At 46.8% G+C, this 72,089-nt stretch overlaps 1 protein-coding gene across 3 annotated transcripts; it reads right to left on the bottom strand.

Annotated features, from left to right (window-relative positions):
- Positions 1-36,001: 36,001 nt before the first annotated feature.
- Kcna6 (potassium voltage-gated channel subfamily A member 6) lies at positions 36,002-70,174 on the bottom strand. 3 transcript variants are annotated; one of them, XM_028881557.2, is made up of 2 exons: positions 64,740-70,174; positions 36,002-36,385 (listed from the first exon to the last, which is right to left on the bottom strand). In XM_028881557.2, exon 1 carries the CDS (start codon positions 69,463-69,465, stop codon positions 67,876-67,878), a length of 1,590 nt encoding a protein of 529 aa, XP_028737390.1. In that variant the 5' UTR covers positions 69,466-70,174; the 3' UTR covers positions 36,002-36,385; positions 64,740-67,875. The 3 variants fall into 3 exon arrangements, with proteins under 3 accessions (XP_028737390.1, XP_028737391.1, XP_028737393.1); XM_028881558.2 differs by having other exon boundaries at positions 64,890-70,174; XM_028881560.2 differs by having other exon boundaries at positions 66,829-70,174.
- Between the last annotated feature and the right edge of the window lie 1,915 nt (positions 70,175-72,089).

The raw sequence follows: 72,089 nt of genomic DNA, 5'->3' as shown, positions 1-72,089 counted from the left end.
TGATGAACCTTGCTTTCCTGCTTAAGATCCCCAAAGAAAATTGCCAGTCTTCCATGGGACAGAGATGTGAATAGAGAGCTAAAGATAGGGGAGGGTCTTTGTCTTCAATGAGAGCAGGGGTAGAGGTGCCACTTCCGAGATGAGCTGAAGCAATCATGCCTGATGTCGACTAGACAGCATCCTCAAGCTGTGGGGCCTGAGGAAAAATGGCCTTAGAAAGCACTCCTGGAGGACTGATAGACATCACAAAGGCAGGCCTAGATTGACCTTTTTTTTTTTTTAATTTGGGCCTCAGCTTACCCATCTGTAAATCAAGATGTGTACAGCAGATCAGAGTTTTTCAGATTTCATTCATTTTGTGTTGGTTGCCTTTTGGACATATCTGTGAGCCAACTTTAATCAAGGCCATTGTTCTGTAAATTGGCTTTCTTTTACTTAAGCACTTCCCTTGTGTTAATCAATACCACTTGTAGACTGATGGGCTTGATTCGATGGTTGTAAGATTCTTTCTAAGCCACATTTAATTGAGTAATATTCATTTTTTTGAAGTACTGACAGCTCCCAGAATCTCATTGAATGGGGGTACAATCGATCAGGTCCGGAAGTTCTCAGGTGATAAGCCCCCTCCAGCTCTAATGAGTATTTGCACGAAAGAAGCTTTTAACTTTTACCCCAGCTCCCAAAGGGACTAGCAGGAAGACAAGAGCAGCACCCTAGGAGCTAGGCAAACCTTTCTTCTCTGGTTCACTCTGCCCCTTTCCTAGAAAAAGTGAACAGAAAAGTCCAAGAGAGCCAAAGTCATGGTTTATCCAAACTCAGCATTAATCCACAACCCAGATGATGGCTGGGACGCTGCAAGGTTCACTCTGGTTGCCATGTGGGCTAGAGGCAACATTCATTACTTATCCAATTGTATGTTCTGCACAACCCTCATCCTCCAAACAGGACTTATCCCAGACACTCTTTAGTGTTAACATTCAACTATCGCATTCGCATCTTACTCTCCCTTCCCACCGCAGGCATCTCCTCTCTCCCTCTCAGTGTTGGGAACACGTGTGTTACTCTATGCAAACAAGACTTCTGAGTGACAATGATGAATGACTCAGAGAGAGGCTCTGGAAGGCTATAATAATATCTATAAATTAACCATGACCTAGATCCGTTCAGGGCTGTTCTGATTTTTGGTCTTCCTGCAGAATTTTGCCTGATGTGGATTGCTCGTGTCTTCCCTACAGAAGAGACACTGTAGACCTCATATCCAAGCACAGAGGAAGATAGGATGGCCTAGAATTAGCATGTCTGTGCATGGAAATAAAATTTGAGTTCTTTGTGATGTCACTTATCTTCATAGCCATATAAGCTAGAACTAAGAATTCATGCTTTCCAACCTTCCAGAGATTTTAGGACTTCGTGTTATTATCTGCTTGTTGAATAGTGAATGTTGGGACATGATTTTGATACCTGGGGAAAAGGAGACCAAGTTGCTGTAGAACCTGTGAGTTTGGTGTAACAATGACAAGACCTAAGCCTTGCATCATTACGGTGTCATTAGGCTGTGCAAGCTGCCTGGGTGGGAAGGGCAGTGGATTCTTCTGATCAGTCAAGAAATCCAAGGGCTAAGTCTGCTCTCAGTGGAGTGGACATAACTTATTGTCCAAACTAGAACCTTCCAAGAATGAAAGTAAAAGTATAAACATCCTGCAGAAATGAAAAGATTGTCTATAGAGAGTTGTGTTTGACTCCTTGACCATAGACCTAATTTCTTACAAACAATCACCTACCCAAAGGTCCTCAGAATCCTGGAGCTCTGTCCAAATGTCTCTGGTGGGTCTCTTAGATCACTGTGCTATATGTGACCACCACGCAACCACCCACCAAAGGTTCTATTCATGAAGTCGCAGGCTCACAAGCATATCTGAGTGCTGAGGACAGGGCTGCTATTAGCATTAGGATAGAATTCACCTCCAGCATTCCAGCTGGCAAGGGGAGTTACTACAGTGTTACTACAGTGTGCTTTTTCAGCCTGTGTCTGTAGGGGGCACCCCAGAAGACCTCACGTCACCACCTGTTCCTAACATACAAGGACTCCTGGAGACCCAGGATGTGGGGTCAGGAACACTGACTCTTTCTTTCTAAGCACTTGGATTCTGATCTTGCTTCCAGTCAGATGGAGATGTATGACAATTGCCGGCAATACAAGGTGGCCAGGGGTAGCTGGTGTCGGGTTCATTTAGGTAAATCCCTAAATATCTTCCAGACATTCCTCTCTTGCATTCTAGTCACAAGCGTCGGATGTGTGGGGCTGGGAAAAGGCAAGGCCTGGCCCCTGAAGCACCTCTTCTCCAGGCCTCCTCTTTCAACAGCTCACAGTGAACATGATGTGATCACAGGCAAGGGTGGAGTGTAACTACTCTGCTGTCACCACCCCACAGGTCATAAAGGTTCGGTCCCCAGGTGGTGCTGCCAGGAGCTGCTGTGGATCTTTACAAGGCGAGGCCTGTGGGATGGCCTAAGATCTGAAATATCTCTACAAGTCTACTTTCCTTGTCCCTGGATCACTGTAGGACAATTCCTTCCCTGATGCTGTCTCTCAATCCAGGAGAAGACAGGCTAGTGCTGGGGATAACAAGAAGCTCTCTTCAAATGTATTTTCTTGCTGCGGCTGAGCCCTTCCCTCCCATCACTGCCCTGAACTTCTCATCCATGTGGGACTCAGGCCAGTCTTTGTTCTGATTCCAGAAGGACCATTAGCTCCTACATACGCTCCCATTATGACGTCCTGTCATCTACTGCCTTCAAGAGAGGCCAAGCCACTGAAGCTGCCTGATCTAAACCATAAACTTGATAAACATTTTTTTCTTCATAAGTCAGTTGCCTCAGGTATTTTACTGTGGTGATGCAAAACTACCTGGTATATGATGTCAATCTGCTGGAGTCGATGGGTCATCTCCCCTGACCAATACACATTCCCAATCATTTTTCAAATTAGCCAAAACAAGAGTAATAAAGAGAGTGCCCTACCGTCAAAAGATCACGGCACAGAGGTTGTTACTCTTCTGGACTTTCAGGTGCTGCAATGGGATGGAGCAAAGAAACTTCTGACCTACTTTCCTACCGTGCTGCTGGGCTCTGAGCCCTTACAAGCCTTCTCTCCCTAGAGTGTACCTGGGCAGGCAGCAGGCATGGAGGGAGAAGGGAGGTGGCTTGAGCTTCAGCTACGGCCTTCCCTCCAACATGGCTTTGCTGTCCAGATGGAGAGTCATATAAACAAGAGGTCCCTGTTCTCCATCTGAGTGTCAGCCAGTGCCTGGCTCTCAGGCATCCGCAGGCTGGGGCTATGATCTCCGTTTACAGTTGGGACCTCCTCTGAGAGCTAGAAATGTGTCCTGTGTAAACATTCTGAGCATGTCCTGACAGATGCATGGCTCCTGTGATGCCCATGGGCACAACAAAGACATCACTTGCCTTCCTCCACTCCAGCCCATCATTCAGGGACACACCCCACTGATTCCCCTGCCAGGCTTCTTGAACCTATCTTCAGCTGCAGTTCTCTCCTTTCCATTGGTTCTGTAACTTATGAGCTGTGTGACCATGGGCAAGTCAGTTCACCTCTCTGAGCGCTAATTTTCTCAAATGAATAATACTATAATACTATACCCCAGAAGACTCTGCCTTATCACTAGCACTTGAAAACGTATGTGTAGAAAACCTCACACGAAGGCAGGAGTCTCCAGGGTATCACTACAAGCATTAGTTCTTTTCCTCCTTCTTGGTCCACCCTAGTGTAATCCCTACCTGACATTGGCTCTCATCCCCACAGGCGGCAGTAAAGAACCCAGTGACAGGGACATTCTGCCCCCTGTATACCAGGTCTGCTTTGGCCATGTATTCCTGCTGGTGCTGAGGCCCCTCCCTCCTGTCATTGACCTGGACTTCCTATCTCTTGGCACTTGAAGCTCTTGTGACTGTTCACTCTTTCGTTTTGTCTTGGAGACTCATGACCAACTGCCTGCCTCCACCTGTGACCTCTGATCTCTTACCTATGACCCTCCTCCAGCTGTCCTCTTTGTGACAGAAGGCAAGGCTTTCTGACCTGACTCTCTCGATTGTATACCTTCCTGGCTCTGTGTTTACTTCCTTAGAATTTTTTTTTAGTCCCCTTGAATTCTAGGAACAACAAGACCCTATGGGTACCCTTTTGTGAGAAATGGAGATGCTCGTGTTTCCGTCTATCCACAGTGTCAGAATTTACCAAGTGGCTATTTCAGTTGCATTTGGCTACAACTTGTCAAGTAGACCTGATTCTCTTTGCCAGCTGGCCACTGGAAAACACACGGAGATTCTTTTATTCCAATATTAACTAATGTTAACTCTCAGATCACACATTACACATAGCAATATGCTATGTGTATATATTTATATACACATAGTAATATATTTGTACATATATATGTGTGTGTGTATTACATATATGTAGGTTACAGAATGACCACAAGAAGGTTAAAGACATCATTGAAGGCCCTCAAAAGAAGCCAAAGGAGGCTTACAGAAATGCAAGGCAAGTTTCTTCAGGCATTAAGTAACCCACCCTAATGGTGGTCTGCTGGAGGACCCACTGTAGAGTTAAGCCACAGAATCAGAATTCATTTGGGCCTCGGGGTTGAGTCGTCCTGTCCTGACAAGATGAAAGACTGTGACATCCATACAAGCAAAGTACAGAACAGATTCCAGGTGGGCAGACAGGCGGACAAGTGGTAGAAACTAGAGCAGGTCACATCAACAGCGGTGACCAAGTCAAGCTGAAATGCCTGGGACAGTCAGGATTTCTCTGCCTGTCAGTCCCTTGACACACACCCTAGGGGGTCAGCTGACAGGTGGGTGGGTGGGGGTGGGCATCAGCATCTCAATGTCTTCCTCCTTATGGGGTCCAGGTGAGGGTGCCACATCCCTTCTTTGATCTGGAGTGTTTGATAATTGTTTAGTCCTGGTTTTCCTGATACAATTTTAAGTATACTAATGTGCTCATATGGTCCGGTGTACATGAGTAAATTTAGAGAGGGCTTCCTTTCAGAAATAAGTAACTTATCAGTCTGTGTCCTGTGGGTGGCACTGGACAGATGGTATTATGTGTCCACCAAGGTGCAGAGTCATCCTGCCTCTGGGATTACACTCAAAATGCTGTCAAATGCTGCTTCTGAAATGGAGTCTCCCAAAGCAAGACAGCCTGAGAAGCTAGTGTTTCGCAAAGCATGAAGTGCTGTAGAGCAAGGCACAGCCTGAACTCAACAGGGATGGATTGAAACACATCCATATAACGTGGGACTTAAACTACTCCTGAGCAATAGGCAAGCTGCTGAGCAGACTATACCCACAGGGGGCAGTTATCCATGATGGCAAGGCCGTACCCTGGAGCAGGCCATACCCTGGAGCAGCCGTAATCGGCTCACAGAACCAGGTGGCTTCCCTGAATTGACAACTACTAACTTCTCCAGACCCCCATACAGAACTGGGAGGGAGATACCAGACACACCAGACTCTCCCTCACCCAGGACTGCCTCGTTATGCCTAACTCCTGATCCCTGCACCATTTCCCCTCCATTTAAACCTAGAGCACCCCAAAGACAGAATTGGGGTCCCCAGGTCCTTTTATTTCCTTCTCTTCTCCAAGTGACCACATTTAATATATCTTTTTCCTATCCTTGCACTATTACTTATCTCCCTTTTTTCATCGGTTTGGATGACGTTGTTCTTTGAAACAGGAAGCCCAGGATGGCCTCAAACTCACTGTGTCGCCTGAACTGGCTTGAGCCTCCTGCCTTACCGCTCAAGAGCTGGAATTACAAGTGTGTGTGACCATGGCCTGCTCCACTTGATTCTTTAACTGGCATGCTGAGAATGAGTAGCAGGGATTAGCCTTTGGGTGCTCCTAAAACCAGGGCAGCTGTCCTTAAAATCTCAGTTACTGTTCAGTACCTGAGGACATTATTCTTCTGTAGCATGTCATCTCAACATCTGGGCTCTGCTCATGTCAACTGAGTGACTAAGTCAATCACCGAGTGAGTGATCAAGTGAATCTGCACGCCATGGAAATTATGGTATATAACCTCCCTGCAGATGCTCAGCCTCAAATCCCCAGGCTTCACCCATCACTGCAGGGGTCCTGTACCCAGTAGCACTAATCCATGACATTACATTGCATTTTTAGTTCCAGAAGGAAGTTTTGGTTGACACGTGTGTCTTAAAAGTTAGAGTAGGGTTTGGAGAGGCAGCTCAGTAGTTAAGAGCACTTGCTGCTCTTGCAGAGGACCCAGGTTCAGTTCCCAGCACCCACAAGCCAGCTCACAACCATCTGTGACTCTGGTTCCAGGTGAGCCCAGGCCTCCTTCTGGGCTCTTCAAGCAATGCATGCACGTGGTACACATACATACATGTGGGTAGAACATCCATACACATAAAATAAAAGTAAATAAATCCTTTTCTAAGCCAGACAAAATTGTTGCTACCACTTCTCTTTGGGAGAGGGGCCAGACAGAGATGGCGTTCTGCTTGTGAAAAAAGAACCTCCAGAAACATGAAGCCTTGGAGCCAGAATGTTGCTTCCCTGGCTGCATTTGATTCCCCTGTGTCACGAGGGACAGCTGTGGCCTGGGCAAGTATTGCTGCCTCTCTTTTCAAAGTCTTCTGGGAGCTGCTTCCTGCCTGTGGGAATATAGGCCTGGGTGCCACCAGGCGGCACACTAAGCTGTGCTGGGCCAGCTCGTGCTGGCTTCCTAGAACTAAATGCTAAACTTTCAGGAAGTCTGCAACCCAGGGACATCATACAGGGACCTTAAAATAGTCCGCAGTGGGAGTATTCTCAAGGGAAGACTGCAGAGGCCTCAGATAGGGGCTTCCAACCCGGAGGGTGTGCATTCACCGACACCCACTGGTCCCTCACCTCTGTGCCTTGGGAAACTGTGGTAGTTAGTGTTAATTATCAGCTTTCCACATCCGGACCCACGTGGCAAAGTGAGTCTCAAAGATGGATTCTCCAGATCAGACTGTTCTGTGGGCATGTCTGTGGGGGCTTGACTGCGTTAACTGATGTGTGAAGACAGCCTCCCGTGAATACCACTATTCCCTGGATTTGTGCCCTGGACTGTGTAATGTGGTGATATTGTGTCCCCCAATATATTGTGCACCCTAATAAACTTATCTGGGGTCAGAGAACAGACAGCCACAATATTAAACATAGGTTTAGGCAGTGATAGCACACACCTTCAATCCTAGCATTCTGGAGGCAGAGGTCCGTGTGGATCTCTGTGAGTTCAAAGCCACACTGGAAACAGCCAGGCACGGTGACACACGCCTTTAATCCCAGGAAGTGATGGCAGGAAGCAGAAAGGTATATAAGGTGTGAAGACCAGGAACTAGAGCTCTTTTTAAGCTTTTAGCTTTTAGCAGCAGTTCAGCTGAGAGCCATTCTGGATGAGGACTCAGAGGCTTCCGGTTTGAGAAAAAAGATCAGCTGAGGAATTGACAAGGTGAGGTTAGCTGTGACTTGTTCTGTCTATCTGATCTTCCAGCATTCACCCCAATACCTGGCTCTGGTTTTGTTTTTATTAATAAGACCTGTTAAGATTCATGCTACAGTGTAAGAGTGGGAAAAGTGAGCTGAGCACTAAGAAAGCATGCATTCATGTGTGTGCTCTTGACAGTAGGTGCGAAGTGATTCACAGCTTTAAGTTTTTGCTGACGTGACCTCCTTGCTATGAGGAATGTAACCTGGAATTGTGAGTTAAAATAAGTCCTTTCTCCTCTAAGTTGCTTTTGTAGGGTATTTTCTCACAGCAACAGAAATTAAACTAGACCAAAAGCCAAAATGGCATGGGCCCCTGACATGGCCTCAGCCTTCTGCTAGGGGAGTAGAGAGACTCCCTTTTTCATTTATATTTTAAATTAGCACACATACATTTCATTGTGATACCTTAGACACATAGACTTTGCTCCTATTCATTGTCTGTGATTGTCTCTTGCTCTCCCTCTTCCCCTGCCATTGGTCTCTTCTCTTTTCCTTCCCAATAATTCCCTTTCTACATTCATTTATATTCTGTATGAATATATGTATATAAATATTTCATATATATGTCTAGATTCTGAATATGAGAGAAAATACAAGATACTTATCTATCAGAATCAGGCTTGTTTTGCATAACATAGCCCGTTCATTTTCCTGCAAGTGTCATTATTTCACTTTTCTTTACATCTGATGAACCACCACTGTGCACACAAACCACAGTTCCTTATGCACTCTTCTGTAATGGTCATCCGGGTTGATTCTATTTCTTAGCTACTGAGGACAGCACAGCAATAAACATGGATGTGCAAGCATCACTGTGCTATGCTGACTTAGAGTCCTCCAGGTACACACCCAGGAATAGTATTGCTAGATTGATTTTTGAGGGATGAATGAGGGAAGTGTATGGCCTTCTACCCACAAGTGTGCACTACCTCTTACATGGGAGGAAGAGAAGACCCTCCTAGTTGTGTGGCAGGAAGGCATGTGGCTGAGATTGCACCATCTAGCTCTTACCACTGGAGAGTCCTCTCTGGTGCCCAAATTTGGTCTTGCTATTTTTCTGTTCAACAGTTTCTTATGGCTCCCTGTGACCTTCCAGGCACACTCAAGTCCTAATTTCCTTCATTATCTGTAGATGAATTTCTAAATGGTCTTAATAAATAAAAAACACAGAGCTAAATATAGGGGTGAAAGCCTTAGAGAAAGATTGGAGGAACAGGACAAACCATAAACTAACCTCACCTCACCAACTCCTCGGCTTCCAAAGAGAGTGACTTCCTGTCTACCCAGGCTTATATGCCTTGCTGTTCTGCCATTTGATTTGCTCTCTGTCTAGCTACATCACTTCCTCTTCCTGGCCAACTCTGTCACTTCCTGTCTGTACACGTCTCCAAAACTCTATGGTTGGTACTGGGATTAAAGGCATGTGTCATCACACTTGGCTCTGTTCCCTAGTGTGGCCTTGAACACACAGAAATCCTCTCTGCTAAGTGATAGGATTAAGGCATGTGCTACACTGCTGGATGACTTCTTTGTTTACTTAAAATGGCTTGTTATTTCCTCTGACTTCCAGGTAAACTTTATCACCACTGTCACTCTGTATGCTGTGAATGTGTTGCTCTGATTGGTTAATAAATAAAATGCTGATTGACCAGTATCCAGGCAGGAAGTATAGGTGGGATAAGCAGACAAGGAGAATTCTAGGAAGAGGAAGGTTGAGTCAGAAGTTGCCAGCCAGATGCAGAGGAAGCAAGATGTGAATGCAGAACTGAAAAAAGGTACCATGGCTAAACATAAATAAGAATTATGGGTTAATTTAAGTGTAAGAGCTAGTCAGTAATAAGCTTGAAGCTAATTGCTATACAGTTCATAAATAATATAAGCCTCTGTGTGTTTACTTGGTTCCAAGTGGCTGTAGGACCAGCGGGTGAGAAAGATTTGTCCTGACCATAGGCCAGGCAGGATACTGGAAAACTTCTAACAACAACTACCTGAACCAGCCCACTTCTCTTGTTTCCTCTGCTCCCTTACTGTCTTCTCATCAGACATACTCTGGGACTGTTTCCCATGAATTCTATGGTGGGAAGCTCTAGCTATTGCCTTTTTGGTACACCAATACACTGTCTACAATAACTTTTTGTGAAAAGAAGACCTTGATGTTTCTTAGGAGACTAGAGAGCTCATTATCTGGATGAGCAATCTGGAAGCATGATGAGTAAGTAGGTATGGAAGCCATGGGAACAGATGTTGCTGAAATACTGGCTTCTGGAAACAGACCTTCTGCATGTGAAGATATAGCCCCACCCTCCACCTGCAAAAGGACCTCAGGGAGTTACCTAACCTCTTGTATCCTCTGCTTTCTTATCAGCAAAATGGAAAGACACATACCACCTACATTATAGGTGTTGTGCAGCAATTGTATCCAGATTGAAACATTCCATCTCAGAGGGAAACACCTTAAGACTCAGAAAGTTCTACCAGGATCTGCCTCAAATCTCAGGAAGCAACCAACCCAGAAGTCTCAGGAAGTCCCTGAAACTTACCAGACTGAAACCCACCCCACCCTATCCCAAGTTATATAAGCAGTAAGAAGTTCCAAGGAGAAAAGACTCTCTAATCTGTCAATCTGCCAGCAAAGTGTGCAGAGAGCTCCAGGTTCAAACTCTCATGATTGTCACTCAGGCTGGCCTTCAGTGACACAGCTGCCTTTTAGCTGTGTCCCTCTTCCTGTAATTAACCCCTCCTCCCTACTCCTGGGACTAACCCCAATAAACTCAATGATTCACCAAACTGGACTTGGGTAGTATTGTTACTTTGATTTATGGCTTCCTTATCTGGGGTGAATCAATGTTTGTTCACATCTCCCTAGGAATAGTATCTCATAACAACATGGCAGCCATGAAGGTCAAGGGCCCAATACTGTGCCCATTACAGACAGCATGTGATAACTATTCTGACTCTATTGTCCTTATTCTCAGCTGATGATGATCACCACTGCCATTCTCATTCCCATAAGCACACTGGAGTAATACACAGAGAAGTCTCTGCTCATTCACCTTTCTGAGTCCTTCTGTCCTTTGTGGGTATCTCCACATATCAGAAAGTTTTTGGAAATAATCCCTGGCCTTTTGGTCTCACCTCTCAATGCTGGTAAAGTCAGACTTTAAAGACAGCCAGAGCCCTGTCTGCAGCCCTCACTTTCCAGATCCTTTATTAAAACCCTACACTATGAGTAGATAAATAAGTGAATACCAAAATAAGATCATACTTGGGACATACTGAGACAAAAGGAAGCCCTACCACCTTGCACCACTCAGGGTGAGCTCAACCTGAGCTCTTGGCTGAAAGCAACATTTTTGTTGTTGTTGTTGTTGTTGTTGTTGTTGTTGTTGTTGGAAACTGGAAGCTCAGGTGGTCAGGGCATCAAAACCTGGATATCCTGTGGATGGTCACAGGGGACTTAAAGAGGAATGTGATGGCCCCCATAAAGGCAAATGTGTCGTGGGAATAGTGAAAGGTGCTCTGTCATAAAAGGGAAACTGCTGCCTTCACAAAGCCTCAGGGACATGGCATGACAGAACACAGTGTGCCATCTCCCTTCCTGACATGACATACCTGGAAGCATCCTTTTCAGAGCTCAAACTGGGCTCTCTACACACTCAGATGCATGTGCAAGTATCTGAAAGAGAACGGCACAGAGGAGAACCTAAGCCAACAGGTTTTTTTTGTTTTTGTTTTTGTTTTTTTGGGGGGGAGGGTTAGGTTTTGTTTGTTTGTTTGTTTATTTTTTCGAGACAGGGTTTCTCTCTGTAGTTTTGGTGCCTGTCCTAGAGCTCACTCTGTAGACCAGGCTGGCCTCGAACTTACAGAGATCTGCCTGGCTCTACCTCCCAAGTGCTCGGTGGGTGTGTGCACCACCACCGCCCAGCAAGCCAGCAGTTTTTAATCTGTGGGTCACAACCTCTTTGGGGGGGGGTCTCATACCAGATATCTTACACATCAGATATTTACATTATGATTTATAACAGTAGCAAAATTACAGTTATAAAGTAGCAATGCAATAATATTGTGGTTGGGGGTCACCACAGCATGAGGAACTGTATTTAGGGTCACAACATTAGGAAGGTAGAAAACCACTACTCTAAGCCATCTGGTGGTTTGTATAAGGCGTCAACACCAACAGAAAAACAAGCCAACTCTAGAATGGACCCTAGTTTAGGGGCTTGGGATGGGACAGGGTCCCTACTGTGCACCTAGGCTTCCTTTGAGCTCACTGTATAACCTAGACAGGCCTTCACGTTCCTGATCCCATGGCTTCCATTCTCTAAGTGCTGAGATTACACATACAAGCCACTTTGCCTTTATAGACACTTTCTATCTGGGTACAAAGAACATGGCAAAGAGGTGCAATGGAACCTGGAGTGAAGCATTTAGTCCTCCTCAATGAGCATAACTCAGCTGACTCACCCATCCTGTGGCAGGTTTGCCCCCAGTCTGCTGCTTGGCAGGAGTAGGCAAGCAAATAGACTGCAGTGTTGAAAACTGCAAGCAAATTCTGCTTCCATTCAGGATACCTAGGAGGTATTTAAAGCAGGTCGGAGTGCTTCCTCTAGGTTCTCTGGGGCTCCACTTTCTCATCTACAGTAGCCTGTAGCAGGAATCTTAAAGGATCTTATTAATAAAAACAAACCTGGAGCCAGGTATTGGGGTGAACGCTGGAAGATCAGAGAAGCAGAACAAGCCACAGCTACTGCTACAGTAGCCCCCACTTTCAGGGTAGTTGTGAGGCTTGGGGTGGTCCCCAGCATGTGAGAAGACCCTGTACTTGCTGTGTCTCCACCACAAGCAGCAATAGCACCCCTTAGCGGAGAGCACAGCATTACAGACCGACATTGGGCTCCTGGCCCCCACTGACCCACCTTTTCCAGCTCCTGATGGCTCAGATGTCCACAGTCAACGCTCCCATCTCTGTCTCCCTCTCCCCTGACTCTCCCTAACTTCAGCACTCCACTGCGAGTCTCGAGCAGGATACTTGTCCCCGGGCAATGTAGGCAGTTACATCTCAAGATGATTAACTGAATTACATCTGCAGAGAGCCTGTATTCCAGCATCCCTCCTCCTCACTGGTTGTTAGACACTGTGCAAATTTACTTGTCTTCTCTGCACCCCTGTTCTCTCTGTCATCAAGACAACACACACATCACTCCCTTAGACTCCCAGGGACTCAGTGCCCATGAAACAGATTTATATCCAGTTCGCAGGAAGCAGTAGATAGATGACAGTGATGGCTAATCTGGGTTGTCAACATCTGGGAAGAGGGAACCTCAACTGAAGAATTGTCTCCACCAAATTGGCTTGTGGGCATGACTATAGGGCATTTTCTTGATTGCTAATTGATATAGGAGGGCCTAGCTCACCATGGATAGTACATCCACATATAGAGAGAGGTAGATAGATGTATGTATATACATGTGTGTAGACACATATGTACATATATGTGTATGTATGTATGTATGTATGTATGAGGAGCAAGCTGGAGGGAGCAAGACAGTGAGCAACATTTCTGCATATTTTCTTCTTCAAGTGCCTGCCTTTAGTTGCAGACGTGGCTTCTCTCAATGATGAACTGAAATCTCTAAGCTAAAATAATAAATGCTTTCCTCCCTAAGTCGCTTTTGGTCATGGTGTATATCAGAATAATAGAAAGCAACCCTGAACAGTCTTTGTTTAAAAAAAAACCAATAATAATAATAATAATAATAATAATAATAAAATGTGATAACTTTGGGACAGTGTCTGCTTGGTTCTGCATGCCCTACCACCTCCAGCCTGCCACTTATTCATGGGACTATGTGGGTCTATGTGGCTTGTTTGCACTGACCTTCTGACTGAATACTTGCCATTCCTCTTCCATCTCTCTAGATCACTCACTGTTTTAGACATGACCGAAGCCACCTTTCGGCCAGCACAGGAACTCTCGCTTCTCTGGCCCTGACCCAATGTGCTCTCACACTCTAAGCACTTCCTCAGCTGCTGAGGACCTCACCGGTAGCTGGGTCCCATAAGTATACAACATAAGGCCATAGGTCTTAGTCTGCTTTCTATTTTTTATAAATAAAAAAAAAATACTGACCAAAAGTGGCTTGGAGAAGAAAGGGTTTATTTCAACTTATACTTCCAGGTCACTGTCCATCACTGAGAAAAGTCAGGGCAGGGATCCGAGGCAGGAACCTGGAGGCAGGAGCGGAAGCGGAGATCATGGGGGAACCCTGCTTGCTGGCTGGAGTGGCTTCTGGACAAATGACAGGAAGAGTGGCAGAATGAGGAAAGCTGGCAGCACCATGGCTCACGCTCATTCCTAGAGGATCATCTCAACATCTCACAGCCTTAGGAGACAGACTTTTGGAATCAATTCACCACCATGGCCATGTTACCTCCAGAGGCTATAGGGAGATCCCTTCCTTACCTCTTCCAGCTCCCGCTGGCCCAGATGTCCACCACTGGCACTTCCATCTCTGCTTCCGTCATCTGCGGTCTCTCCTCTGTCACTCCACTTCGGGTCTTTTAGAAGAGTCCCTGTCCCCACATCATACAGACCACTCGCATCTCAAGATGAACAACTGAATTACATTGACAGAGAGCCTGTCTCCAGATAAGGCCAGGTTCACAGGTCCCAGGGGAGAGGTGGATATCAGCAGATATCAGGAGTTAGAGGGCACCTCTTAAGAGATTTGAGGATCTTGTGTCACAGACCAAAGAGATGCCCCCATTGCACAGAAGCAGGCCTGATTAATTAGGAGAAGATAGACTTCCAAAGGAGGAGATGGATCAGTGTACAGAAAAGGTTTAACAGCTCAAAAGAAGATGATGCATAAAGGCTGGGCCTCATAGCGTGGGCTTTTCTGTGGATGCTCTACCTGTTTTGTGTTGCTCTAGCTACAGATTCATGCATTGCATGTGTCATTAGCATCCTAAATTTCCACCCAGGGATGTGCATTTTGGTGTTAGTATGAGACGTGTGTCATCTTCCGACACTCTGGAACAGCTCTGTGGTCCAAGGACCCTAGTAGCAGAAGCAGAAAATCTTAGCAGATTTAAATGCTACCCAGTTTCTGAACAACCTTACCCAAATAACCCAGGGACTATACTCGTAATTGTATCTATGCAGGTAAGGCAGATCAGGAAGAATCCTTGCTGAGCCTATGTTTTTCAAACCAGTGGCTTGGTCACATTCTTCTGTACCTGTTTATATTAATGCCTCCTTTCATTTGGGGGAGGGATCTACTGCTCTAACCATCTTGGATTTCTGAGGGGTTCCATTCAACTATTCAGGGTGGGCTACAACCCTGAGATTTAGACAGGATAATTGGGAATTAATTGGGACCCACCTCCTGGGTTCTTGGACCCACCATCATGATAATGAGGATATGGCCAATTACACAGGCACATCGTAGAAGAGCAAAAGGTTCCTGATCAGGTGGATTCTCCACAAATACTGCAAAAACATCCTTCCTACGATTCAAGGCTTTAAGCCCTTCAACCTGTAAAGCATTCCTTTTGTTTTTGTTGGATGCAGTGGCTGCTGTGACCTTCCTGAGTATCCTCCCGACAGTCTGGCGCTGAGCATTGCAGCGAGCCGCCTCTAGACTAAGTGTAAAGATCCATCCCAGACATCTAAAATAAAAAAGGGGAAATGAAGTCCTGAGTAAATGTGTATCCTTTGACACAAGCATGGCTCTGTCAAGGACCAATGCCTCAGCTCTATGTGAATGGCAAAGCCTTCCCAGGGTGAAGCTCAGAGAGACACATTGCCTTGGCTATTGTTGGTTGTGTTTTTATGCTGGCATCCAGGCATCTGAGTTTTGGGTGATTATAGATCTAGCTGTGGATTTATGAGTTTGTCTTTGTTGGATGGGTGTTGTGTTCCTCGGTTTCTGTTTCCAGTCTGATCATCTGGTCAATGTAGCCTGGACTTCTCTCAGTCTGCATGGTCTCTGGTAGAGTGGGGAGCCTCTGCCCAGTTGGAGGCTGGGGCAGGGCAACTAGGAGGGTGTAGGACAGGGGAGAGGGTCGGGGATGCTGACATAATGAGAGAGTGGGGGAGTTTGGTGGGTAGGCAGCCTACCTGGACTTCTCAAAAGTGTAGATTGTCTACACTCTAGATTCTTATTCCACACTCTGGATTTCTACCCTACTCTCTGGACTCTCAACTCATACTCTGGACTCACAACTCACACTCTGCACTCCTAACCCACATTATGGACTCCCAACAAACACTCTGGAATCCTGCCATATACTCTGCCAAACCTTCCTCCACCCCAAGTACCAACGTTGACAGTGTGTGCAGAAAATGTCCAGCACCGCTCTCTCCTGGATGTTTATGGCCTGAAGACTGCTCCCCAACAGAGACTGCTCCTACTGAGAGTCACTAGACCTCTCACCTTGTTTAGCTGTGTACTGTACACCATAAGATCTGCCGCCCTGTTCTACCGTATATGATAAACAGGCTGAGCTTTCGGGTGCTGCAGCTTCTCCATCCGAGAACCCAGACCCCCAACCCCAGCTTCTCTACAGATGTGGCTCTGTGTCAGTCCCCCCTTCAATCCCTCATGGTCCCAGCCAAATCAGTCCCTGGAGCTGTGAAAGGATGCTGCAAACGAATTCTCTTGATGCGCCAGGAAAGCTCTTGCCTTCCTAACCTGGGAAATAAAATTCATTCTCTATGATTTTAGCTGAGAGAGACCAGTGGACACTTGAGTTCCTGAAACAATTAGAAACAGGGAACTGAGGACCTGAGTCCTTTTTGCTGTCACTAACAAGTTGTGACACTACACAAATCTCCTTAACTATTTGGACTTTAATTTCCTCTTCTGCCGGGATGTGGAGCTTAGATTTGACAGTTTCTTTATCACTTTCCTGCTCTGACAGGCAGGAGGTCTGTGTTACTTGTGCCCTGGAGCCCAGAGCAGATACACGCAGTGTGAGAGGGACAGCGGCTACAATCACTCCTTCATCACCTTCGTGGGAAAACCATCTACTTTCCTCTGCTTTCACACCAACTGCGAAGACCAGCACACAGCACGACTGTGCTGTAACCCTGGAAGAAATGGACATTCCTCCCTGCCAGGAGGCAGTGATGTCACTGCAGACGGCAGCTGGAGTGCTCCAATCCGTTTCAGATCTGACACCACCTACCTGCAACCTACCTGCAAGCACAAGATGCAGGGGAGTGCTCTGTTGACTTGTCACAGGAGATGCAGGTCACAAATCCTGTTTGCCTTACCTGTGCCTCTGATCCACCTGATGTAAGTTAAGCTCTCTCCCATGTCCTCCTTGGCTTTGGTGAATTTACCTGAGCAGCTCCCAGAATCCATTGAAACTACTGGCTGGTATAAAGAACATGGCCAAGGATGCTGATAAAGAGTTGCATGGGCCAAGGGAAGAGGGGCAGGTAGAAAAAAGTGTGTGGCTATTCTGTGCCCTCTTCTGGGAACACCAGCTCCAAGCACCTCCCAGGATTAAGTTATCTCAATGCTCCTCAAAATCCTGTCCCTTTGGAAGTTGTTGGATTTTTTAAGTGTTTTTAATTAAAATAGAATTACATTATTTCCCCATCTCTTTCCTCCCTCCATCCCCTCCTGATTACCCTCCCTCAAACCTCTTCTATGCCTCCCTCTCAAGTTGCTAACCTTTTTTCCTTTGTTTTATTTTTTACACATATACATGCACCTGAATGCACACACACACACACACACACACACGTGTGTGTGTGTGTGTGTGTGTGTGTGTGTGTGTGTGTGTGTGTATCCATATCCATATCCATATCCACATATATATCCCTCCCACTGAGTCCATTTCTGTTGTTTGTGTGTTACATGGTTTCAAGGCTGGACTTTGCATCAGACAACCAATAAGGAATCTCAACCCCAAGAGAGGCTAATTGTCCTCTCCCAGCAGCAGTTCTTTGTCCAGCGGGAGGAGTCCTGTGAAGTTCCCCTTCTTCCACATGAACACATCCATTGATATTGCCATTTTCAGTCTTATTTCTGCAATCATTTCTAGGAGAGACTGGTCCACAGCAGACTGCCTGGTGTTATGGCAGGAGCTGTGATATGAATGTATTCACTGGGCTGGGCCCCTGATCCATTGATCTCTGCCTTGTGTCCAGTTGTGGTTTTCTGTATATGCTGCAAGGAGAGGCGTCTTTGCTAAGGGGCAGTAGCTACACTTATCCAGGAAAGATGACTACCACACCTCCCTTCAGGGTTTTAAGGAAGCTTTGTAACATTAGCATGAGTGATGCCTTCATTGAAAGTTGGTGACCAACTAAATCTTGAGTCCCAGTGGGCCAACAGCCTCTACCTTTCTATCTTGCTTTGTCTTTCCTGTAGCCATCCCCCACTCTGAAGCCAATATGATCCAAAAGTAATCTCATTAGCATATAAAATGGCATGCCCACTCCAGAGATTCCAGAATTTCTAGGAGCTGTTTACCAAGAAAGGGGACCAAACCAAATACAGATTTCACCACACCATCTCCTCCCCGAATCTCCACTTTGCTACAGTCTACTTTAAGGGCCAGGGAAAGGTTTCCTAGAGTCATTCACATCATCATGCACTTTGCTGTCCTCTACTCATTCAGCAAGTGCCTGCTTATTTAGGAAACAATGGTCTAGGCACAGCAGTATTGACTTACAAGCAAAATAAACAAAAATCCCTTTCCACGTGAGACATAATGTCAGAAGACAGTGATAAACTGTAAGTGGGGAGATCACATGTGGGGATAAACTTAGGAAGGGCAGGGAAGGGAGGAGGTTTCACCTTATAGTGCCCGCCAGTAAAGTCAGAGTGTTCTAGAAATGGAAATCTAGCATATGGGATGGAGTCCCTAGTATGGGATGAGAGTTCAGAGATTGTGGAAGGATTCCAGAGCGTTTGTTAGGAGTCCAGAATGTGGGTTAGGAGTGCAGAGTGTGTGTGGGAGTCCAGAGTGTGAGTTGAGAGTCCAAAGAGTAGGGTAGAAATCCAGAGTGTGGAATAAGAATCTAGAGTGTAGACAATCTACACTTTTGAGAAGTCCAGGTAGGCTGCCTACCCACCAAACTCCCCCACTCTCTCATTATGTCAGCATCCCCGACCCTCTCCCCTGTCCTACACCCTCCTAGTTGCCCTGCCCCAGCCTCCAACTGGGCAGAGGCTCCCCACTCTACCAGAGACCATGCAGACTGAGAGAAGTCCAGGCTACATTGACCAGATGATCAGACTGGAAACAGAAACCGAGGAACACAACACCCATCCAACAAAGACAAACTCATAAATCTGCAACTAGATCTATAATCACCCAAAACTCAGATGCCTGGATGCCAGTATAAAAACACAACCAACAATAGCCAAGGCAATATGTCACCACTAGAACCCATCTATCCTACTCCAGCAACCCCTGAGTATTCCAACACAGCAGAAGCACACGAAAAAGACCTTAAAACTAACTTTATGAATATGATTAAAGTCCTTCAAGAGGAAATTAATAAATTGCCTAAAGAAACTCAGGAAAACACAAACAACTGAAGGAAATTCATAAATCCCTTAAACAAAGCCAAGAAAAAACAGTTAGACAAAACTTCAAGACCCAAAAAATGTAAATCGAAGCAATAGAGGAAACTGAGGAAATTTTGGAAATGAAAAATCTAGGTAAGCAAACTGGCCACAGATACAAGCATCACCAACAGAATACAAGAGATGGAAGAGAGAATCTCAGGAATTAAAGATATGATAGAATAAATAAATACATACATTGGTCAGAAAATGTTAAATCTAAAATGTTCCTGACACAAAATGTCCAGGAAATCTGGGACATCATGAAAAGACCAAATGTAGAAATTGAAACTTCAATAGAAATTGAAGAAGATTCCCAGCTCAAAGGCTCAGAAAATATTCTCAACAGATCAGAAGATTTTCCTAACCTAAAGAAGGTGATGTCTATAAAGGTACAAGAAGCTTGCAGAACCCTAAACAGATTAGACCAGAAAAGAGAGTTCCCTTGCCACATAATAATCAAAACACTAAATATTCAGAACAAAGAAAGAATATTAAAAGCTGCAAGGCAAAAAGAGCAAGTAACATGTAAAGGCAGATTTTTACAACTACACATGACTTCTCAATGGAGACTCTAAAAGCCAGAGTGGTTGAGATCACAGATTCCAGCCCAGACTGCTATACTGTGGGAGCCCGTTCTCGGGTTCCTCGTGACTTTACCCAGCAGGTCTGAATAGAGGATGATCAGGACCACAGGCCTGAGTGCAGGTGTCTGAGATGGTCTGCACTTGGCTGTGCTGGGGGAGGAGGTCTTTTGCTCCACCCCTTGGGGTCTCTATAAAAACCTTGGGGCAGAGACAGTCAGGGCCCTTTGGAATAGGTTCCAGGCCCTCTCGAGGCTATCCTTTATTTTCTATCTGTTTATTTCGGCAAGATTCTCCGCAATAAATCCTTCTATCTAATATTTCCTGCTGCTCGCACTCAAGAAAACTCTGGGGGAGCGGTGGGGTTGGTGGGTAAACACCCCACACTATACCCAGCAAAATTTTCACTATAGAAGGAGAAACAAGACATTCCATGATAAAGCCAAATTTAAACAATATGTATCCACAAATCCAGCCATACAGAAGGTAGTAAAAGGAAAACTCCAACCCAAGGAGGTTAGCTACACCCACAAATACACAGGCAATAAATAATATCACACCAGAAAACCAAAAGAAGGGAAACACACACACACACACACACACACACACACACACACACACACACACACTAACAACAACAACAACAAAATAAAAGGAATTAAAAATTATTGGTCATTGACATCTCTTAATATCAATGGACTCAATCAATTCCCCAATAACAAGACACAGACTAACATTGGAGGTGAAAACAGAATCCATCTTCCTGCTGCATACAAGAAATGCACCTTAACATTAAAGATATACATTATGTCAGAGTAAAGAGTTGGGAAACATTTTTCAAGCAAATGGACCCAAGAAACAAACTGCTATAGCCATTCTAATATCTAACAAAATAGACTTCAAACCAAAGTTAATCAGAAAAGACAGGGGAGGACACTTTATATTCACTAAAGGAAAAATCTACCAAGATGACTTTTCAATTCCTAACATCTATGCTCCAAATACAAGGGCACTTATATTTGTAAAGAAAACCACTACTAAGGCATAAATCACACATCAACAACTCTCACACATTGATAGTGGGAGACCTCAATACTCCACTTTCACCAATGGACAGGTCATCCAGATAGAAACTAAATAGAGAAATACTGGAGCTAACAGAACTTATGTACCACGTGGACCTAACAGATATCTACAGAACATTTCACCCAAACACAAAAGAATATACCTTCTTTTTAACATCTCATTGAACTTTCTTCAAAACTGACCACATATTCAGCCACAAAGCAAGTCTCAACAGACACAAGAAAACTGAATTACCCCCCTGTATCTTGTCAGACCACCATGGGCTAAAGCTGGATTTCAACAACAGAAACAACAGAAAGCCTCCGAACTCATGGAAACTGAACAACTGTCTACTGAATGACTACTGAGTCAAGGCAGAAATAAGGAAAGAAATTAAAGACTTCCTAGAATTCAATGAAAATGAATGCATAACATACCCAAGCTTACGGGAAATGATGAAAGCAGTGCTAAGAGGAAAGTTCACAGCACCAAGTGCCTTCATAAAGAAATTGGAGTGATCTCACACTAGTGACTGAACAGCACAGCTGAAAGCTCTAGAACAAAAAGAGGCAAACACACTCAAGAGGAGTAGACAGCAGGAAATAATTGAACATGGGGCTGAAATCAATAAAATAGAACCAAAAAGAACAATACAATACAAAGAATCAATGAAACCAAGAGTTGGTTTTTTGAGAAATTCAACAAGATAGGCAAATCCTTATCCAAACTAACTAAAAGACACAGAGAGAATATCCAAATTAATAAAATCAGAAATGAAAATGGGGATATATCAACAGACACCGAGGAAATCCAAAGAATCATTAGGTCTTACTTGAAAAACCTGTACTCTACAAAATTGGAAAATGTAAAAGAAATGGATAATTTTCTTTATAGATACCACTTACCAAAGTTAAATTAAGATCAGATAAACAACTTAAATAGATCCTATAACCCCTAAGGAAATAGAAGCAGTCCTTAAAATCTCCCAACCAAAAACAAAAACAAAAACAGGTGTCTTTAGTGCAGAATTCTACCAGATTCTCAAAGAAGAGCTGACATCAATACTCCTCAAATTATTCCCCAAACCAGAAACAGAAAGAACATTGCCAAAGTCATTTTATGAGGCCACAATCACCCTGGTAGCCAAACCACACAAAGATTCAACAAAGAAAGAGTTTTGTAGACCAATTTCCCTCATGAACATAGAAACAAAAATACTCAATAAGATATTTGCAAACTGAATCCAAGAACACATCAAAAAGATCATCCTCCACAATCCAGTAGGCTTCATCCCAGAGATGCAACAGTGGTTCCACATGTGAAAATCAGTCAGTGTAATCCATCATACAAACAAACTGAAAGAAAAAAAACCACATGATCATCTCATTAGATGCTGAGAAAGCCTTTGACAAAATCCAACACCCCTTTCATGACAAAATTCTTAGATAAATTAGGAACACATGGGACATATCTAAACATAATAAAGGCAAGTTATAGCAAGCTAATAGCCAACATCAAATTGAATTGAGGAAAAACTCAAACCAATTCCACTAGAATTAGGAACAGGACAAGGATGTCAATTCTCTCCATATCTATTCAATATAGTACACAAAGTTCTAGCTGGAGTAATAACACAACCAAAGGAGATCAAGAGAACACAAATTGGGAAGGAAGAGGTCAAATTATCCTTATTTGCAGATGATATAATGTACATAAGCATAAGCAACTTCAAAAATTCTACCAGGGAACTCCTGCAGCTGATAAACACCTTTAGTGAAGTGGATGGATACAAGAGTAACTAAATAATCAGTAGCCCTCCTATACACAAGTAACTGAGAAAGAAATCAGGGAAACAACGCCTTTTACAATAGCCACAAAAATATATATAATATCTTGGGGTAACTCTAACCAAGCAAGTGAAAGACTTATACAACAAAAACTTCAAGTCTTTGAAAAAAACTAATTGAAGAAGATATCAGAAGATGAAACGATCTCCCATGTTCATGGATCAGTAGGATTAACAGTAAAAATGGCTATCCTACCAAAAGCAATCTACAGATTCAGTGAAATCTCCATCAAACTTCCAACACAATTCTTACAGCCCTTGAAAGGACAATACTCAACTTCATATGGAAAAACAAAAAACCCAGGATAGCTAAAACAATTCCCTATGATAAAAGAATCATTAGGTATCACCATGCCCAATTTCAAACTATACTACAGAGTTATAGCAATAAAAACTACATGGTATTGGCATAAAAACAGAGAAGTTGCTCAATGGAATCAAATTGAAGACCCAGATGTAAATCCACATATCTATGACCAACTGGTTTTTTATAAAGAAACCAGAAATACACAACAGAAAAAAGAAGCATCTTCAACAAATGGTGTTGGTCTAACTGGATGTCAGTGTGAAGAAAAATGCAAATAGATTCATATCTATCACCATACACAAAGACCTCAACATAAAACCAGATACACTGAACCTAATAGAAGAGAAAATGGGAAACATCTTTGAACTCATTGGCACAGGAGCTAACTTCCTAAACAGAACATCGATAGCATAGGCATGAAGAACAACATTCAATAAATGGGACCTTGAAAACCTTGTATAAAGCAAAGGACACCATCAGTAGGACAAAATGGTAGCCTACAGAATGGGAAAAGATTTTCACCAACTCCACATCTGACAGAGGGCTAATATCTAAAATATATAAAGCTCTCAAGAAACTAGATATCAACAAACCAAATAATCTAATTTAAAAATGGGATACAGACCTGAATGGAGAATTCTCAACAGAGGAATCTCAAATGGCCAAGAAACACTTAAAGAAATGTTCAACATTGTTAGCCATCAGGGAAATGCAAATCAAAAGTACTTTGACTTTCCATCTTACACCTGTCAGAATGGCTAAGATCAAAACACAAGTGACAGCTCATTCTGGTGAGAATGTGGAGCAAGGGGAACACTCCTCCATTGCTGGTTGGAGAGCAAACTTGTAAAACCACTATGGAAATCAATATGGAGATTCCTCAGAAAATTGGGAATTAGTCTACCTCAAGACCCAGCTATATCATTCTTGGGTGTATACCCAAAGGACTCCCCATCCTACCACAATGATGCTTGATAAACTATGTTCCTAGCAGCCTTATTAATAATATCCAGAATCTGGAATCAACCTAGATGTCCTCAACCAAAGAACAGATACAGAAAATGTAGTATAGTTACACAATGGAGTATTGCTCAGCTGTTAAAAACAATGACATCATGAAATTTGCAGGCAAATGGATGAAACTAGACAAAAATCACCCTGAGTGAGGTAACCCAGACCCAGAAAGACAAACATGGCCTGTACTCACTTATAAGTGGACATTAGCTGATAAGTAAAGGATAATCATGATGCAATCCACAGACCCAGAGAGGCTAAGTAACAGAGAGGTCTCAAAGGAGAAGCATGGATCTCCCTGGGAAGGAGAAATAGAATAGATTTCATGGGTGGACTGAGGGCGGGTGAGGATGGGAATAAGAGGGATCAGGCCAGGGGGGAGTAGGGGGATGGAGGGAGAGAGTACTGGGAGAGACAACTAGAATTGGAATGGGCATTTGGGGGACAATGTAGAAGCCTAGTGCGGTGGAAACTTCCTGGAATCTATAAGAGAGCCCCAAGTAACCCAAACGAGGTCTCCTAGCAATGGAGGATATGGAGCTCAACTGGCCGTCTTCTATAATCAAGCAAGGCTCCCAGCATTGGAAATGAGACATCAACTCAGCCGCAAAACCTTCGACCTACAATGAGTAGGTCTGAAAGATGTGATGGTGTAATGGTTGTGCAGAACTTGTGGGAATAGCCAACCAGTGACTGGTCCAATTTAAGGCCTACACCAAGAGCTCCTCTTGTAAACTGATGCTGGTTCAGTTCCCAGCACCCACATGGTGGCTTATGACCACCTGTAACTCCAGTACCAGGGACTCTGACGCCTTCTTCTGGCCTGATCAGTGTGCATACAGACATGCAGGCATATATATATATAGATAGATAATAGATATAATAGATAAAATAAATAGATAAATAAAAATAAAATAAATATGTATTAAATTTTTTTTTAATTTAAAAAGAATTTAGAGTATAAGGTGTGAGTCCAGAATGTGAGCCTAGAGTCCTGGCATCCAGGAGTCCTTCAGAGACTGATGGAAGCAAGCAAAAAAAAAAAAAAAAAAAGAAGAAGAAAAAACCAGGTGTGGCTAGGGTAGCCATGGGTTTGGACAGACACAGTGAGTGACAGGATAAGAGTATCTTTAGGAAGACACAGGGTTCTGGCATCGCCCTCATCTGCTGATGGTGGCTGGGAAGCCCGGCTGCTCCAGCTGTGCACAGTACTGACAATGCTGGCCTCCAGGCCAGCTTCACCACAAGAGAACCACCTCACCCAGAGGTCTGCCAACACCGCAGGGCCACAGCAGCACCCCAGGCTGTGCCGGTCAGAGGGGCAGTGTGATAGTCTGTTGATGGGTCAGAATGCAAGCCTCCCTCTCTCCTTGCCTCTTTCTATGTAAGATATAAAGGGACTTCCAATCCAGTGATGGGGAAAATAAAAATGGAGATACACAGCGTGAACTCCCAGGAAAGGGTTTAGCTGGGAGGAAGGAAAGGCTGGAGGAAAGGGTAGACCCAGGCTTCCCACTAGGACAGAACCAGCATTTAGCCAGCTTTTTGGAGTGTTATGGGGCATGATTGTTGTTAGTCTTAAGGATGGTATTTTTAGAGATTTGCTCTGTGTGTGTGTGCGTGTGCTCACACAGAAGCCAGAAGAGGACATTGGGTGTCCTTCTCCATCACTTTCTACCTAATCTTCTGAGGCAGGGCCTCTTCCTGAATCCAAGGCTCAAGACTAGAAGACAACAAGGTCCAGTGATGGTCCTGTCTTCCCCCGACCTGGGGCTGGAGTTGCAGGCATTTGTAAAGATGGCCAGCTTATTGTACCGGGATCCGAACTCCAGTCCTCATGATGAGCCAGCACTCCTAACTGCTGAGTCATCCCTCCAGCCCTGAGGGTGGTATTATTTTAAGAACTCTTACTCATGGTTCCTGGGACTCCCCAAATGTAGATACAACTCAGTAGCCACCTTGTCCTCAGAGGCATCCACACACTCCGTGGGCTTTCTCTCTTATGGAGAGGGGATGAAAGGTGGGCATTGCATACACCATTGACAGGAAAAAGAGAGATTCTGTGGGTAACTGATCTACGTGTTAAGGGGGTGAGAAGTGCTTATCTTTCGTCCCCATGAGGGTCCCCATTTCTATCTCACTGTCTCCTCACTCCTTGCCTCTGCTAGCGATTGGTAGAGGAACTGGAGGAGCAGGCTGGCATCAGGAACCCTGCTCGGTTCCAGGGAAGACATCGCTCCAGGGACTGAATTTTATGAGGAGAGAGGAAGGACGGTCACGTGAGGCCGACAGTTGGGCAGCTGCCAGGCTGCCAGCTGGGACATCCCCTCTGTCCATTCATGTGGAAGCAGAGACAAAAAGTCTTTGGATTCCGTCTAAAGCATTTTCACCATCTAGAATTTTCTGTCCAGGTCCTATGGCCCTCCTCCATTCAGGGCCTGTGAAACCTGCCTCCAAATGTCATGGCCGTTGGAGTGCCAGGCTCCGGGAGGCACAGAAGACAGCTCTAAGGAGCCCCATGCAGCCATTCTGCAGGGCACTCGGTCCTCATTTTCCTCTCCGAAGTCGGAGGCCTTCTTCCTGCTATGTTGAGTCCCCATGCACCTCGGCCAGCGTGTCAACACTCATAGGACCCTCTCCTCACCCAGGGCTTTGTCTCTGCCTGCTCCTCAGGGTTGGTTTTATGGCCAATACACACACTCACATCATATGAAGAGCCAGAGTAAAGATACTCAGGGAAAAGACAATGTGACGAACCCCACTAAGGACGGTGTCATTTCCACTGCTGGGGTGGGAGCTTGAGGCAGGGGCATGTGTAGTTCTTATTCTTGTGTCCTGTGTGAAAGCATCCTGTTCCGGCTCCATCTAAGACCCATCTTCTCCCACCCTCCTAAGCCTTTCCTGGGTGTCCCTCATCTGCAGGCAGGTAACCCTACCCACTGCCCCGGCCTTTCCTACCCTGCTCTCCCAAATCTGCATGAGGAACACTTGGTGATTTGGCCTCCGTAAGGGCTTTAAAAATAGACTGTGGATCCCCTATTTTTTTTAAAGTCCCTGGTTAAAAATAGCTCTCAGCATCTAGGAGAGGAAAAAAAAAAAAGAAAGAAACTGCAGCAAAATTCCACTGGAGCAGTGACTTTCCTGCCTCTGATGTTCCGGGCCAGTTGCAGCCTGGAGAAGGCTGCAAGGCAGAGCAGGGGCAGGGTTCCTTCAAGGACAGGGACTGGGAGAGGGGGAAGGCAAGCGATCCACCGCAGAAGCCTCTCGCTAGTCTCTGGGTTCTGGTCACTGATTCCCTCCTGATCCACACAGCCAGGCAGAGGTCTAGACAAGGCTCAGAGGAGCAGCGGATGCCCCAGTGGAGATGAGAGCTCAGGGACCAGGCACCCCCGAGGGATTCCCAAAATGCACGTCTTGGGGAACCATGGACCAGAGCGGGTCTCATGCTGTCCAGCTGCAAACACAGGAAATGGCCCCCAGGAAAGCCAAGTTCCTGCCCAGGACTTGGATACATGGGGATGGGCAACCACACATTTGTGCAAGATTGCTTCTGTAGCTCTGGTGAGGGGAGAGCCTGGGGAGTTGAGAGAACTACATGGAGATGTGGTTTCACTTGCCAAAATGGAGCGTGTTTGAGGTGGAAGCAAATAGGTTCTATACCTGACCACGCATACACATGCACACATACAAAGGCATGCTCACATCCACACACTACACACATACACACACATGTGTGCAAACGTACCATGCACACATCCACTTCATACGCAAACACTCATATGCACAAACATACCAGGCACATGTTAACCGGTGTACATAACCACATCCACGTATTACACACATGCACATACATACTACATGGGTACTCAAATACACATACACACACATATGTACCACACACTCATACACACATACTCATGCTTAACATACAACACACAGCACGTTCATATGCATACACACATGTATGCTAACACACACAGTCTGCTTTCAGACCATTTCAAGTCTCTGCCCATTTCTTCCTGTGGACATCCTTCATGAGCCCTGACTGTGCCTGCAGGGGAGGAATCTGTCTCCGTTAGCTGCCAGACCCTGACAGCACGTGTGTTTTGTAGGTTGGTCACCAGGGCATGCGCATGCTGATAAGCTAACTCAACAGTACTAGGGGTATTCCCTTAGGAAGACCATTGGTTCTTCCGGGAAATGTGCACCAAGCCCCCAAACTAGATTCTTACAGTCAATTCCTGCTGCCATAGTTTCTCACGGAGCTTGTACAGGAGAACACGTGTATGTGAGGGAAATTTGTCCTGCAGATGAACTAGAGCCCCACGCATTCCGTTGTTCGCAGGACTCATTTCCTGCTTCTTTCTGAAGTTACAGAGTGGCTGCTGTCCTGCCTGAGAGAGGACAGGGGCTTCTCAGTGACTGACACAGGAGCTGCTTGGAAATATCTTGAGAAATAATAATATGTAACGATCATATGTGCTTGGGTGGAGGGAGAGGGGAGGGAAGGGGAGAGGAGGGAGGGAGGAAGAGAAGAGGAGGGGAGGGAAGAGGAGGAGGGAGGGAAGAGGAGAGGAGGGGAGGAAGAGGAGAGGAGGGGAGGGAGAGGAGAGGAGGGAGGGAAGAGGAGGAGGGAGGGAGGGGAGAGGAGAGGAAGAGGAGAGGAGGGGGGGAGGGAGAGGAGAGAGGGGAGGGAGGAGAGGGGAGGGAAGGGGAGGAGGGGAGGAAGAGGAGAGGAGGGGAAGGAAGGGAGGAGAGAGGAGGGGAGGGAAGAGGAGGGGAGGGGAGGGAAGAGGAGAGGGGAGGGGAGGGAGGAAGAGGAGGGAGAGGGAGGAGAGGGAGGAAAGAGGGAGGAGGAGGAGAGGAGAGGGAGGGGAGAGGGGGGAGGGAGAGGGAGGGAGGGGAGGGAGGAGGGGAGGAAGAGGAGGAGGGGGAAGGAATGGGAGGAGAGAGGGAGGGGAGGGAGGAGAGAGGAGGGGGGGGAGGGGGGGGGGGGGGGAGAGAAAAGGGAGGAGGGAGAGAAAGGAGGAGGGGGAGAGGGAGGGGAGGGGGGGGGAGGAAAGGGAGGGGAGGGAGGGAGGGGAAGACGGAGGAGGGGAGGGGACTGAGTACACTATAGTCATGGGGGGGGAGGACTGAGCACTTGATACCAGCTCCTATGGAGAAGAAAACACTGAGAGAGGCGTGTGTCAGGCATGGAGTGGCCTGTTCCTGGTCACAGAGTCTCGATCGGTTCTTTTCCCTGGTGGTGTGGACATCCTCTCTGGGGCTGAGCTGAGAGTACAGTGTGGACAGGAACCTTTGCAAATTCAAGGAAGGTAAACCACCATCGGCTCATTTGGTCCTCTTAACTCAGGATTGGCTTAGTTCTTAGTTCCCTGGTCCTCTCACCCCAAGGGTGTGGTGATATTGTCTGGCCTCTATGTCTGTTTAGCGGCTGTTCTGCTCTCTGACCCCAAGTTTATTAAGGTGCACAATATATTGGGGAACACAATATCACCACACAAGGGCACCTACCCAGACCTCCAAGTAGCCAGTCCCATTGCGGTCTTGTGTCCCCTCCAACCCACGCTTGGGCAGGGAATGTCCTGGTCCAGTCAGCCCACCATCTCTCACAAGCCCGACACACACACACACACACACACACACACACACACACACACACACACACACACACACACACACACACACACACACACCTTCTCCAGCCCAAGACAACACAGCATCCTGATTTCTTCTCCTACCGGCAGACACGTATTGCATAACGGGATTGATGTCGGGCACTTTGAGGAACGGAAGGAAAACCAAGTGACTTGGGAAATAAACTGTCCCTCCCCTCTTCGCCAGGCACGTGGCTCTTGATGGCATCTGTGCACATCCAGATTGCAGTGCCGCGCTGCGGCCCTGGAACAGTGAGCCGTGCAGCCGGTGTTCTCAAAGGCCTTGCTCAGCGTGCCTCAGTACTTTTCCTCTTCGCCGCCGCTCCGGCCTGTGAAGCCGTAGCCTTGTCTCCCTCTAGTGGCCAAAGCTCACAGAGCCGACCCGGGAGCCTTTTCACAAACCAGCGGTTCAGACTCCGTTGCCTCGGAGACAAACTACTGCTCATCTGTGGGGTTGACTGTTGCCTATAAGCTTAGGAGCCCCCAAGTTATGATTATAGAGGTCACTGAACCGGATGCGGATGACGTAGGGTCGTCATTGGGCTCCAAGTTGGATCGCACCGTGTCAGTCCCCTGACCTGTAGGATGACCTTTGCCGGGGACCCTTCTTAGCTAGGGTGGAAGCTCAGTTGTCAGAGTGCTCCCTGAATCCCTGAATTCTATCCCAAGCACACATAAACCTGGAGTAGTGGTGCTGGCCTGTAACCCCGGTGAGCTCCAGGGCAAGCTGAGCTCCATGAGACCTTGTCTAAAATTTAAATAATAATAACAATAATAATTAGACCTTTCTCTTGCCTGCTGATTCAGCAGTTCTTGGAGTTGCAGCCCAGGAATCCACTCTGTCTGTCTGTCATGACATCTGGCTTTGTAGTCCAGGCTGGCCTTTAACTTACAGTTCTCCTGCGTCAGCCTCCTTGCTGAGATTACAGGCATGTGCCTCCATGCTCAGGTAGGAATGTACATTTTAATACAAGTTCTTGAGATGACTCTGACCACAATGAAGAGTGGGACAGGGTAGCCCAGATCAGGAGTTCTTGATGTTTTATTCCTATTAATTTTCAGAACCTTTGTGTGAGTACTAAAGAGCTGACCAAGAAGAAACTGGAAGGTACTTATCTCCATTAATAATTACCAGCAATGCATCAGTTGGAATAAGAATCCTTTCTTCCAGATCCCCTGCCCTTCGGTCCTCCCACTGTTCTCCAGTTCTTCAGAACCCAGCATGGAGACTGGAGATGTAGCTCAGCTGGAAAGTTGCCTAGTCAGCACAAAAACCCAGCGTTGCATAAACTGGGTGCTTAAATTGGGCATGATGTGCATGAGTGAAATTCCAGCACTTGGGAGATAGAGGTAGGAAGACCAGGAGTTCATGATCATCCTGGCTACATAGGGAGTTTGAGGCCAGCATGGGGTACATTATACCCTGTTTCAAAGTTTTAAAGGAGGAGGGAGACATGACGATTCACACCTTTGATCTCAGCATTCAGGAAGCAGAGACAGGCAAATCTCTGTGAATCTGAGGCAGCCTGGTCTACACAGCATGTACCAGGCCAGCCAGTGCTACATAGCAAGACCTTGTCTCAAAAATACCTGAACAACAAACGAACATAGAAAAACAGCTCAGAATGGAGGCTAGGCCACCAAAGCGGCTTTGAGACATAACACTTGGAATTTGAGAAGAGTGAAGATCTGGTCCCTGGCATGTCAGTCCTCCCTCCCCAACCTCGTTAAGGGGAACCAGCTTGCAAAGAGTGAGCATGCCTGGAGGGGGAGGCAGACAGGGCAGGAGATGAGGGGCTGTGAAAACACACCCTTGTGCAGGCTACTTTGAATACGCCCCTCTCCAAACTTTAGAAAGCCATGGGCTGGCAACCTGTGAGCCACACTGCAGGAGATCAAACGCACATCTATTGAGGACACTTGAGTCGGATCTCTGCTTGACAAAGGAGGAAAGGGGGGGCATGACTCCAAGACTGGCCCTGGTGTGGGGTCATGTTCCCAAGTTCATCTTTCCCCAGGTCCCGCTCAACTCGGGTACAGTTATGGGGGAGTTCTAAATGATTTTTGACTTGCTTCTTAGCTTGGTTAGATCCCATAAAATCTTGGTGACCAACTGGTATTTGAGCTGGAGAGTTGTTTTTTCCAAAAGACACTTGATTTTTTTGCTTTGTCATCTCCTAGTTCCTGGGGACAGTTCTCCACAGAGGAAAAACTGGACCCAAGTTCCCTGGCCACCAGGCTTCTTCTGTGTGGAATTTTCACCACAGTGTCCTGCTGATTCCTGCTGTTCTCTTGGCCCTTCCCGGGATTAAGGACAACCCACAGACGAGCTCTGGAAACTGGCTATCTGCTTTCACAGAGCAGGGAACGAGGAGCCTTTGGTGCCTGAGTTGCTTCCGTATCTGCACAGGATGGCTGAGAAGCCATGTTTACCAGAGCACTCAGCAACACCAGGGCAGCTTGTCGCCCATTTACCCCAATCACCGGCAACATCAGGACAGTTGCAACACATCAGGGAAACTGTGACAAGTCTCTGCCGAATAGCCCCCGCTGAATGGCTGTACAGACTGCAGCCCCTGCATAGATCTGCACTGGAGGGCTTTGGCTGGTCCTTCCAGTCGGAAGTGGCCATGGCTAACTCAGGGACCACAGTGGCTATCACAAGGTTAGGCAGGAAAGTGGTTGTAGCTCCCTCTAGTGGACTGTTGTCAGAAATCTGAAGTGGAAAAGGGGCCTGATCCAGGCAGACATTAGAGCTCCTGGCTGTCAGTGCAAGTAATGCAGTTGGTCTTCAGAGGAAGCTCTTCCCATCACACCCAGCACAGAGTATCGTGGTGACAGAGGCTGAGAGGCTGTTCTCAGGGTCAGGTGGCAGGCACACTGGAGTTCAGGGGTGCTGATCCCCTACTCAGGAGCCTCTCGAGCCATTGCCACTCTGCTGTGAACAAGCCGGAGACTTTGCTCTCTGAGGCGAGCTTCCTTCCATTTGCCAGGTTGTATGGGGGGCAGTCAACCAGGCAAACTCCCCTCCCTGTGGTCCTCTGGAATGCTGCATGTCCACGACAGTGACTCAGTGAACTCACAATTGATTGCTTGTCAAAAATCAAGCTAACCCCACAAGTGTGGGAGTCTGACTGCAAGCATGTTCACCCACGTTACCACACCTTGCCCTCATAGTGATCAGTCAAGGTCCCTTCACCTCATCTCACCCACACTGCCCCAGTTAACCGCGTGAGTTTTGTACTCTGAGGTCAAGCTGAACGAGAAGAGTCCTCTTCTGTGATTGGACAGGAAAGGGCTCCAGGTTAAAGGTGCCATCAGGACTGCTGGTGATTGTGAAGATGGAACTGAGAAACTAACTCAGACTAGCAGGAAGAGCGCACCCACAGGACCCATGCCACAGAAGGACAGTGAAGATGATGGCTGACTTATATAAACTTACAGCCCGTGGGTCAGCACGCTACTTATGTTAATCCATTTCATCATCACAAAAGCCTTACGTCACCAGTTAATCTATAAAGCTGCCATTCTTACCTAGGTACCAGACTCGTTTTAATACTAACCAAAGTCATCTGGTTGTTATAACTGCCTGCTGAATGAAGACACTTAACAAGAGCTGAACCAGTGTGGGGCTCCCTAGGCAAGAGGAATCAGCTCCCTTTTCCCATTATGCACTTGTACCTGGAAATGAATTCATCCTGGTGGCCCGTGAATGAAGTCCCAAACTTCAAAGCTATGAAGCAATCAAAAGGCACTGGGGGTCACAGGTCATGTTGCTCATTTTCCTGGTGGGCTCATGAAGAAGTGAGAACAGAGGAGGCTTGGTATGTGTCACACAGAGTTGGTGCCAAATCTTCAGACTCTCAGCCTGAAGCTCTTTCCCATTCACCAGACTACACAGCTACCATGAGCTTGGATGGATGGACAGAACTGAGGTCTTCTCACCACATCCCAGGGAGATCTCTGGTCACCCAAGAGTGTCTTATTATATCTCTTATCTGTTCACTCATCCCGGAAACAGATACAAAATTACCCTAGAATGGTGTGTGACCCATGCTGTCCTGTGGCCATGGACTTGGAATACGTTTCCTGAACCCACAGTACTCTGGGGCTGTCTGGTTACTTTTCTTGGGTTCTGCCCCTTGGCTGAAAAGCAGGCTTACCCGACTCTAGGTCTGGCGGAAGAAAGAAACGTGAGGAGAAGTATGCAGAAGTGAGAGGGAGGCTGTGTGGGGGAGGAGAGTGAGAGACAGGGAATGAATCATGGGAACTGGGATGTATCCCATCCCAGACCCAGGGTCAGGATGACAGATGGGCATGGTGACAGCAGCTGCCCCCTCCCACTGGCTTTCTGGAGAAAAAGAGGCGGGGTGAGAAGATGCTCAAACTCGAAGGAACCTGCTCTGAACAGTGGGGAGGAAATGGGGGTCACCCACTGGTCAGTCAGAGCCCTCCTCTGTAACTGAGTGTCTGTCCTCCAGTGGCCCATGTGTTGGCTTGGCTGGCTGCCTTTCTTCCCTACATTCACAACCTTAGAGTTGTCCTTGTTGTCCATTCTCTCACCTGCCATATCTGACCTCTCTTGCTGGCACTGCTTTCCCTAGTGTGAGATCTGTCCATGTCTCACCGGCTCCCCTGCAGCAGCCCGATCCAAACTATCCACTCTCTACGATTATGCGCCTCATTGCTGGTGATTCTGATAAAACTTCTTCAAATCCTGCAGGAACGGCTTCCGACTATCTAGGAGGACAAAAAAAGTCCTGTAGGACCCTGACTTGCCTGTCCTGCCCTCTAATTGAGGCTTTCTCTGCATCATCTCCTACCCTGCTGATGAGTCTGACCTCCAGCCACATGGCTATTCCCTCGGCCTACAACACAGCAGCCTTTTCCCTACCTTTGCATATGCTCTGAGTGGACCATTTTCTCCTGATATCTACATGGCTCACCCAGTGACCTCCTGGACTTTGCTCAGGCACCGCCTCCTCACTCAGCCTTTCCCTCCTCCCTTTTCTCAATATATCTATATTGCCGCTAAACTCGCCTACTGTACAAATATCTATTCGTTTGTTGTATGAAACGCCTCTCTTCCCTGGACAGAACCCAATCTTAATGCTTTTATTCATTAGTAATCTCTGGCAATTAGGAAAAAATGCCCAACCTATAGCAGATGTGCAGGGAACACTTAGTGACCAACAATCAGATGCTAGACACAGTTGGAGAAGTAGACCCTTCTAGGAGATATCGGCCATTGGGATTATTTAGTAGGAAGAAAAGCCTGGTGGAGAAAAGTGTGTGTGTGTGTGTGTGTGTGTGTGTGTGTGTGTGTGTGTATACATGCAAATGTGTGTGTGTATGTGTTGGAGATGTTTGACATCCATCTTCACTTGTAATCAACAGTTTATGAACACGTGACCATTTGAATGTACGTGCTCTAACTGTATTTATGAGCCAGAGCCTCTGCTTATCCATTTATTCTCTCTGTCACTGATCCAGCTGACTGACATTCACGAATGGTCCTTCCACATCGGGTGTTCTGCTGAACATCAGGTACAGCCTACTTGAGAATATGGTCCCTAGAGTAGGTAGTAGAGTAGGTCCAGCCGTGAGAACTAATCTGGGAGGATCTTAGCATTAAGGCAGACTGCCACACGCACACACCCCTCACCCTACACCACTTGATTAGGAAGTAAATGTAGACCAACAGGAACAGATACTTGGGTGGGTGTCTACTGGTGGGGATGTCCCTCTCCAGAGACCCCAGAGAAGAGTATAGGGGTGATTATTGGGGGACTTCCAGAGTAACATTACTGTTGTTCTCACGAGGACAAGCAGTTAGCTACGGGCTCTGAGGAGAGCATCAAGAACTACTAGATGAGCTGGGCATGGTGGTACAGGCACGCTGTAATCGCAGCATTAAAGGGGCTGAGATAGGAAATCAAAAATTCAAGATCATCTTTGTCTATATGGTGAGTTGGAGGGCAGCCTGGGCTACATGAGAAAACCTGTTTCAAATAAGAAAAATAGAGACCACTCTCACTATCCTGAGGGACCTGCACATGGTATCAGGAGGCCCTGGGAAGCCACTTGAAAGACAGTTCTGACCTTGACATATGCCCTGTGTTTAGACCCACGAGGCAGATCATGCTAGACAATGGTCTGCCTCTTGTCTCCTTGGGGAACATCCCCTGCCTGAGGCAGTCTGCAGAAGCTGATGGAGTGCCTTCTGTGGTGGCCCACCGGTGGCCACCATAGGTGATAGACATTGGAAGCTGGCCAAGTGCATTGGCATCTCCGTATCTGCCTGCCTTTGTCAAAGCCATGTGACATGAGTGCCGAGCTGAGCTGTTGGGATTGTTACACAATAAAGCGTGGCCTCTGAGACTGCCATTTATTTATCAGTTCCTCTTCCACAGCCAGCCCGTGCCTGGGTGCCTCTGCAGCACAGTCCTGGATTCGTATGCTCCCATATCATCCCAACACCCTTTCTCTTTTGATCATACCATCAGCTCTCACTCTCCTCCTATGGCCCCATCCCCAGCATTCAGAATCCCATCTTTAACTGCAAGGAACTCCCCTGTCTCAGCCCTTTCTGTCCCAGTCTCTGCTCCTGGAAGGCACCAAGGGCTGTCCTGCTGAGTCATGCAGTGGGGAGGGGAGTCTCAACCTCCAGAGAACTTGAAGGTCAGGTGTTCTTTGTCCAGCCGCTCTCGGTGAGGTGTGCATAGGTTTCCCCGAGTGGTCCACATGCAGGACGACCCTGCAAGGGAGGAAGGAGAAGAAGGCAAGTTCAGGGAAGGACACGAGGTCATAAACACGGGAGACGCCATCACTCGAATTATAATCGGGTTTCTTCCTTCCTCTCCTCCAGTACTCATAGGGACCCACGACCCGACCTCTACTCTGCAGTTTGCACCATCATGCCTTCCGCTACAGAACTGCCCCACTATAGGTGAGGGCAGGCAGCTGAAGCCATTTCCTCATGCCTGACGCAAGCCTGGGAGGCAGCTAAGCACTCCCTAGCCAGGCGTCCCTCAAGTGCCTGGATGGAAACTAAGTCCCACCTCACAAACTCAGTCCCATGCCTCCCTCACACCCCTCACATGTCGGCAGATTCAGTGTAATTTCTACATCAATCCCCGACCAAGATTTAAAATCATTTGGCTTAGCCGGGCAGTGGTGGTGCACACCTTTAATCCCAGCACTCGGGAGGCAGAGGCAGGCGGATCTCTGTGAGTTCGAGGCCAGCCTAGTCTACAGAGCGAGATCCAGGAAAGGTGCAAAGCTACACAGAGAAACCCTGTCTTGAAAAACAAAAACAAACAAACAAACAAAAATTAATTAATTTAAAAAAATAAAAAATAAAACCATTTGACCTTGAGCTAAAAAAAAAATGACAGATCAAGAAGCACACACTATACAAGACTGAAAACCTGAGTCTGATTCCTGAATCCGTGGTGGAAGCAAGCAAAGAACTGACATGTTTAAGTTATCCTCTGACCTTATAGCACACCTCTCTCTCTCTCTCTCTCTCTCTCTCTCTCTCTCTCTCTCTCTCTCTCTCTCTCTCTCTCTCACACACACACACACACACACACCAGCACACACACTTATACACATATTTTTTACTTTAAAAAATCCTCCAATAAATAACAGAAGATATTTCGTCTGTGAGAAAAGAAAAGGTTGCTCTGAAACAAGAACCATTCAAAAGCAAACAAACTAGAAAATTAGGGAGGTGATCTCCCACTCTTAACACTACTCATCCAAGCAGAGATTATCCCAGCCTCAGAGAGGTGAGGGAAAGCTTTGAAAGGGCCTCAGAACAGGCGTCTTCCCAGAGTCAGAGACCACCTTCAACAGGAGGGTATGACCCAGGGAAGTCAAGACAAAGGTCAAGTTCAGCCTAGTATGTCTGCACACATGGCTGGCATGAGGTTTACTGAATCCCACTCTCCTCTTGAAAGCCAACTAGTGACAAGTATATAGAAAATATGAAGAACATAGGGAAGGAGATGCTTAGTAGTTCCAGAGGAAAAAAAGCCACGTGAGAAACGACATATAAATCTACCCCAGCCCTCTAGAGGTGCCTCCACAGGGAACACTATTTACACAGTCACAATAAAGAACTGAGTGCAGAGAGAATACAAAGTGTGAAGTGTGACATTTATTCTACAGTGGGTGGAGAAGGTATACACGGGAGGGGGGTGTGTGTGCTTGTGTGTATTGTGGAGAGCAATGGTGGGCGGTGTCTTCCATAGTAGGAAGTGAATTTTTCTAAGACTTAGGAGACAAAAAATGTGAAAGCAATACACGTGCATTCCAGAGAGTACAGCAGCCGGTCTAGACAAAACAGCTAGAGCAAAGGAGCGGTGTGTTTCTAAGAGTGTGATTGGCTGGGAAGATGAGAGCTGGCGGTGGTTATTGATGGTTATGAAGCTTGGTTATGAAGTTGGTCTTTTAAAACTTCAACTAATATTTTCATTCCCTTTTAGCGTGGCGGTTCTCAACCTGGGGGTCACCATCCCATTGGGAAAGTCAAATGACCCTTTCCTAGGGGTCGCCTAAGACCATCTGCATATCAGATATTTACATTCTGATTCATAACAGAAGCAAAATTACAGTTATAAAGAGTAGCAAAGAAAATAATTCTATGGTTGGGGGTCACCACAACACGAGGAACTGTATTAAAGGGCCATGGCATTAGGAAAGTTGAGCACCATTGTTTTAGAGAGAACAGAAAAATACATAAAAATTTCTCCAACCCAAAAGGCACAGTCTCAAGTTTGAAAAAAAAAAAATGAAAAAAAAAAAACAAAAAAAAACATACAGAATTGCCAGATTTAGCAAAATAAACAAACACCAAAAGAACATTGAGCAAAATGTGAGTTTCAAGAGAACTGATCGATGTCTTTTAGGATAATCGTGTCCTAAATACTGCAGATGTTACTCACAGTTTATCTGAAGTTCAGATTTAATGAGCATCCTCCACTTTATCCAGCAATCCGGTGTCCATTACATCCACACCAAGGCCCAGAGCCAGGACAGGGAGATCCTAACACTTACGTAAAGCAGCAAGTTCTCATGGAAGGAAATCAGAAGAAGCATCAACTTTTCTCATGGCAAGATCAGGAATTAGGAAACAGCAGTACAGTGTCTTCAAAATTCTAAGGAAAAGTGACATCTGTCCTGGAATTTCAGATCCGTTAAGTCCCAAGCAAAGTTTGAGAATGGAATAAAGGCATTCGGCAGGCCAAGTGTACAACTGGGCGTTCCCTCGTCTTTTCTTAGAAGGTGGGAACAGGAGCTGCCCCACCCAAACAAAGGTAAAGCGAGACCTAAGCATGGAGTCCAGGAAAACAGAAGCCCTCTGCAGAGAAAAGGAAAATGAATTCTCAGGATAACAGCTCTGCTGAGGCAGCGTGAAAGCAGGAGAGTTAGAGCGGGAGCGTGGAAGGTTCCAGAATGGAAGACCTCGGTGGTGGGGGACCAATAGAGAGCCCGCATGGAAAATGATAGAGAGGGATTTTCCAACTGTGTCAGAGAGCTCGGAAAGAACTATAAATACCAACACAGAAAATTAATCAGGTGAAGAAAATGAGGCAATTATTAACAAAGTGTTTACAAGAGATTAAACAAACATTATCATAATGCACTGCTCAGCAATGTGGAAAATAATACTTGATGGTGATAATGACATAAACACCAATTTAAACAAAACATTAAGGGCAGAAAATGTTCGCCAGGCACATGGCTGCATCCACAAAGACAAGAGCTGATGCCCTATGGCTCAAAGACCCTAGGCTAGCCCACAAGGCCCTCCGTGTTCTCACCCCACTTTATGACCCTGACCTTAGGTCCCCCCACCTCATTCACTTCGCTCTTCTGAGAAGTCTCCTGGCAGCTCTTCTCCTCAATTACACCATGTCCTCCTGCCTAAGGGCTTTTGCACTGCTCTGTGTGCCCTTTGCGTGGAGCACCCTCCCCGACAGATCCATAGGGCTCATGGACCCACCAGGTCTTTGCTGAGACATCGTCTTCTAGATAAGCTCTCCAATTCCTTATGTAACACTGCTTCTTCTCTGACGCTCCCTCTAGCACTCTGATTGGCATTTACTTATTCATAGACATTTGCACTTAGCATAACACCACTCTATAATGAGATGTCATAGTAATACGCATCAGCTACTTTTCCTGCTACTGGAACCAAAGACCTAGAAGAAGCAATTTCAGGGAGCCACAGTTTCTTTTGGTTTACAGTTCAGCAGGTTGCAGACTGATGTGGCCTGGGAGGTCTGTAGGCAGGAGCTGGGCACATTTCATCCATAGCCAGGAAGCAGAGAACAGACAGGAAGTGGAGCGGGACCAGTTTGATGATTTTAATCATGGACTTTGTTATAGCTGAATGTCCATGAGGGCCATGTCCTAAAGGATTTGATGACAAGGTGACTCTGGGGGGAGGCTGTAGGATCTGGGGAAGTGGAGTCTAGCAGGAGGCCCTTAGGTCTTCGGGGGCTTGCTCTTGAAGGGAACACTGGGACCATCCTTCCTCTTTGTTGCTTCCTGGCCATGAGGTGAGCAGTTTTGCTCCACCATACACTGCCCCATGAGGTGCTGCTCACCCCAGGCACTAAGCTGCCTCGTCAAGGAATTGGGGCAGAACTTCTGAAACTGGACCAAGAGGAATCTTTTCACTCTATGACCATGTCGTCTCAGGTATTTGTTATGCTGACAGAGTTAATCCAGACTTCCAGACTCTACAAGTGTTAGAACATAAAACTCTGTTGGTGAAGCTACCAATCTGTGGGAATAGGCAATATAGCCTGGCAACACATGATTTGAGAAAAAGTGAGGCCTTTCCTGCATCTGAGAAAAAGATACCAAGGTCACGGGTCACTGGAAGGAAAAGAGAAAAGAACCAACTGGCCCGACATGGACATGCTGCTGAATGCAAAGGCCTGGAGCTCGCAGCCCAGAACATGCAGAAATACTGGGAATGGCAAACCAAGACTGATATTCAGCCTCAGAGTCACTAGGTACATCAAATAAAACACAGAATTCCCAGTTTTCACTTCATCTCCAGGTAGTTTTGCAAAAAGTTTGGGAACTTAAAAAGATGTTTTGTGTAGTGGGTAGTCATTCCAGCTTTGATCTGGAAGTTCTAACCCCCATCGAGGCTTCGGTAACGGTCACGCCTACAAGACAGGGCCAAGAGAGGACCCTGAAGATCCGAGATCCTGATGTGCTGTCTCTCTTGGTTCCTGGACCCTAGACACTGGAGGTAGACCGAGCAAAGTTCTCCAGAGAACACCGCCGGACTGCGCCACACCTTTCCCAGACCCTGTAAACTATCCCTTCACTTGTAAGTTACCCCACAAAATAAACCTCCCTTTTAACTATGTGGAGTTGCCTTAATAATTTCACCAATAGTTGTGTGTGTGTGTGTGTGTGTGTGTGTGTGTGTGTGTGTGTGTGTATTGCAGGTATGCGTGTGCCACGGTGTGTATGGACAACCTCATGTATCAGTTCTCACCTTCCATATTGCTTGCCACTGCATATACCAAGAGCCCTGGTCCATGAGCTCCCAGGGATTCTCCAGACTACATCTTGCATCTCACCATAAGAGAGCTGGGATTCCAAGCACATGATACAGTGTCCATCTTTATGTGGATGTGGGGAACTGAAGACCTAAGGCATCTCCCAAGCTCGAGGCATCCTTTTATTAGTGTATTTTATGTATATTAGTGCTCTGTTTTCATGTACACCAGAAAAAGGAATCTGATCCCATTACAGATGCTTGGGAGCCACCATGTGGTTGCTGGGAATTGAACTCAGGACCTCTGGAAGAACAGCCAGTGCTCTTCACCACTAAGCCACCTCTCCAGCCTCCCATTTGAAGCATTATTATGCTGAGGATATATTCATCATTCATGTGAGATTGAAAAGAAGCTGCGAATCTTTTATTTTATCTGTCTTCTACTCAATATAAATGCAATCTTCTAGGGACAACTTAGTAAACACACCAAAGTTTTTAAGGCATAAGAGATCTTTAGCATAGCAATTCTACCCTCAGACATTAGTTAATAAGAAATCGTAGAGATAAATATGTAAAAATTGTGGTATTTGCCAATATATTGATTCTAATTATAAAAAACATATTTTGAGAAGAATGGTTGAATAATATAGTATTTCTGCCCAAATATTTGCAGCCTTAAACTGTAATCTTACAATCTGTATTTATTTTAATTTTAATTCTATAAACTGTATCATAAAAATGATAAATAAAAATCACCTGTATTTATTAACATGAAAATATGTCTAGACTATAGCAAGTTTAAAATGATAATAATTTCAAGTTTTCTTTACTAAGTGTGCCAAACACTTACACACACATGCGAAAACATTCTTTGATGATTCTTTTTAAAAGTTCTTTTTTTGTTTTTGCATCTTTCTTGTTATCTATGCAGGGGAGCATGCATGTGGCATTCAGAGGACAACTTTCAGGAGTCAGCTCTTTTCTCCCACCACGTGGGTTGAGAGGACTGAACTCAGGTCCTTAGGCTTGGCAGGAAATGCCTTTATGTATTGCAACCCAACAGTGAGCACTGTGAAGGAACTGAAGCAGACTCTGATGTGTGACAGACCAGGGGACTCCAGGCTATGCTGTTCCAGGGTGTCCTTACTGGCCCTTGTGTGCAGTTTTTATTTTAGATAACTCAGAGCTTAAAGCAGGAACAGAGAAACAAGGAAAAGTATATGGAGGATTTCCTGTCACTCTCACCAAATGTGCTCCAGGTTCAGAAGGTCTCCTGGCCGAATGGGAGCTGTTTGTAAAATGTCCTTGAATGCTAAGCTTGGTTGTTGAGGGCTACAAATTACCCACTGATCCGTCTTAATCTTTTCACCTAGATCAGGTGGGGTGTCCACAGAAGGATCCTGCAGTGAGTTACCTACAACTGTGGATGTGCTCCTCGTCTTATGTCGGTATTGCTGTATCTAGGCTATGACCTTTCTATGACCTTTCTCACACTAGAAGAGCCGTTGAAGAAGCTGGTTTGCAGAAGATACTGATTGGCTTATTTGTCTGTTTGAAGAAAGGACATCACTACTACAGTTAGCCAATGCCCCTTTGTCCTTTCCTTCCATAAGTGAGCAGGAATTCCCTCTAAAGAAGTCACATCCATGTTCTATCGCAGCCTGAGTTCTTTGGCCACATGAGCTGTAACCTTCCCTCTGAGATGTGTATGAACTGGATACAGCCAGCTGAGCACGCCATTCCCTCAGTCTAATCCTTTGTCCAGGTAGAATGCAGACTACTGGGGATCATATTATGTATATATAGGCTTTGTCACACTGGGTAAGCCCATAGGTGAACAGGACCGAACAGCGTCCATAGAGACAGCCCCATAAAGCTGGATGTGGTGGCCCACACCTATCATCTCAGGTCTCAAGAGGCTAAGACAGGAGGATTACTATGAGTTGACGATCAGCTTGGGCTACATAGTGAATTCTAAGCCAGACAGGGGTACACAGTAAGGATTGGTGGGGGGAAGGACACAGAGAAAAATAACTCCATATAAGTATGGACACTGATATTCAAGAGTTTCAAAGACGTGAATGGGGGAAGACATGTCAGGTGGGGGAAACAGAGTGGATCAACTGAGTAACCACCACATTAAAAATGAATTTCCATTTCAACTTCTCATCTTAAATAAAGATGAGTTCAAGTAGAGTATAGATTTCAATCACCACATTTAAAACCACCGAATTCTACAAGAGAACAGCTTGAGAAGCCATAGCTGCATGAAGAGTTCCTGAACCTCACATCAAGTAAAGACTGAGCATGGTGGCACACGCCTTTAGTCCCGGTGCTCAGGAGGCAGAAGCAGACAGATCTCTGCATGTTTGAGGACAGCCTGCTCTACACAATGAGTTCCAGTCCAATCAGGGCTATGTAGTGAGACCCTGCCTCAAAATAAATAAATAGATAAAATACATGCACAAATCCTTTTTGAAATGATTTTTAAAAGAAGCACAATCCTTAAAATGTGTTGATAAATTTAACTTCATCAAAATTTAAAATTATTCAACTAATCCTCTCAAGGAGTTGAAAACAAAAGCCACTGACTCTAAGAAAATATTTGCAAACCACATAGTTGATAAAATATTCATTTCTAGAATATCTGAAGGACCATAAAAACTCAGGGGTTTAAACAAAAACATTTAACTAAGAATTGAGAGAGATTACACAGATAGCCAGTCAACACAAGAGGGTGTTCACTGTGTCAAAGAAATGCAAATGAAAGACCAGAAGAGCCATCACTACATTCCTATCAGAATAGCTACAATTACTTACAAATATTAATTATATGTATTGTGTATGTGCATAATTGACAGTACACATGTATGTATACATTTTACATACTGACACATGACAGTGTGTTTCATGTAGGCTGCCCCTGAAGAGCAGTTCAGGGAAGATTCTCTGTTGTTGTGCTCTATCTGTCAACATTGCTCCCCTCAGGAGCAGTCTCTGGTGACCTCCAATGTGGGTTCTATTTCCCAGGTGTCCAGGGCATGAGGCAAGCCAAGAGGGTTACAGATGGGCAGGCCAACCTTTCCCTTTGTTTCTGAATAAACCTATTTGCCAAGCTTCTCCCCTTGAGGACTTCCTGGCCACCATGAATATTTTATGAAGGATGTTCCAGGAAAGAGATATTGCTTTACACACACACACACACACACACACACACACACACACAGGTATACACTGCCCCAAGCCACCTGAGGGCATTTGGGACTAGAAAAAGAATTAGCTTGGTCAAAGGAAATGAAATGAAGACTCTATGTAGCCATGGAATCTGTCAGATGATGAGCAGATCCCATTCCCGACATCTCCTGTGCCTATTCTCTAGGGCATCATGGATGCCGTCCACTCTAGAGAGCTTTCAGAGAAAGTCTCTTCAACTCAGGATATCAGTACCCTAAATACAAAGGTTCTTTTCCATTCCAGGCTGCAGAGCCCATACTAGGCTTATCCATCCATGAGGCCCTAGCAAGTGCTCAGCATGGAGTGACAGCCCCTGAATTTCTGCAACAGTCACCATCTATTTGGTGCCCAGGGGAGTGTGCTGAGGAAGGGGGCTCCAACTCAGCCAACTCAGGAGCGTATCACCCAAAGCGGATTCATGAACAGTTATAAAACCAACCCAAAGTCAGATTCCTATTTATCTTCACCAGCATCGGTGATAAAATGCATCTCTGCCCTATGGACCACCCTATCACCTCTCTGCAATGCTGGCTACACACAACCACCACCTCCACAGGCAGCCAGCCTTTCTCATTCCTGTCTTCACTCCAGCTGGAGACTCCGCTCCCAAAGGGAAGCCCTGCTGAACCAAAGCTAAAAGTCAACAGTTGCTTAGAAGTGTGAGTTACACAGCATAAGCTAACAGACACATGATTGGTCTGGGAGCTGCTTTTCCTCGGGGATTATCATTATATATGAGGGTTTTTTTTTTCTTCATTTGTTTGTTTGTTTTTAAAAGCCATTGTCAAGGCTGAGGAGAGAGCTCTGTCAGCAAAGTGATTGCCTTGCAAACATAAAGACCTGAATTCAATCCTCAGAACTCTTATTTTTTTTAAAGGCCAAGCATAGTGGTGTGTGCTCATAATCCCAGCACTGAGGAGTCAGATGGGAGCTCCCTGGGCTCACTGGCCTGGTTGTCTAGCCTATGGAGCAAGTTCCAGACCAGTGAGGGACCCTATCTCAAACACCGACATCAACAACTTTCCCAAGGAATGGCACAGGATTGTCTTCTGGCCTACACACACACACACACACACACACACACACACACACACAGAGACAGAGACAGAGAGACAGATATGCAAACACACACAAATACACACACAAAGATGCTGTGGGATGTCGTTCTGTATGTTGTGAATGTGTTACTCTGATTGGTTGATAAATAAAGTGCTGATTGGCCAGTAGCCAGGCAGAAAGTTTAGGTGGGGTAAACAGATGAGGAGAATTCTAGAAAAAGGAAGGACTGAGTCAGGAGTTGCCAGGCAGACACAGAGGAAGAAAGATGACAAGGCAGAACTGAGAAAAGGTACCAAGCCATGTGGCTAAACATAGATAAGAAATATGGGTTAATTTAAGTGTAAGAGCTAGTCAGAAATAAGCCTGAGCTAGTGACCAAGCAGTTATAATTAATAATAAGCTTCTGAGTGATTATTTTATAAGTGGACCACAGGACTGTGGGGGCTTGGCAGGACTGGAGAAACTTTCTGACTACACAAAGACATTGTCATAAGCGGCCAACAGCTCCCTGACATATCAGTCCTGAGGATGAAGGAGAGGACAGAGTGACCACAGGTAATTCCAAACATGCCACATTAAATGCTTTCAAAACCACACCAGCTTCCAAACAGAGCCATGGGGAGGAGAAGACTACTGTTGGCTTGAGTGGGAAGCCTTTCAACTGCTGAGCCCAGATTATATGCTAAGACCCCTAGTCTCCATTAGCGCACCCCAGAAATGCCTATGATATGAGATAAGGCAAGATAAGGTCTCTCTTTTTATTCATTTCTCTAGATGTGGTGGGGCTGGGAATGGAGCACAGAGCCTCACTCTACCACAGAGCCATTTCCCAGCCCTATAATCTCCCGTTTTCTAGTTCAAAACAGACTGAAGATGTAGGAACTGACCCACAGTCCCAGTGTCACCAAGGGGAAGCCAGAGACAGACCAAGGTCAGCAGATTCTGGGACTCATGCAGTCTCTACTGTGCCTCATGCGGCACCTGGCTAGGGTCATCTCCTCAAAGTCCAAGCTGGTACATGACCTCTTGGTCAAGAGAGTGTATGAATTAACCCTTTGGACTCCATCTCTGTTATGTTTCAGCTATCACCACCATGAGGCCTTGGGCCAGTCAAACCATCTTCCTGCCCCTCAGTCTTTTTTCTCACTTACACACTAAAGTACATCCAGGGAATGGATCAGATCCTTTCCATCATCTATGGCTTGGAAGATTTTTCTCTCTCTCTCCCACAGACAGACCTTCCATACCCACTAAAGTTTTTAGAAAGAGGCACAGATTGACTCAAGTTCAGTGACAACCTAATCCACTGTGGGGATGGGTCAGACAGTACCAGCCTGACTGCCAGAGACTCAGCATTATGGGTGAAGGGCAGGGAGGGGCTCACTGTGAGGGCCTCCAGGCCACTCAGGCAGGTAAAGACTTACCAAGCCAGCTTTTCAGGCCCTCACTCAGCTACAGGAGCCGAGCTCTGCCTGTCTGTCTACTCCTTTCTTCCATTGGCCTTTTCCCTCCTCCTCTCCCATCCTTCCAAATCTTCCTACCCAGCAGAAGTCACAGCTACACAAGGGACTGTTGTGTAAGAGGAGAGGGACAGAGTCAGGGCAGCTTTGCTAGCTGAGAGTGAGTCTTCCCTGAAAGCTGGAGCTGGGGACCAGAAGTCACTGAGGACAAAACCATCCTCTGTGCCAACCCACAGTGCGCAAGCCCGGGTGCAGGAATCTGCTGACAGTGGCTTCTGCCTGGGGACAAAGCTGCACTATCACAGGTACAGGGGACGGGGAGACGTAGTCTTGGTCTTCTGCCCTGCCCAGCAGAGGTACTGCAAGGCCCACCTGCATTGCCAGAGCAGCGAAGCTCCATCTCCTGCCTCCTCCAGAGCATCCCAGCATAGAGGCTGCAGGAGCCCCATGCAGAAGCCTGCAGCAGCTGGGAGCTTCTCCAGGACACAGCCTAGTCTGGGCAAGGGAAAAAGGTTTGGAGGAGAAGAGGGAGAGGAAGATAGTCCTTGGCTGGAGTCAAGGAGAGAGGCTGAACCCATGGCTGATGGCCAGCTGGGGGTGGAAGTGTAGGGGGAAATCATGGTTTCTGGGTATGCTTTCCTCTCTCTGGTGGAATTCCCATCAACCAAGAGACTCCGGTTACTATGTCTCCAACCCGATGCAGTAGCTTCACAGGAAGGACTCAGGTGAACTGTGGGGCTTTTGAGGAGGTGGGTAGTGGACACAGGAATGAGGAACACTCTTGCAGTGGATATGAGTTGGTGATGGGTGGCTGTGGAGGAGAGAGGACACAGTGGTGAGGCTGCTACAGTTTAGACAGGACTCCCCGGACTGTTGAGGTACCAGGATTTCTACAGAATATCAGAAGGGAAGGGGCTTAACCTGAGTCCAAGATCTGTTGTCAGACCACTGGGGGCGGCATGCTGTGGGCAGCCCAGGCTGCCCCCCACTGCAGACCCTTAACTGTGATGTGGGGTAGGGTATGGGGGCAGCACAGCCCTGGGGGCCTCTCTGAGGACCAGGGGTGGCGGCCGTGGCAGGAGAGGCAGTGGGTGGAAGCTCTGGTTGTTTCACCCTGGACTAGTCTTAGGGGAAGGAAACTCCCCCTTTTCATAAGGGCTGGGGTTGTAGCTCAATGATAGAGTGCTTGCCCGGCATGCTATGGGGCCCTGGATTTAATCTTCATCACTGCAAATAAATATATACACAGACAAATGGATGAATGAATATTGTTGGCATGGTCGACTGTGGCATAGATGAAGAACAAGTGTTGTGTCGTTTTGGGCCATTTGGTCTACCTCTCCTAGCCCAGGGCAATCGTCATACTGCCTGCTCTAATGGTCCTCATAGGCTGTTATGGTAGTTGATAGTTTAAAAAAAAAAAAAGAATTATACAAGAAGTGTCATTCAGTGTAAAGGAATGACGCTGTCACCATCAAAATTTCTCAGGCTTAGATTCCCATCCAAGTCTCTTGAGATGTTTTTTTTTAAATCCCGTACCCAGGCATCAGTCTGGGTCAGTTATGTAAACCCAGGTTGGTAGACAGCCAAAGGGCAGGATGGGAGCCTGATGCTCGGTGAGGGTGGAGACCTACTTTCTGGGCCTTCCCACTCCTCTGATGTCTTGGTGCTGCTGCTGGCATTGCCTGTGAGCCGGCAGTATCTCGGATCTCTCCAGAGCTGCTGTGTCCTCACAGTTTCCATCTGCAGAGTCACCCAAATCCCCATCACAAATACCTGGGGGTAAAATACTTCTGTATAGACTTTTCTTATCATCATTCTCTAAACAAAACTGAACGTTGGCATGATGCCATACTGTAAATTACCTAGAGATGATTTACAAAAAAACAGTGCCAGAGTAGCCATGGATGTTGTTGATATGTGTAAAGGTCTAAAAACAAATCCCTCTCAGATTCCAAGAGCTGAATGCACTCAGCAAGTAATAGAAGCTGTAGGGACATGTCATCTCAGGGAAGTTTCTGCTGGGGGGAAGACTCACACCTTCAATGGCACCTACAGCTTTGTGCTCTGGGGGTGGGATTACTCTGGTCAGCCAATCCTGTTCTTTCTGCTCCACCGGATTGACAACTGCCCGGGCAAAGAATGAGGGCAGTTTAAGACAGGGAATGCAAATGAATTTTGGTAGCTAACAGCACCCATGAGCTTCATTCAGTGTTTGGTCTGCCTCCATTTCCCCAGTAGTCCCAGCATTCCATCAACAGCTTGTTTGGGGATGCTCACATCACACTCTCTGTGAGGGCTCTGCTCCACTCATGGGAGTACACACACACACACACACACACACACACACACACACACACCCAACCTCATTAAACACAGCAATGAGAAAATGAAGAACACAAAAGCCTATGAGTTCCTATTGGCAATTGGCAATTGTGTCCCAGAGGCTACTCAGTTCAATTCTTTCATCTCATGGGGTGATATGAGCTTAGCAATTGAAGGGACTCCAGTGGCTGACTATCTAAGTCAAAATGCTGCCCCCTTACTTCCCAGCATGAAATAGGTGAACGGTGGGCATCTGGGCAGATAAGGTGGGGGTGTGCACAACATACAGCATTTGCTCATTATTCCCTATGGGAAAAGCTGGAGCCTAGAAAATGACTATGTCTACTCTAACTACTTGACCCTGGGGAGCCTATGGGAAGAGTTTTATGTGGGAGCAAATACCTGTACTGTGTTGTCCAGGTCAGCATTTTTTTTTCCTACTGTCACTGGGAGCTTGGGTAGGATGACTTATTTTTATTTTATTCATATTGTATTTTAAAGACTTTTTTTTTTCCCCGGAGCTGAGGACCGAACCCAGGGCCTTGCACTTGCTAGGCAAGCACTCTACCACTGAGCTAAATCCCCAACCATATTTTAAAGACTTTGTAAAACTATTATTTAAATTATGCGCAAGTGTATTGGTTTTACATGTGGGTATGTGCACATGAACCCAGGCGCCTGCAGAGACTAAAGTTACTGGACTCCCTGGAGCTGGAGTTACAAATGCTTGTGAGCTGCCCGATGTGGTTCTAGAAACCAGACTTGAGTCCTCTGGAAGAGTAGCAAGTGCTTTTAACTGCTGAGCCATGTCTCCAGCCCCTCTATTGTATTTTTTTTTTTTTTAGTAAATTGATTAATTTTATTTTTTCCCTTGCTTTTTTTTTTTGTTGTTGTTGTTTGCCTATTTGTTAATGATATGTCTCAATTAGCCCAGGCTAGTCCTGAACTCACTATGAAGTCAAGGATGATCTTGAACTCCTGATATTCCTGCCTCTACCTCCCAGGTGCTGTGATTATAGGTGTTGTGCCCACCATATCTGGATTAAGATGCCTTATAAATAATATGCTATATTCTGCAGTACTTCTGCAGTAAAACAGATGCAGGGCCAGCAGATCTAGAAGAAAAGCACAAGGAAATTCTACCTCACTGTGTTGGTTGTAGGACTCTGGAGTTATTTTTTTCTCCCTTATACTTTTTCCACAGGCTCCCAAGGTGCCCACCCCCAACCATGGTAAGCCTCCAGAGGGCCATCCTCCGAATGGATAGGAGTCTGAGGGAGCCACTGGGCAAGGACCAGAGCCTTCCTGACGAACTCCTTATGGGCTCACCCCCCACAGAAGGGAGAACTCTGCCAAAATGTGATACTAGGTACCCAAAATGGGAAAGAACACCTTTTTTCCAGGTGTGAGCCTAGCCTTTAATGGATGAGCCATCTCTCCAGCCCTCCCTTACACCTTCTGAATTTTGTTGATTTACATGAGTAGAGATGCTACTTTTAGAGTCAAAACTCAAAATGTTTGTTTCTGGCGATATATTCCAAGTCAAACAGCGATTTAGAAGCCCACTGTGCTAGTTAGTCTTAACTGTCAACTTGACAAAATCTAAAATGGGAAGAGAGTCTTAATGAGGAATTTCCTGCATCAGATTGGCCTGTAGGCATGTATGTGAAGAATGTCTTCATCTTAATGATGAATTACTTGGATCAGGTTGGCCTGTAAGCATGTCTATGGAAAGAATGTCTTGATTGTTAATTGATGTATAAAGACTCAGTCCATTGTGGGCAGCACTATTCCCTAGGCAAGGGATCCTGAAGCACATGAGGGAGGAAAAGACTATCTGAGCAGTAGGCATGAATGCATTCCTTTATCTCTGCTCTTGACTGGGCATGTGCTGTAACCAGTTGTCTTAAGCAGCTGCTGCCTTGATTTCCCTCCAATAATGGACTGTAACATGGAATCATGAGCTAAAATAACCCTTTTCTCCCGTAGGTTGTTTTTTTGGTGGGATATTTTATCATAGCAACAGAAATGAAATGAGGACAGCCACCCAAGTGTTCCACACCATAGGGTCCTACCTCTGTAAGCCGAATGGGCAACAGGAACCAAGGATGATGAGTGAATACCAAAGAGTGGCAGGACAAAGTAGAACAGGCTCCAACCTGAAGCTTCCTGAGCAAAGTTGCTTTCTACCCTAGGGCCACTGCATGGCACACAACACAATGCCTGTCTCGTCTGAGGGGGGTGCTCTTGCAGGAATAGAGAGCCAGCTCTGACTTTGTTTAAGGATACCAGAGTGATGGACCACTCACACCCACTCCCTACACCCCACCCCCTGCCCGTGGGCTCCTTTCCAAAAGCCTAAGATGCTGCTTAGCATCTGGCTGGTTTGCATCCCCTGCTTCTCCTTAATATAGAAGAGCCTTTCCATGCCCAACATTTTTCCAATCACAATGCCAAGGTGTGTGACACAGCCAAAAAGCAACGAGTGTTTATTTTGCAATGTCAAAATAGAAAGAAGGATCTGGAAACACTTAATAACTAAGACAGACCTCATCTAAGAAAAAGAGAAAGGAAATAAAGAAAAGAGGGAAGAAGGGAGGAGGGGTGAGAGGGGAGAGGAGAGGAAAGGGAGGAGGGGGGAGGGAGAAAAGTAGAAAAGTAGGTTTATCAAACCAGATACTAGATCAAATTACTACGGCTCTCTTCAAACTGTTCTATATAACCTGCTCGGTATATTTTCCCATGGTGTGCTCTGCTCTCTGTGTATAAAATAGGAAGCTGAAATATGCATATAAGCTCTGAAAGGCAATCACACTCTATGAAGCTGGAATTGCAGCAAGCTCATCTCTTTTCCTCTAAGAGCACCCCAGTGACAACGGTTTAGCAACCGTGCCTGCCTGGTGTACTAGGAGGCATCTGCGACTTCAGTGAAGGTGCTTGAGCAGCCACAGAATTTTCAAGCAGAAATTCAATTGTCCAATCCAACTGCTTCACATCACAGGTCAAGACCTGGGCCAGAGGGTAAGGTTCATGGCCAGTACTTTCTAGATAAACAACAAGGGACTTCCTGAAGGTCACACAAGAAAATCCAGGATGACATTAGATTCCCATCTGCTCTGACTGTCTCTGGATTTAAGGATGAGAGTAAGTAAATATCAGAAATTTTCTTAAGGTTCAGGGAGTTCAGAAAAGGAGCAATTACCACAGCTCCAACAGGCAAGAGCCGCTACTTCCTCTCCCCTTTTGCTTCAATATGGAAGGGGAACTACACCAGATACCTTTAAGAGGGTTGATACACAACCACAAAATGGTCCATGTGAAAAACCAATGGCTAGTGTTCCCATGGACTCAAACACACGAGAAGGAGCTTCCAGTCTCAGAAGTTTTTCAATAGATTGCCTGGATTATGCTTTTTTGTGAGTTGCAAATAAATTACCTTTAAAGATAATAAGAGGTTGGAGATGCTGCAGTACAAAGTAATTTGAAAAACACCAGATGAAAGAATTAAGATGGGTTTAATTGCTACAAGGCTTCTCAGAGCATTTCATCTGTGTTTATATGTATCGTGTACCTACAAGGTAGTGTTTCTGAAACCAGTGCCTGGAGGTGCTTTTCACGTGGAATGCCATGTAAGATGGCATGTTCTGCACAGTTGGCTTACTCCAAGACGGGTTGTTCTAGGTCAGGTGTTTGGCTGAGCATTCATCTGAGGAAAGGGCCAAACAGGAGGGAAGAAGTTTAAGGAACAAGGAAGTGACATGGGACTGGGACGTGAGGTGAACAGCATCGATCATGAAGCTCAGACACAAGCTACTACAAGAAATTGACACTCAAGTGACGTTTTCTGTGGGTTTTCAGAAATGAACTGGCATCATTAGAAAACTTATAGAGCAGAGCAGCGGATCCCAAGACTTTTAAATTCCTAGTCTTCTCTTCTTTCTTTCCCCCTCCCTTCCCATCCCTTCCTTTCTCCCTCTTCCTCTTCTTTCTTCTCCTTCATCCCCTACTTCTTGCCCTCCTACAGCCCCTGTATTGAACCTGGTGCCTCTTTCATGAGAGGTGAGAGGTGTACAAATGAGCCACAACCCCAGCCCTCTGGATACCTTTTGAGGCAGGGACCTTTAAGGAGCCCAGGCTAGCCATAAACTCACTCTGTAGCTCAGGTAGGCCTTGAATTTTCAATCTTTCTCTCTTGGCCTCTTGAGTAGCTGTGATTGTAGGCTTGTGCCATCATGTGTGATTAGTAGTCTCTTCCTGCCTGACAATTCCATGCCATTTTGCCTTAGTCTCTCTAGGTTGTTAAGTGAGTTCAGCTGACTTACTTGCAAATTGAAGATGGTCCTGAAAGGCTGTACAAAGAGCAAATGCTTTATCTACAAATCAAGTCATAGTTTCCACTGACTTGTAATCCCAAAGAAGAATGCTGACCTCACATACATCATCAAAGGTACATTCGGGAGCTTGCTGGGTGCTACAGGAAGCACCGTACCTCTACCTGTACCCTCAGACAACCTTTTCCATTCATTCTCCCCAACAAGAGCAGCCCAGATGTCAGACAAGGGACGCACTGATTCATGTGAGCTGTCCACACTCAGCTAGTTCCCAGTTCTGGAGGAGGTGTTCTCTGACCTTGAGGTCCTGTCATTCACACTCTTCCCTTTGGGAATTTATCTGAGTCCTTGGCATTTTGAGCATAGAAGCCATTTTCTCTAAAGGGATGTTAAAGCCTCTTTACATAAGGCATCCTTGTTAGAATCAAGTGTTTGATGACTGTAGAGCTAGCCCATGGTCACTTAGATGAGAACATGAAAATGTACAAAGTACTTCTCTCTCTCTCTCTCTCTCTCTCTCTCTCTCTCTCTCTCTCTCTCTCTCTCTCAATCTCCTTCCTCTCACTGTGTGTGTGTGTGTGTGTGTGTGTGTGTGTGTGTGTGAGAGAGAGAGAGAGAGAGAGAGAGAGAGAGAGAGAGAGAGAGAGAGAGAATACATGTTACCGAGTGCTTACAGCATGACTGTCTTCCTGTGTGCCAGACAGGACCTGGGTTAACAATATCTCCCATAATTCTATAAGAGACTTCTATTCATCACTCATTTTCACAGAAGAGAAAAACTCAGAGAGGCGCCTAACTCTCCCAAAGTCACACAGCTCACAGGATGTAGGTGGCAGTGCCATAACTTGCTCCAAAGTATGCCAACTTTATCCTCTTCCTGCATTGTCAGAAGGCATTAGTGTCAGGACACATCCTCACCCAGCACGGCCCCGGGTGGGAAATGTCATGCTGCGTATCTACAAATTGTCACCTTGGGAGACTAAATGCAGTTAGGACTCTTTCTCAGAGTTCCCACTCTGAAACATAAATTTCAAAAAAAAAAAAAAAAAAATGCCCCCTTATTTCTCCAATGGGAGAAAAGAATCTAGGATCTGTTTGGCCGTAGCCAGCATTTCCCTTGGTTCCAGTGTGGGGAGGGGGGGACTCCGATTGCAAATATAATGGCTAGCTCTGCCTCACGGTTCTATTGACTGCATGCTGTTTTGCAAGTTTGCCTACCCTGGGCAAATTTTTAAGTTTTCTGTGGACTCACTTTCAGTAAAACTTAGTTCCAATAGGAAAATGATTCTATTCTACACCAACAGTTTTACAGACCCAGACACACACACACACACACACACACATACACACACACACACCTTGTCCTAGGCTGCTTCCTATTGCTGTGATAAACACCATGACCAAAATCGACTTGGGGAGGAAAGGGTTTATTTCACCTTACACCTTACAGTCCATTGTGAGGGGAAGTCAGGGCAGGAGCCTGAGGTAGAGCTGAAGGGAGGAACTGAAGCACAAGGCGTGAAGGCATGCTGCTTACAGGCTTGCTCCCAGAGCTCACTCAGCCTGCTTTCTTTCTTTTTTTTTTTTTTTTAAGAAATTTTCTATTCATTTTACATACCAACCACAGATCCCCCCTCGTCCCTCATCCCGCCCGGCCCCCCAGCCTGCTTTCTTATGCAACCCAGGACCACTTGCCCAGGGATGGTACTGCCACTAATAAGCTGGGCCCTCCCACATCAACTGTCAATCAAGACTTGCCTACAAGCCAGTCTGATGGAGACATTTTCCCAATTGAGGTTCCACCTTCCCAGACTTTAGCTTCTGTCGAGTTGACAAAAATCAACCAGCACATACCTCCTGGGGAAAACTAGGCATACATGCACTGAGTGAAGAAGGCCTGTGGTGGGTTTTCTTTTGTACCAGCCTGATCTAACATCTTCTGCACTACTGGAGGGGGCAAATATTTGGAAGAGAGGGAGAGTAGAGGCCTTTAGCTTCTGGCTTTCAGGGCTGAAAGACATCCCCGAGGAGAGATGACTTATGAGAAGTCTGTTCGTCTCAGAACCCTAAGGCTTTAGCACTGACTGACTCTAGCCTCAACTGTCCTTTTGAGTTCCAGACCTGAACTGTTTTAATGAAATGACAGGTAAAGCTTGGAGGTGAGGCGAGACCTTACCTCCCTCCCGAGGCACCGACACTGGGACAGTTACAACCCTGCACCCATTTCACTTCTTACCATCGGGAGATTAATGAAAGCTCAGATCGGTTGCATTTGCATCATTGAGAGGAGTCCAAAGAAGGAAAGAATGATTCGACTCATGGTTTCAGAAGGCTCACTCCGTGGCTCCTCAACCTCATGCACTTGGACAGAAAGAATTGTGTAGCCCAGGAATTGTTTTACCTCTTGGTAAACAGGAAGTAGCCTGAGAGAACGGAACTGGGGTTGGGATATACCTTGTAACACAGAGCATTGAACATTCTACCCTCATAGACGGATATGCTGTCAAACACATCCTCTGAGTGACCTCCTCAAGTTCACCACACTACCTGCTGAGGACCAAGCATGCCATACAGGAGCATATAGGCTATTTCCTATTCAAGCCACAACATGGTGGAAGCCCACTGAGAACATCCTAGGCAGAGAGGCAAGTGGGAAGCCAGGGATTAACATGGCATCACACAGAGGCCAGGACAGATGGGTACCAAGGAAATCCACACACTCTCACTTCTGGGCCCCTGTTCTTAATCCCTGTCTATCCTGGCCAGCAGGAATGGAGTAGTGGTGTCTCATTCCCTGACTTCGCGAAAGTGGAAGGCAATCCTCCAAGCTGAAATGGACAAGCACTGGTTCTTCTTGTTGTTTTGTTTTGTTTTCATCTGCGCTGTAGTTTGACGTTTGTATCTTTGTTGTTGTTTATGGGTGTGAGTGTGTGTGTGTGTGTGTGTGTGTGTGTGTGTGTGTTTGTACCAGAGGTGCTTTTCTCACTCACTATTCACCTCATTTTTTTGATACAAACCCTGGAGCTCCGCTGATTCCCCCAGGACAGCAAGTCTGCAAGCCCGAAGGGTGCTCTTATCTCTGCCCCCAGAGCTGCGATTCCAGAATCCACTGCTGGACTGGATCCTTTCTAATGTAAGTGCTGGGGACAGCATTCAGGTTCTCACAAGTAAGTAGGAAGAAGCACTTCACCTGCTGAGTTATCTCCCCAGGCAGCCCCTGGTTTTGTTTGTTTGTTCGTCTGCCTTGTTTTGCTTTGGTTTTGATCTTATGCCGTGAAGGCTGCTGAGCTTAAATCCATACGTAGCTGAGGACAACTTTGTATCTCTGGTCCTCCTGCCTCTACTTCCCAGGTGCTGGGACTGAAGGTATGTTGCCATGACATCCAGCTGTTTTAGTCTGCATCTTAATGCTCTCCAAAGAGGGTGTGCTAAAGCCTCAACTCTGGTGCTACTGGAAAGTAGAGGTCATCAGGATTCTTAGCTCCTCCCAGGTAGTTAGAAAGCAGAACATGGGACCTACCAAGCCAGACATCTTATCTTTCAAAAGAAAGAAACCAAAGCTCCAGACCTATGTGTGGAGCACTGTTTCTTAACATTATGTCACATCTAGCCCCCAAATCAAAAGTGAGAACTTAGGACCACTTATAAAGAGTAGCCTGTGGGGTAGACACCCTGCCGTGGCTCTTTGGAATTTCTGCAGATGCATGACACCACGCACCCGAAAGTACACATGTGGAAAGGAATGAATGAGTGAGTGGATAAATTTAACACACACCCACATTCAGGGGAATGTGCTGGGATCCTACTGGTACACACAGGTATGCCCATGGTAAACATGCTGTCTGCCATGAAGCACAGACAGCAGCCTTCTGTACGTAGCTCTAGTCTCCTCCCTCTTCCCAGGCCTTCCTTTTCTTTCTTTCTTTCTTTTTTTTTTCTTCTCAGCAAAGCTAAATTACCTTAAAGCAGCTCAGAGCCTATCTGATTTATGGTTCAGCCTCCACAGCTTCTGGAAGCTTTGTTTTTCCTGACCCCCAGTCCTGTGATTTATAAAAGAAATCTGTAACTCAACAAGAACGCCCCCCCTCCTTCTACCCATCCCCAGAGCAACAGAGTCCAGGGAAGAGACTTGACGCTGCTTAGCTGGTTTCTGGCTCCCAGGGCTTTAGCAGGCCATGGCACTCCTGGATAAGATGCCAACTCTCTGCATCCCCTCCTTCATCCCCCAAACACAGATGTTTCTCGTGAGCTCTTATTTTCCTCATTTTCAATCTCTGACCATTCCCTACTCTAGTCACTTAATTTAGCAGAAAACTCCAACCTCAAAGGTTAAAGAAACTCTTAAGGGGTAACAGTGGAAGCCTGGCACTGGGTTGCTGAGACCAGCGCTCTCAAGCCTCTTTGCTGAGGGCTGAATACCACTGGTCCTCCCCAGGGCAATACTAGTTAACCCTTTCTTAGCATAGAAGGTGACTGTCAGATTGGGGGCTTCCCAGTGAGGCCTGCTGGAAAGAGAAAAGGGAAAGACAAAATTCAAAGTCACTTCATTACATTCTTCTGGGCCACTTTGCCAAACAGTGTGGCTGGATAGGAAATGACAAATGAATTAAACACTTCTGTTTAGTTCATATACTCCTTCGGGTTCCATTTTCTGTAGGAAGATGGTAACAAACAGGGGTCCCAGAACCAGCTCTACCCAAGGTCCTTGCGACCTTGAAATTTAATCATTTCGATTCTTTGCCTCAGTTTCCTTTCTTAGGGGAGACATTCATTGCCCACCCCCGCCCCCCCCTCCTCGCAGCTTTCACACCCCATCCATCTGCAACCTTCAGAACTGTTCTTTGTGCAGCTCAGGAAGGGCTCAGTCTGGGTTTAGTTAGAAACAAACTTCGTTCTTAAAGACATTCCTGTTATATCCACCCCAGTCTTCCAAGATGCATCTGCACATTTCTGTACATGAGATCACATCCTAAGGGGAGTTATTTAAGGAAAGTCTGCTGTGACTCCTCTAGGCAAACAGCCTTCTGGTACAACCAAGAGCTACCCAGAATCTATTTTTTTTATAATAGGCCATTGAAATGGTTGCAGTCAGCAGGGACACTGCCTTCCTTTGAGGATGCAGGTGGCCTGCCTGCCGCCAAGCCTGCCTCTCACTCAGTGTCACCGAGGGCCCCTCTTTAAATGGCAGCTTCATCTGGGCCTCACCGTCCTATCTTGAGAGGCGAGTGGTATGTGCTTCCTTGTTTTGCAGATGTCAAAACTAAAGCTTGGTGCAGTTAAATGAAGTACAGACTCAAGCTCAACTTCAAAGGCAAATAAACAATGCAGGTCTTAATCCAAAAGCAGAAAGGCAGTTGTACTGCCTTGCTCTAGGCTGGATCACTCATGAGAAGTCATAGGAATGGAAGTGAGTTGAGAATGGGCAGACATTCTGGGCTGTGTATCAACACACTCCCCACAAGGAGAGTTAAAGTTCTTAAATAGAGACAAGAAAAAGGAAGCCAGCTTATTCCAGCTGCAGAATTCCTTGTATGTTCCATCTTAAAGGAGGGCAGAGACCCTGGAGCATGTCTTAGAGATGGATACTAAAGGCCGTCCATCAGCAAAGTTGAGTATGCACAGGGCAGCATGAGGGTGGCTGGGGAACAGATGACTGGTGGAGCTGAGTGATCATAGTAACAAAGGGCTCAATAGGAAAAAACGTTCCATATATAAGATGGATGCACAGAGAGATGTAGGTATATAGAGAGATGCAGGTGTGGATGAAGTAAATGCAGATGCTGATACAGATGCAGGTGCAACTGTGGGTGTAAATGCAGGCGCAGATACAGATGCATATACACACAATGCAGACACAGAACAGGTGCAGACACACATATAGATAAAGACACAGATTCAGATTCAAATGCTTGGATACAGAAGCAGATGTGGACATAGATGCAGATGCAGGTGCAGATACCGATACAGACAGATATGGATGGAGATGCAGCAGCAGATGCAGACAGACACAGATGCAGATACCAGTGCAGACAGATACAGATGCAGATGTAGAGACTGATGCAGACAGATACAGATGGAGATGCAGTAGCAGATGTAGATATCGATGCAGACAGATACGGATGGAGACACAGCTGCATAAAGACGTAGACTTAGGTGCTGACACAGATGCAAATGCAGATGCAGATGCAGACGCAGAGCTCACCAACTTTCCAAGCCCAGAGATAAAAGCATAAAATACCTGCAGGTTTTCGATCAGAGATAAACTGGCAGATAAATAAAAACCTATACACAGTCAGGAGACACCGCTTTGCTCTTCTCACTCAGTACCAGAACACCCTGTCATGCATTCTGTCCTGTAACATTGGCAATGAACCATACATAGTTACGAGCCCGTGAGCATGTCACAACCCATCTTGCCTCTCCTTCTCCTCCTCACCAAAGAGGATAACTACCTGCCTGCCTGCCTATCTACCTACCTAGGTTCACTATGTAAAAATATAAGAGTCAAATTAATCAATCTTTAATTTTCATTATTTTATTGGTATGGGTGGTTTGCTTGCATGTATGTATGTGTATTGTGTCCATATCGTGTGCCTGCAGAGACCAGAGGAGGGTGTTGGATCCTCTGGAACTGAAAGTACAATTGTGAATCACTGTGGGTTCTGAGACTCGAACCAGGTCTTCTGGAAGAACAACCAGTACTCTTAAACCACTGAGCCATCTCTCCAGACCCAAAATAGTCAATCTTTAAAGAGAGATTACTCTTTTAAACATTTTACATATGCTAACTCATTTGATCCTCAGAGAAGTCTTATCAGGTCAATGTTATTATCATCCCCCATATAAAAGAGGGAAACTGGGTCATGGGACAGCTTCATACCTGCCTGGTGTTCCATAGCAGGGAAGGATTTGAACCAGTGCCCTGACTCTTCACTACTTTGCTCTAAAGCCTAATTGCAAAGAGCCCTGACTAGGTTTCAAAGGCTTGTAAATGACAAGAACTATTTGGGCTCCTTGCTCTTGGGAGGCTGCAGAGTACATCAGCTTCCCCAGGCAAGGGTAAGGCCACAGCCAGAGTTCTGCATGCAGAGTACCATGAGTTTCCCCAGGCAAGGGTAAGGCCACAGCCAGAGTTCTGCATGCAGAGTACATCAGCTTCCCTGGCAAGGGTAAGGCCATAGCCTGGGTTCTGTGGATGCTTAGCCATGGGCATGCTTTCTAAGAGTGAAGAAGAGAGCACAACCCTCTGTCATGCCAGCCACAGGACAGTTATGTTGTGAGTTCTCTCCAAGCACATCTCTGCTACCAGGAGCAGGTTTGTCTGTCTCCAGGAGACAGCGGTTGTCAAATCCCCAGAGAAGAGCAGGCATGTCAAAAATAGCAGCGCCAGCAGACTTTGTGGCTGCAATTTCCTTTTGAAATGTTGGCTTTGCTTTCACCAAAGGGCCCAGGACTGAATGCACTCTATTCAGCCAGCAGCAGACTGCTTAAGGTCTCGGGATGTCTTCTAAGGGCAGGTGTCCACACAGAGGAGTCTAAAGGGGGTGTGGACAGCAGATCTTACAGTTGAATGCGTGGGTCTGTGGACTTACCTAAGGGAAATTTTCTCTATAGTATCCATGATGAGGTTACAGTTGTATTAAAAAAAAAATGAGTTATAAACCTGAGCAGGGCTAGGTACCAAAGAGGTCAAGTTTAGACCACCATTAACACTGAGTTTCTGTCTAGCAGACTTCCCCCCCCCCCGTCTTTTATTCTGTGAATGAGTCTGTATTCTGAAGGGATGACACTTCGAAACTTGTGGTGAGCTGGGCAGTGGTGGCGCACGCCTTTAATCCCAGCACTAGGAGGCAGAGGCAGGTGAATCTCTGTGAGTTCGAGGTCAGCCTGGTCTACAGATCCAGGAAAAGCGAGATCCAGGAAAGGCGCAAAGCTACACAGAGAAACCCTGTCTCAAAAAAAAAAAAAAACAAGCAAAAAACCTGATGGATAGCAGGCAGCTCCACTACCCTCTGTAGGGACACTGTGTAAACAAGGGCATGGGGACAAAGAAGGGACAGAGAGGGCAGAAGAACCACTCTCCAGTTCAGAGCAAAGAAACATGAAAACATCACAGGCTCCATCCCATGAGGCCTTCAAGCCCGGAGCAGGAAAGTGACAGCATGAGAAGCAGGCTCCCATCTGTCCGCGTCCCAGTGGCCTGCGTCTGGCAATCTGTGTCCTCCCTCCAGAGCCCTGTGCTCCAGGCCTCACTCTGCTATGAGGTGTCTGTGCAGAGGAGTCGAAAGGGGGCACGGGCAGTGAATCCTACAGCTGAACGCATGAACTCCTCTTCCTCCCGTAAGTGACCATGACACATCAGAAGGAGGACACGCTTCCCTTCCTCAGGCAATAGCTCACAGTCAAGGCCAATCACAGTTAGACAGCAGTTCCCGGCAGACGGTCCAGGGAGTCTGACGTCTCCTGGGAATCGTTCCTGGCATTCCCACGGAGATGCAGGTGAGAGGAAAGAGTGCCGCAAGCCAAGCCTGGGTCAGAGGAGGGAGAAGCAGTGTGCAGAAGACAAGCAATAGGAGTCGGAGGTGTCACATGGAGGGAAAGCCCCAGAGGAGGAGAGGGACAAGGCTCTGTGGGCACCAGGCAATACAAAGGGACACCAGAAGGCCATATGGAAAGTATGATAAACTCCAACCACTCTGATTTAAACCAAAGCCTAGAAGACTGCCAGCCTCTATCACACAGGGCTATTAAGGGTTAACAATGACCTCAGGGAAGAGTGAAAGGGGGTGGAAAATGACTAAACTGAGTTCCTGATGTTTACAGATGTGAGGATTCGGTGCTTTGGGGGGGGGGCTCTGTGCTTTGGCGGGGAGGGGGCTCTGTGAGGTTGCTTTGCTCTGGAATGCAGTATGAACGCCTTGAGCAAGCCCTTGCCCTGCTCTTGTATGCTATGATGTGTGCAGTGCCAGCTCATGCAGAGAACGGCCTGATGGGTCTTCAGAGGAATGCTGAGCATATAAATCTCATGAAGCTTGACAGTCAAAACAAAACACCTCAACACATACAACATAGATTCCCATACACCCCACACATGCCACATACACACCATAGACATACACACACCACACACATACCACATACACACCATAGACATACACACACCACACACATACCACATACACACCATAAACATACACACACCACACACATGCCACATACACACCATACACATACACATACCACACACATACCACATACACACCATAAACATACACACACCACACACATACCACATACACACCATAAACAAACACATACCACACACATATACACCACACACACACACACACACACACACACAACATAGACTCCCACGCACCCCACACATACCATATACACACCATAAACATACACATAACACACACACACACACACACACACACGCACGCACACACACACACTACATATACACCCCACAGAGATCCCAGAGGCACCACACACACCACATAACACACATACTACACACCACCACATACATAGCACATACATACACACACCAACACACACACACCACACGCACGCACACACACACCACACCACAGAGACACACATATACCCGACAGCACCTTCACAGACACCATACACACACACACACACACACCACACTCATATACCACACACAATACACATACCACACTCATATACAACACACACCACACACACAAACACAGACCACACATGCACACACAATATACACATGACATATACCACTCAAACACTATAAACACACACATAAATGCACCATGTACACACCCAAGGGAGATCTCTCCTCTCTCTCTCTCTCTCTCTCTCTCTCACACACACACACACACACACACACACACACACACATGCCCCACTTCTTTATATTTTGTGACAGCTACAAGGAGGAGCTACAGGAAAACTCCAAAGCTGCAGAGGAAAAAGAACCGTTATGCTAATACAGGTCCTCTGCATGGTCCATTCTTTTGATTTATAAAACCAGAACGTGTACCAGCTCATGAGAAGACCTGGGCCATCAGACTCATGTCTCTCTCACCTAAGTCACACAACTTTCAACACACCTATTTTAGGACAGCTCTGTTACCCACAAAAGTTCTCTGGTGCTAGTTTAACGCCTGAGTGAGCCGTGTGTGTCCTGACGGCCACCAGGATGTCCTGCTGTAATGTCCAGGGCAGGGACATTACACTCACCCTACTATGCGTTGGCTAGTGAATCTTGGTCTTCCACATCAAGATGTGTGCCCTGTGCTTTACATTACTGGGAATGGTGCCTTTTCCTCTTGCTCTGCCTTGAGGATGAAAGGAGCCAGCCAGAGGCTGAGCAAGCCTTCCAAGTGCTGAGTCGTTATCAGATCTGCCCTTTGTTAAGGCTTCCTCCAGACTAGTCCAATTTTCTCTGTTTCACCATTTTTACTGTTTCTTTGACTCCAACCTCTCTGTAAAGCTCCTAAGGTTAGAGGATGCTGAGATGGACATACTCCAGTGCTAAATGGCCGAGTATCTGAGACTCAAATTCATTATCTAGATATCATCATCTCTATTTCTGTCTCTCCCCACATTCCTTCCTCCCTGCCACCTTTCCTCTTTTATCCTAGCATTTTCATGCTCAAGAAATTTCTAGAGGACGTTTTACTAACCCCATGGAATCTCATCTCATTGCGTAAGTGCAGCTCCTCTGAGAACAGAGAGCGTGCAAGGGAAATACGGTACCCTGACATGCCAGGGAAACAGGAAATCTTCTTAGCAAAATCCTGGGTCACAACTGTCCTGTAGTCCAAAGTATGGCCCTCACAGCGATGCCAAAGGGGCTCCCAAAAGTCAAAAGGGGGTAGGGGAGGGGAAAGAGAGATAGAAATATACGTGGAAGGAAGACCTGTTTAAATGGAGTAGGAGGGGTAGAAAGAAGAGAATTGGGGAAGAAGAAATGTATATATATCTTTGGAAGGAAAGGAAGACTGCAGAGAAAAAGTAGGGGAAAGCAGGGGGAAGAAGGGAGGGGACAGAAACAGATGAAGACAGAACCACGCAGCAAGAAAGATAGACAGTAAACCTCTGCTCCACCAGCTGCTGAGCCCACTTCCCCTCACCACCCTGTTAGGGCTGAAAGACCTCTACTGGGGGACCTACCTCGGGTTCAAGGAAGGCCAGCTGTCCCTTGCTCCTCTGGGATGCTAGGCGGGAGGAGTGTCCTCATCCCATGCAGAAATTGGCAGTCCCAAGAAGTCTTCTGGGAGCCCACACTGGCTTAAGTCTGTTATTAGGATGGCTTGGACTCACCTTCTTGGGCAGCTGTGATCCTATTCCAGCTGTTGAGGCAGCACACGGTGCATATAACTCCTGGTGCCAAGGTTACAATGTCCACATAGAGGCTCAGAAACAGGGAGGGGTCACTGGACAAAATTCTCCACAAAAACTAGATTGGGACACTGCTTCTCAACTTCTGTATGACATCCTAAGAGCCACCTCTGAGCTTCTTGCCAGGAGAAACGTTGCTCCCTGGGAGGGAGAGATTTCACTCTTCTTGGTCTCTCTTAGATCTGGGAAAAGCCTGCATCTAAGACAAGAATGCCATGACACCTCAGACTGGTGTCATCCATGTCCTCAAGGCCCGGCCTGGCTGCTGTGGAAGGGACATTTTGTACCCTCTCTGAGGTCTCCTTTCGAAAACCTTAACGTTGCTGTTGGCTTCATTGGGCAGCTTTTAAGCATTCAAGTTTCTGAAGACTCGGGAGTAAGATGTGGCAGCTTCAGGGACCAGATATGGAACCAGGAAAAAGAGATTCAGGCAGGAAGTGTTGAGAATCTACTTCCTCCACATTTTCAAAGGTCCTGAGTCCTTGTCTTTAGTTCTACCAATGCCTAAACCAATAGAAGGGAGGTGCTCCCACTTAAGAAGCTGGGATGTGTAGTCTATTCTCCCTTGATACCCAGATCAGTAGGGAGAACAGTCTGGAAGGTTGCTACGGCAACCAGAGTCCCTGGAGAGCCTGGCTCTCCACAAACCTTTCACTTTCAGGCATGCTCTGACTTGAAAAGGCAATGTTTGCGGAAGGACAAGGACAGTGATGAGGGTAACGATATATACACACACAGAGATCCATGCACACATGTCCCCACACTCACCCTCAGCTAGGGGCATCCCTTTGGCCACCGGGGTGGGCTCAGGAGTGACTAAAGTGGTTGGACATGAAAAGCACTTTCTTTCTGGCATTGGAATTAGGTCTCTGAACCTTAAATATCCCTGTCTTTTACTATATTCCAGGCTTGGAGAAGTCAGTCTCCTAGGTAAAGTGACCTCTGGCCACCAAGTCTACTTCAAGAATACACTCCATTCTGAAGGATAAGGGAGAGGATGGAGGCCCAGCCCAAAAGGCCAGTGAGAGACTGAGAGAGCTAATGGTCTAACAATGGCCTAGTCTTGGGCCCTGGATGCAAGGTGGAAACTTCTGGGGAAAGGCCTTGCCTTTGGGAGACAGGAAGGCAGGATAATGAACTAAAACTCAAATCCATTACTATAATTCACACACTTGCATAACATCTTCCCCACCTTCCGGGGTGAGTTTATTGATATTCCCCATGAGGTAGGGAGGGGAAGACATTAATATTCTCATTTAATGGATGGGGAAACTGAGGCACAAAGAGGGACTGTGACACCAAAGTTACCCTGTAAAGCTGTGGCAAAACCGAGATCGTGATCTGTCACTCACTGGAGCCACAGTGGCTCTCAAGCCAACCCCCAGGTCAGTCCCTTTGTAAGTTGCTCTTCGAGAAAAACCTTTTTAAAAAGCATTCCCTTTAAAGAGTCTTAAAGTGTCCATATAAAATTAAAAAAAACACCGGAACAGTCCTTTGGGGTTCAGAACTGCACCCGTGAGAACTGAAAACAGTACATCACAGTTTGTCAAAGGCAAAACTGAAGGGTGATGTTACTTGGGGAGGGGGGCAGTAGGTAGCTGGAAGGGGTGGTGGTGGTTTCACAATGGGAGAAGATGGCTTGGTCCAAGTGGGAACTACCGAGTTACCTTTGCAGTTAGAGCAGGCCAAATGCAGCTCCAAAGGAAGAGCAGAACAGACAAACGTTTGCTTGACTCAGCAAAATCCCCTAAGAGTGAGGCTGTCAACAAAATGACCGTATGCCTGTTTCTGGCTCCAAACCAAGTGCTGTTGCCCGTGGCAGGGGAGGAGAGCTATGCTGGCATTCAATGTGTGAACTCACCTGTCTGCAGGATAAAGCTGAGGTTGCTTTGTTAAAAAAAAAAACAAAAAACAAAGTCATCTGCAATCCTAGGTCCCAGGAAGTAGGGTGGAGGATACCTTAGAGAGGTCTGGGCTAACTAAGGAGAATTGGCTGCTGTCTGCAGCAGAGTCCCTCTGCCTGTCCAAGGTGACAGTCTCTGCTAAGTGGCACCTAGGGTCAGATATGTGGCCCAGCCAGTCACTTGGCTCTGGGTCAGCCTTCTCTCCTGGCTCTGTAGTTCCATTTTCCAGTTCCTCAGCTCACAAAGATGCTCGCACAAAGAATATTTGGCTCTGAGAAGGAGTCTTCCTGGAAGCTCAAGGGAGTCAGAGAATTCGAGTAGAGAGGATTTATGTGGACCCCAGCCAGGGTCTCCTGTGCCAGATCACACTTAGAGGAATCGACCAGCCCCTTTGGTCTAGAACTGACCCTTAGGTCCTTCAGATAATCCAGTTGGGTAGTGTTTGCTCTAATCCCATCCAAATTTAGGCATGAATAACTGTGCAGCTGACAGCTCTCCCAGCCAGAAGGTGGATGGGGCACTGAGCTAAAACAGCAAGTTGAATTCTTTTCCAGTCTCCAGATTCTGTCAGTGACCAAGTGGCCAGAAGCTAAGGAAGGTGCATGACCCAAAGCAAAGGACGCTGAAGAAGAGACCTGAGTAGAGCTGCTTCCTATTCTATTAATGTCACCATTCCTAGTGATATTACAAGACCCAGGCATGAAGAGTCAGTCTTGAGGGAAGGTCAGGCAGAAATGTGTATCTCATCCACTTGATAGATGGGTATGACTGGGCGGCACCGTTGAAATTTCCAAAATGTCACTAAGATGGAGAAACCTCGAATGCTGCGAGGATTGAGCAACAGTCTACAGTCCAGGTATTTGGTCCAGGATGCCGTGTACTGGGTACGGGGGAGGGGGTTCGAGGTCCTCTGGAGCTAGGGCGGGAGTAGTGAGCATGAGAAGGAAGCCTGAGAGATGGCTTGCTCAGAGCTCCCATTTTCCTGCAGGCCCTGCCTGCATCCATCAAACCTCAGTGAGCATCCTTTTCTCTGCATAAGCTCGATGTGGAGTTGGAAGGTAGCTAGGCCGCCGTTCTCGTGAAGCCTCGGAAAAGTCAGGTTTGCCAAGCCCATTGTCCGTTGCCTTCAGGTCCGGTGTAGGCTGCCCACAGGTGACGTGGGTATACTGGCCTTGCTCTTCCTGTTCTGTTTCTCGGTGGTAGAAGTAGTTGAAATTGGAGACAATGACCGGTACTGGTAGAGCAATGGTGAGAACCCCAGCAATGGCGCACAATGAACCCACAATCTTGCCCCCCACAGTCATGGGGTACATATCCCCATAACCTACCGTGGTCATTGTAACCACAGCCCACCAGAAGGCATCTGGGATGCTAGGGAAGAGCGAGTCATCATCATCTGCCTCTGCGAAGTAGACGGCGCTGGAGAAGAGAATGACTCCGATGAAGAGGAAGAAGATGAGTAGCCCCAGCTCCCGCATGGATGCCTGCAAAGTCTTACCCAGGATCTGCAGCCCCTTGGAATGGCGGGAAAGCTTGAAGATGCGGAACACCCGGACCAGGCGAATCACCCTGAGGATAGCTAAGGACATGGCCTGCTGCCCATTTTGGCCACTGCCACCACTCACGGACTGCTCGTGACGTTGCACTAGCTCAGTGCCCAGGGTGATAAAGTAGGGAAAGATGGCCACCAAGTCAATGATGTTCATGATATTGCGAAAGAAGGCCGCCTTGCTGGGACAAGCAGAGAAGCGCACCAGGAGCTCAAAAGTGAACCAGACGATACACAAAGTTTCCACCAGAAAAAAAGGGTCCGTGAAGAAGGAACCCCCGAGAGTACTGAATGAGGACGTTCCCCCGGTCCCCACCCCCGCAGGTGGAATGCCACCGGGAAATGCATAGGAATCCTCATCCTCCTCTTCTTCCTCGTGGCTCCCCCTGGAGGCCGGGGACATGCGGGTCCCACTACCCTCATTGCTTCCGCCACGCCCATCTGCACGGAACTGGGGCAAGGTCTCCAGGCAAAAGATGACGATGGAGATGAGAATGACCAACACTGAAACGATGGCGATGCCTCGAGCGGGTCCAGAGCTCTCCGGGTACTCAAAGAGGAGCCAGACCTGGCGCTGGAAGGGCTGGGAGGGGAGTGGTTTCTCATCTTCGCCACCTTCGGGCAGACAACCCTCATCCTCCCGGAAGGCCGCCAGGGCTTCGTCCCCCAACTGATAGAAGCGGATCTCTTCCATAAAGATGTCCAGGGGCACGTTGACCGGCCTACGCAGGCGGCCCCCAGATTGATAGTAGTAGAGGATGGCATCGAAGCTGGGTCGGTTGCGGTCAAAGAAGTACTCGTTCCTCAGGGGGTCGAAGAAGCGGACTCTGCGACCAGGGTCTCCCAGAAGCGTGTCGGGGAACAGCGATAGGGTGCGCAACTGCGTCTCGAAGCGCAACCCGGAGATGTTGATCACCAGCCTCTCACTACTACAGCAGCCACCGCCGCCCTCGGCCTCCTGGAACTCTCCGGCATCCTGTTGCTCCCCCTCCGGCCCACGGACCTCCCCCGGCGCCGCCAGCGTCAAGGATTTCTCCGATCTCATGTCCCCTTGGCGGTGCGCTCCCCACCACTAGGACGGCGCCCACGACAGGAACTCGGGAGCGCGGCACACGCTTACCAGCTCCGGCTGCGCCCTCTTTTAGGGTGGGGCCGGCGATCTGACCTGGCGGTTAGGTCGGTGAAACCTGCAGCTGGTTCCTCTGCCAGGCTAGTTCTGGGATGTGGCTCTGGCTCCCAGCAGCCACGCCTCAGTGCTCAAGATTACTGGGATGCCTGGAACCCGCAAACTGTCGCGCGCGTGAAACTGGCTGCCCGAAAAGACGCGTGGCTTAGCTCCCGGTGGTGACTAAAACTGGGCTCGGGGACCCACGAGTCCGCCTTCCAGACCTGCTGGCTCTCTCCGGGTCCTGCTGTTCTTCTCCCAGCCTTACAAGACCCTGGGTTGCCGCTGGTACAGAAGCGCCAGATGCGCCTCCCTCTGGCTCGCCAAAGACTCTTGCCGGGGCTCGGCCTCCGCCTCCGCCCTGCGTCCACCACCGAACTAGGTCTGGCCAAGGTCGCGGTTCCAACCGCCACCTTCTTCCCAGGAGCTGTTCCACAGGCCTTGGGACCGCCCTGGGGCTGCCCAGGCGCCGGAGCGCAGGGACCCACCTCCCACAGCTTCAAGCCTTGGCTACACAGGCAGCAGCGACAGCAGCAGCAGCAGCAGCAGCAACAACAGCAGCAACAGCAGCAGCAGCAGAAGCAGCAGCAGCAGGCACAGCTCTCCGCTCTGCCCTTCCTCCCCAACACTCTCCAAGTGACGTGGCAGGCCCCGCCTGCTGCCCCCTCCCACCTCACTCTCCCATCACACCCCTTACCCAGCCAGGGGCTGCAGCAAGCCTAGATGCTGGGGAGAGATATGTACACTTGCCTCCCCAGTAATCTTTCCCGCGCTCGCCTGGCACGCCTCTTGCTTTCTCACATTCACACACACACACACGCCCCCACCCCCACCCCAACCCAGCCGCCGCAGTATCCTAATAACGCACCCCCTCCATCCTTCACATCTCTTCTCATTTCTGTTCACCGGGCTGACCTGCGCAGTGTATTTCACCAAAAAGAAATCACACCCTGGCCCAACACACCCCTCCCCTGTACACAGCATCTGACTCCCCTCAACAGCTACTTAATGGGGGAAAGAATGCCATGTTTTCTCTATCCATGAAGACACATTTGCCGATTTCAACCTCTACCGAGAGTAGGGGAAATGAAGTATTTTTAAATGTCTTGAGAGCTTTGCATTTAGGCTGTATCCCAATGTTAATTCCCCCATAGACTCACATTTGCAACCTGGAAGGGTGGGGCTGCAGCTCTCTTCATGGCTTTAGTGATAGTAACAGGGGAGGGAAAGTCTACCCATGCCCAGTGAGTGGGAAACCCTCCTCTCATGGAGTCCTGGGAACACCCGCCATTAGCTCCTATGAAAAGAACCGGAAGATCATAGTATTAAAGATACACAATATACAGGGAACTGCAACCCAGAAATCTTTGCTCCAAGCCTCCCTGGAGGGGAAAAGAAAAAAAGATTGTGTAATTTATATTTATTTGTGTCAAGAAAGGGGGAAGGATAACTGGAAATGGGGTACATCAAAATGTCAATAAATTACAGCTATGTTCAATGAGCGTCTAATGGACACATTTTAGGTGCTTCTCCAGAATAATGGCCTCTACCCCTAGGCCATGTTACAATGGAGTCTCATTTGGCAGCATTTGGATGGGGCAAAATGGGTTGTGAGGGAACCCATGCCTCTTACTCTGCCTCTCTTTGAATGCCAGCAAGGTTTCCCATCCATTCTGCTAAAGGCTTTAGACTGTTTCCTCCCTAGCTCTCATGGATGAAGATGCTGGAGAGTGCATCTTATTCTTTCAGACTGCCACATCCAGGCAGCTTGGCCTTGACTTTCCCGTGGCCAGAGTGGATTGGCTGGCAATGGCCAGCCTCTCTGTGTGGCTGCTTCTTCATAAGAAAGAGCTACAAAAGGGCTAAGGATGGGAATGGCACATAAAGATGGTCTCAAGTCCCGGGATGCAAGTGTGGGTTCTTAGCCATCCCTTATACACAGACTGTTTTAAAATCACAGCAGCTGCTCCCAGAGGGATGAGGCAGAGGAGAAAACCAGAGCTCCTGGACCTGTAAGGAGGAAGTCAAGGGGAGAGAACATAAGAAGGAAGCTGGCTTCAACACCCACTGTGCTCTCCTGTGTCCGTCCCTCCGCGGTCTACCGGACCGCAGCCTCTTCTCCCCTTCTGCTCAGCTTGGTCTCCTCCTTCCCTCCCTTGTGCAGTTCAGGGAAGGGTGAGAGAGCAAGTGCAGTGCATTCACCCAGTCGATAGTTTTCCCATTTACAGGCTGTGTAATTAAGCAATTTAGACTTCACACAAAAGTTACTCCATTCAAAGAAAAAAATTAAATAAAGCAACAATAAATACGATGTAGGAAATACACTCTCTTGTCCTGCATTCTGCAGTTACTTTCTGTGTTGTGAATTCACTTGCCTGGGATTCTTTGGAGCTTTGTTTTCTAATTTCATCACGAATTATTCATTTGCATGCTTGTTGTCCCCATGGCCACTTTCCGCCAAGCAGTTGTCCATGAGATCAGTCACAACCAAACAGGGGTATGAG

Source organism: Peromyscus leucopus, chromosome 3 (assembly GCF_004664715.2).
Source record: "Peromyscus leucopus breed LL Stock chromosome 3, UCI_PerLeu_2.1, whole genome shotgun sequence".
In the NCBI taxonomy this organism is placed as follows: Eukaryota; Metazoa; Chordata; class Mammalia; order Rodentia; family Cricetidae; genus Peromyscus; species Peromyscus leucopus.
Note: the sequence above shows the minus strand (reverse complement) of the source record. Positions and strands in the feature narration are given on the sequence as shown.

What these genes read in the sequence shown, in the direction of transcription:
- Kcna6 (XM_028881557.2), bottom strand. Translation starts at nt 69,465, where the DNA reads ATGAGATCGGAGAAATCCTTGACGCTGGCGGCGCCGGGGGAGGTCCGT.